The sequence below is a fragment of the Rana temporaria genome, chromosome 12, assembly GCF_905171775.1.
Source record: "Rana temporaria chromosome 12, aRanTem1.1, whole genome shotgun sequence".
In the NCBI taxonomy this organism is placed as follows: domain Eukaryota; kingdom Metazoa; phylum Chordata; class Amphibia; order Anura; family Ranidae; genus Rana; species Rana temporaria.
This window is the reverse complement of record NC_053500.1, coordinates 105,495,472-105,567,560: the sequence shown is the minus strand read 5'-3', so window position 1 is coordinate 105,567,560 and position 72,089 is coordinate 105,495,472. Positions and strand designations below refer to the sequence as shown.

The 72,089-nt window shown below is 47.7% G+C and overlaps 1 protein-coding gene across 1 annotated transcript; it reads left to right on the top strand.

Moving 5' to 3' along the window:
- The first annotated feature begins 37,082 nt into the window (after positions 1–37,082).
- SUMO2 (small ubiquitin like modifier 2) lies at positions 37,083–56,114 on the top strand. The gene is made up of 4 exons (XM_040330082.1): positions 37,083–37,199; positions 48,075–48,206; positions 51,187–51,258; positions 54,596–56,114. Exons 1-4 carry the CDS (start codon positions 37,179–37,181, stop codon positions 54,656–54,658), a joined length of 288 nt encoding a protein of 95 aa, XP_040186016.1. The 5' UTR covers positions 37,083–37,178; the 3' UTR covers positions 54,659–56,114.
- Positions 56,115–72,089: the final 15,975 nt, after the last annotated feature.

Genomic DNA, 72,089 nt, shown 5'->3' with positions numbered 1-72,089 from the left:
CGGAAAATTTTTTTGTAGTAGTGTGCCCGGTTGCAATTTGCAATGCCACGTTGCTCTGAACCAGAAGCAATTTGACCAAGGTTGAGGGGGTTCTGTACCAACGGGTCAAGATCCTGTATGTTGTTTCTTGATATCTGCTGCAAAGCAATGATTTATAAGCGAGGAACAGGATTCGTTTTTTTTTTTGGGCTGTCAGCGAAGGTAGGTGAGCAGGTTTTTCACCCACCTGGTGAAGGTGCACAAGTCACTGGAAGAAGAAAAGATATATGGTCACTGATTACACTTAGGCCTAGTTCACACAATAGGATTTATCCGCGGATACGGTCCTCCGGACCGTTTCCGCAGATAAATCCTCTGAGGATTTTGATCCGATGGAGTGTACACACCATCGGATCGAAATCCGCGCCGAATTCCCATCGCGATGACGTGTCACGCCGTTGCCGCGATGATGACGCGGCGACGTGCGCGACGCTGTCATATAAGGAATTCCACGCATGCGTCGAATCATTACGACGCATGCGAGGGATGGGTTCGGACGGATCGATCCGGTGAGTCTGTACAGACCACCGGATCGATCCGCTGGAGCCGATTCCAGCGGATAGATTTCTTAGCATGCTAAGAAATTGTTATCCGCTGGAAATCGGTCGGCCCGAAATATATCCGCGGAAAAATATCCGCTGGATCGTACACACCAGCGGATCTATCCGCTGAAACCGATCCGCGGATCAATTTCAGCGGATCGATCCTCTCGTGTGTACGGGGCCTAAGGTGCTGGACTGTGTACATATATTTTTATTTTTATTTTTTTCATATACACAGTATTGGATGGTGCGTGTGTGTGTGTACTGTATATAATCTCACGTTACAGTGTTATCAGTCTACCAGATGCAAAAGTGGAACTTCACTCTCTCACTCAGCATTGACTCTATTGAATCCTTATACTGCTAGTATTAGTAAATAGATAGGAAAGTATATTATATTTATTTACTTGTTTTAAAATGTTTTTTTTTACAATTCTTTAGTTACTTCCTAGTTTCCATGCCTTGGCAAATGATGTCACACATTCAGGAGGGGAGGAAGAGTTTTCTCAACTCAGCATAACATCTTGCCTGTGTTCCATCAGATATGGCGACCGTCAGAATGTGTAAAGGAAGTGATCTTTCCTCGCCGCCATTTTGCTACACCCCGCACTCCTCCACAGTAAGGATACACTGAAAAGGGGGCAAGCGGACATCTTGTTACACCCACCAGAGTTTTGCATTTTACACTTATTTATAGGGTTGTCCCGATACCACTTTTTTAGGACTGAGTACAAGTACCGATACTTTTTTTCAAGTAGTCGCCGATACCGAATACCGATACTTTTTTTAAATGTGTCCCCAAATGCAGCCATGTCCCCCACATATGCAGCCATGTCCCCCCCAGCCATGTCCCTCACATATGCAGCCATGTCCCTCACATATGCAGCCATGTCCCTCACATATGCAGCCATGTCCCTCACATATGCAGCCATGTCCCTCTAGCCATGTCCCTCACATATGCAGCCATGTCCCTCACATATGCAGCCATGTCCCTCACATATGCAGCCATGTCCCTCTAGCCATGTCCCTCACATAAGCAGCCATGTCCCTCTAGCCATGTCCCTCACATATGCAGCCATGTCCCGAGTCCAGCCATGTCCCGAGTCCAGCCATGTCCCGAGTCCAGCCATGTCCCGAGTCCAGCCATGTCCCCCATACCTTTGCCGCCGCCGCATGGAGAAGATCACAGCATTCATTTGAATAGCTGTGATGTTCCCGCACGGCGTTTAACCCATGCGGCGGTGCGGTGCGATGCGGCGGCTTTCGATGCGGCGGCGGCAGCGGCGGGGGGGAAGTATTCTATTTAGGTATCGGGGGTATTTGCACGAGTACGAGTACTCCCGCAAATACTCGGTATCGGTCCCGATACCGATACTGGTATCGGTATCTGGACAACCCTACTTATAACAGTAAACTGAGTGAAATACAGTACTTAGACGGATTTCTAACTGTAGATGTTGAATTTTAAAAGCAGCTGCAAGCCTTCTGGTCTCACAGGTTTGCTAATCGAACAGAAGTTCGCTGCTTTTAAAATTCAACATCTAAACATTTACAGTTAGAGTTCTAAATCCTGTATTTCACTATATAAACTCAGTTTACTGTTATAAAAAAAGTGTAAGATGCAAAACTCCGATGGGTGTAACAAGATGTCCGCTTCCCCCCTTCTCAGTGTATCCTTACTAAGGTTGTCCCGATACCGATACTAGTATCGGTATCGGGACCGATTCCGAGTATTTGCGGGAGTACTTGTTCTCCCGCAAATACACCCGATGCCTCATCCGATACCACCCCCGCCGCCGTCGTTGGGCCGCATCCCCTGCTCCCGCCGCCTGGTTAATATGGGCGGGGAACATTACAGCTTTCATTTGAATAGCTGTAGTGTTTCCCGCCGCGCCGCGTATAGACACTTCCCCTTGCTCGGGTGAACTGTCCAATCCCGAGCAAGGGGGAGTGTCTATACGCAGCGCGGTGCGAATCACTACAGCTATTCAAATGAAAGCTGTAATGTTCCCCGCCCGTATTAACCAAGCGGCGGTGCGGCAGCATGCAGGTAAGGGGAACATGGCTGCATATGGGGGACATGGCTGGATATGGGGGGGACATGGCTGCATATGGGGGGACATGGCTGGATATGGGGGGAGACATGGCTGGATATGGAGGGAGACATGGCTGCATATGGGGGGACATGGCTGGATATGGGGGGGGGGACATGGCTGCATATGGGGGGACATGGCTGGATATGGGGGGAGACATGGCTGCATATGGGGTGACATGGCTGGATATAGGGGGGGACATGGCTGCAAATGGGGGGACATGGCTGGATAGGAGGGAACATGGCTGCATATGGGGGGGACATGGCTGCATATGGGGGGACATGGCTGCATATGGGGGGACATGGCTGGATATGGGGGGGACATGGCTGCATATGGGGGGGACATGGCTGCATATGGAGGGACATGGCTGCATATGGGGGGGACATGGCTGCATATGGGGGGACATGGCTGCATATGGGGGGACATGGCTGGATATGGGGGGGACATGGCTGGATATGGGGGGGATATGGGGGGGACATGGCTGGATATGGGGGGGACATGGCTGCATCTGTGGGGGGACATGGCTGCATTTGTGGGGGGACATGGCTGCATTTGGGGACACATTTAAAAAAAAGTATCGGTATTCGGTATTGGCGAGTACTTGAAAAAAAGTATCGGTACTTGTACTCAGTCCTAAAAAAGTGGTATCGGGACAACCCTAATCCTTACTGTGGAGGCGTACGGGGTGTACCAAGATGGCGGCGACGGACGGTTACACATTTTTTGGAGGAAAATGCTACATGAATCATCTGCCCTTACTAAAGATGGCCAGGGCCAGAAATGCTAGGGGGTGATTCCTCTGTAAAATAAAACATGGATGGATGAGTGAGGCCGCGTACACACGATCGGTCAAAACCGATGAAAACGGACTGAAGGTCCGTTTTCATCGGTCCAAATCGATCGTGTGTGGGCCCCATCGGTCAGTTATCCTTCGGTCAAAAAAATGAAAACTTGCTTTAAAATTTAACCGATGGACGCCTAACCGATAGGTCAAAACCGATCGTTAGTATGCAAAAGCATTGTTTAAAAACCCGCGCATGCTCAGAATCAGGTCGACGCATGCTTGGAAGCATTGAACTTTGTTTTTTTTCAGCACGTCGTTGTGTTTTACGTCACCGCGTTCTGACACGATCGGTTATTTAACCAATGGTGTGTAGGCACATCGGACCATCAGTCAGCTTCATCGGTTAACCAATGACAACGGTCCTTCGGACCGTTCTCATAGGATGGACTGATCGTGTGTATGCGCCCTGAGTTTGCTTTGAATATTAAAAATGAATCAAATTGTGCTTTTGGTTTGTGGTGCTCAGATACAGTGTAGTTCTACTTTCAGTTGGGCTGTAATCAGGTCTAACAATGAAGAACTAAAGGAGCTTGCACGACAGGCTGACAACGCTGCTGCAAATTGTAAGGCTTAGTGCAGTCTGCCTGCGTTGTTGGCAGGATCTCCAGGTAAGTAACTTGGCACAGTGTCAAGTTTCACAAAAAATCATTTTCTGGATACAGTAAAGCATAAGGCCAAACATACAGGGAGTGCAGAATTATTAGGCAAATGAGTATTTTGACCACATCATCCTCTTTATGCATGTTGTCTTACTCCAAGCTGTATAGGCTCGAAAGCCTACTACCAATTAAGCATATTAGGTGATGTGCATCTCTGTAATGAGAAGGGGTGTGGTCTAATGACATCAACACCCTATATCAGGTGTGCATAATTATTAGGCAACTTCCTTTCCTTTGGCAAAATGGGTCAAAAGAAGGACTTGACAGGCTCAGAAAAGTCAAAAATAGTGAGATATCTTGCAGAGGGATGCAGCACTCTTAAAATTGCAAAGCTTCTGAAGCGTGATCATCGAACAATCAAGCGTTTCATTCAAAATAGTCAACAGGGTCGCAAGAAGCATGTGGAAAAACCAAGGCACAAAATAACTGCCCATGAACTGAGAAAAGTCAAGCGTGCAGCTGCCAAGATGCCACTTGCCACCAGTTTGGCCATATTTCAGAGCTGCAACATCACTGGAGTGCCCAAAAGCACAAGGTGTGCAATACTCAGAGACATGGCCAAGGTAAGAAAGGCTGAAAGACGACCACCACTGAACAAGACACACAAGCTGAAACGTCAAGACTGGGCCAAGAAATATCTCAAGACTGATTTTTCTAAGGTTTTATGGACTGATGAAATGAGAGTGAGTCTTGATGGGCCAGATGGATGGGCCCGTGGCTGGATTGGTAAAGGGCAGAGAGCTCCAGTCCGACTCAGATGCCAGCAAGGTGGAGGTGGAGTACTGGTTTGGGCTGGTATCATCAAACATGAGCTTGTGGGGCCTTTTCGGGTTGAGGATGGAGTCAAGCTCAACTCCCAGTCCTACTGCCAGTTTCTGGAAGACACCTTCTTCAAGCAGTGGTACAGGAAGAAGTCTGCATCCTTCAAGAAAAACATGATTTTCATGCAGGACAATGCTCCATCACACGCGTCCAAGTACTCCACAGCGTGGCTGGCAAGAAAGGGTATAAAAGAAGAAAATCTAATGACATGGCCTCCTTGTTCACCTGATCTGAACCCCATTGAGAACCTGTGGTCCATCATCAAATGTGAGATTTACAAGGAGGGAAAACAGTACACCTCTCTGAACAGTGTCTGGGAGGCTGTGGTTGCTGCTGCACGCATCGTTGATGGTGAACAGATCAAAACACTGACAGAATCCATGGATGGCAGGCTTTTGAGTGTCCTTGCAAAGAAAGGTGGCTATATTGGTCACTGATTTGTTTTTGTTTTGTTTTTGAATGTCAGAAATGTATATTTGAATGTTGAGATGTTATATTGGTTTCACTGGTAAAAATAAAGAATTGAAATGGGTATATATTTTTTTTTGTTAAGTTGCCTAATAATTATGCACAGTAATAGTCACCTGCACACACAGATATCCCCCTAAAATAGCTAAAACTAAAAAAAAACTAAAAACTACTTCCAAAAATATTCAGCTTTGATATTAATGAGTTTTTTGGGTTCATTGAGAACATGGTTGTTGGTCAATAATAAAATGAATCCTCAAAAATACAACTTGCCTAATAATTCTGCACTCCCTGTAATAAAAAATAGATATATGGGTAGATTCAGGTAGGGGCGCCTAAACTTAAGGCCGGCGTAGCCTAGCGTGTTTACACTATGCCGCCTTAAGTAAGAGAGGAAAGTAGATGATTCAGAAAGCACTTACCTCCTTACTTAGGGCGGCGTAGTGTAAACACGGCAGGCGTAATGGCGCCTAATTCAAATGGGTTGGGGGGGGCGTGTTTAATGCTAATGAGGCTTGACCTCACGTTTTTTGACGTTTTTTTTTACTGCGCATGCGCCGGGCGCCTACATTTCCCAGGGCACATTGCGGCTAAGTACGCCGTACGGGCCTATTGATTTCGACGCGGACGTAAACGACGTAACTCCCGATTCGCGGACGACCTACGCAAACGACGTAAAAAATTCGAACCTCGTGGCCATACTTTAACATTGGTGGAATAACTTTAGGCTGCCTAAGGCCTTACGGAAACTACGTAATTCGACTGCGGCGGGCTGGCGTACGTTCGGGAATCCGCATACAAGCTCATTTACATAATCTACGCCGGCCGCAATGGAAGCGCCATCTAGCGGCCACCAGAAAAATTGCAAGCTAAGATAGAACGGCGCAAGCCGTCCTATCTTAGCTTTGTTTAAGCGTATCTCTGTTTGAGCATACGCTTAAACATAGGGCGGCGTAGATTCAGAGTTAGGTCGGCTTATCTGTAGATAAGCCGGCCTAACTCTTTCTGAATCTACCTAATAGGGTTTACATAAACTGTACATACCTACTTTCGTGATTTTAGATGATTAAGCTGATTGATTTTTGAAAGAAAATTTTATTACACTGACGAATGTTGTTTGAAAATACTTAAAATTTGTATTTCCTCTTAACATTAAATTTTGGAATAAATGGAGGTTTTTGAACGAAAACCACATTCCTCCTTGGTTCACACTGGTGTGATTTGACATGTCAAAACGCATGTCAAATCTGCGGCATTCGCCTATGGCACCTTCCACAACTACGGCGCTGCACCGATTTCAAAAAGTAGTTTCTGTACTACTTTTTGGGATTTTCGGCCGCGATTTACACAGATGTCTCTGTAATCATGGCGGAACTCGGGACTGACAAGCGGGAGTAAAGCCGGGCTCAAGGTTAGAAATTCATTTGTTCAAATAAAATTTCCTTGTGAACAAGGCGAATTTCAGTGCACGTGTACCTGGCTTTACACAGGTTAGTCAGAATGGGGCAGATTCACAGACAATTGGACAGGCGCAGCGTATCAGAGATACGCTACGCCGCCGTATCTTACCTGGCGTAAATTCGAATCCAGGAAGAATTTGCGCCGTAAGTTACGGCGGCGTAGTGTTTTTCTGGCGGCGTATTTGAAATTGGGCGGGTTGGGGGCGGGTTTCATTTAAATGAAGCGCGTCCCCGCGCCGAATGAAATGCGCATGCGTCGTTCCTAAATTTCCTGCCGTGCATTGCGCTAAATGACGTCGCAACAACGTCATTTTTATTTAACTTATACGTGACTTACGTCCATCCCTATTCACGGACGACTTACGCAAAAAAAAAAAAATTCAAATTTCGACGAGGGAACAACGGCCATACTTTAACATGGCAAGTCTATCTATACGCCACAAAATAGCAGCTTTAACTATATCCCGGAAAAAGCCAACTACAGACGACGTAAGAGAATGCGACGACCGCGCGTACCTTCGTGGATCGTCGGAAAAAGCTCATTTGCATACCCGACGCGGAAAACGACGCGAACTCCACCCAGCGGACGCCAAAGTATTGCATCTGCGATCCGAAGGCGTACGAAGCCGTACGCCAGTCGGATCTTACCCAGATGCCGTCGTATCTTGGTTTGAGGATTCAAACTAAAGATACGACGCGGGAAATTTGAAAGTACGCCGGCGTATCAGTAGATACGCCGGCGTACTTGCTCTGTGAATCTGCCCCAATATGTCTTACAAGGGTTAAGTGATCATTTTAAAGCCTAGTACACATGATGAGATTATCGGACAAATGATCGTCCGTTTTTTTTTTTTGCATGCTTGTCTCCATATCAAAAATTAATAGGTTACTAAAGTACATACATTTTCGTACGACAGAATAAAAGTTTGGAAGTGATGTAATGTATATGTATTGTATTTTTGGACGAAAACTGTACTGGTTAAACAAAAATAATACGATCTGGTATCATACGAGAAAATGTTTTGTGTTTGTCCCTTCAGAAAATTTCGGACGAAAGTTGTGTACTATCAATCAGATTATTGCACAATCGCTTGGAAAACTGTATTTTTTGTATGATATTCTGATCGTGTGTACAGGGTTTAGAAGTTGTTCGATTTTGCCTGGACTTCCACTTTAAGTTGATTGATTGTATCTAGTTATTCATTCAAGGCTCTTTCCAGCCATTCTGTTGCCTGAGGGGAAATCTAATACCCTCTCCTCAAGTCTTCTTACATCTACTTAAAAATAGATAAAAGGAGATAAGAACAATACACAATTTTGAAAGACAAAAGATCTTCTATAGGTTCCAGTTCCTGGTATGTGGCCTAATCCTGACCCTAATAGTACAATGTATTTCATCCCATCCATGGTTTCAGAAGGGAACTCTGCCACAACTGTAGTGTAAATCTGGACGGTTCGAATCTGGACCGGTTCAGCAGGAACTAGCCCAGATTTAAACCATATATTGTCATGCTGAATGTACCCAAGTTGATTAATCAATTTAGGTACAATCAGACTGCTGCATTTTACATGTGTTTAGAGCTGATATAGCTGCTAGCAATAATCACTGCGTTCTCCTGGCGGGGATGGTTTCCCCTGCCCCCCCTACTGGAAGAACACAATGGCTCAGCGGGAGGGATTTGCTCCATCTATGGCCAGCCTAAAAGTGGTGGTCATCCTTGTCTTTAATGACAGACATGCCACCATTTATAGCAGGATAAGAAGGAACAAAATGTATGTTCATAATTTGCTTAGAGATACATAGACAGGGCCAGATTCTCGTAGTTTTGCGTAACTTTGTGCGGGCGTAACGTAACCTATTTACGTTATGCCTCCGCAACTTAGACGGGCAAGTGATGTATTCTCAAAGCACTTTTTCCGTAAGTTGCGGCGGCGTAGCGTAAATAGGCCGGCGTAAGCCCGCCTAATTCAAATTTGGAACAGGGGGGCGTGTTTTATGTAAATGTTCTGTGACCCGACGTGATTGACGTTTTTCACGAACGGCGCATGCGCCGTCCGTGGAAATCTCCCAGTGTGCATTGCTCCTAATACGCCGCAAGGACGTATTGGTTTTGACGTGAACGTAAATTACGTCCAGCCCCATTCACGGACGAGTTACGCAAACGACGTAAAATTTTCAAATTTAGTCGCGGGAACGACGGCCATACTTAACATTGGTACGCTGCACTTACGCCACCATATAGCAGGGGTAACTTTACGCCGGGAAAAGCCTAACGTAAATGGCGTATCTGTACTGCGTCGGCCGGGCGTACATTCGTGAATTTGCGTATCTAGCTGATTTACATATTTCGACGCGTAAATCAGCGTACACGCCCCTAGTGGCCAGCGTAAATATGCAGTTACGATCCGAGACTTACGCCGGTCGGATCTAATAGAAATCTATGCGTAACTGATTCTATGAATCAGGCGCATAGATACGACCAACCGGACTCAGGGATACAACGACGTATCTGGATATAGGCCGTCGTATCTCCTCGGAGAATCTGGCCCACAGGGCCAGATTCTCAAAGGGCTTACGACTGCGCAACGCCATTTGCGCCGTCGTAAGTCCTAATCTGGTCCGGCGTATCTATGCGACTGATTCTTAGAATCAGTTACGCATAGATATCCATTAGATCTGACAGGCGTAAGGCTTTTACGCTGTCAGATCTTAGATGCATTTTTTTTCCCGCCGCTAGGTGTCACCAACGTCGTTTTCCCCGTCGTCTATGCAAATTAGCTATTTACGCAAGATTCCCGAACGTATGCGCGGTCGACGCAGTGAATTTACGACGTTTCCGTAGCTTTTGCGACGCGTCGAAATTTAAAAAAGTACGTTGTTTGCATAAGTCGTCCGTGAATGGCGCTGGACGCCATTTACGTTAACGTCGAAACCAATGACGTCCTTGCGACGTCATTTAGCGCAATGCACGTCAGGAAATTTTAGGGACGGCGCATGCGTAGTACGATCAGTGCGGGAACGCGCCTAATTAAAATGATCCACGCCCCCTACCTGGATCATTTGAATTAGGCGGGCTTGCGCCGGAGAATTTACGCTACGCCACCGCAACTTTACAGGCAAGTGCTTTGTGAATCAAGCACTTGCCCGTAAAACTTGCGGCCGCGTAACGTAAACGAGATACGTTACGGCCGCATAGTTTAACGCCAATCTACGAGAATCTGGCCCACAGTGTTTATCTCTTTTACTGCCAAAAATGGCTTCTATATACCATGATGATAAACAAATAAACAAAAGCTCATGGCTGTGTCAGTGTTGGCTCAGGGGAAAAAGATGATGGAGTCTCTTGGTCTCTCAACTCTATCTGCTGCTAATAGGGTCTATTGACACCTCAAATGTATCTGTAAAAAATAAGTAAAATGTAATAAGAAAAACTCCTCCACACAGGTGTAGCACCCTGGAGTTTAGGTAGGGCTTCTCTTCACAATCTATTGATTTCTCCCGAAGTTTGGCCTGGCTGCACTTTTCTCTTCTACCACTAGGTGGCCAGGTACGACAAGGGCAATGCAAGGTCAGGTTATGGGTGTATGGGGTATCTCAGCCAATGGGCAGGGGTTTTCTTGAGCCTTTATATTTGGGTGAGCATAGTTGCCAACATTTGAAAAAAAATTCCAGGGACACTTTGCAGCACAGCTATTAATTAATTACCACACTCACTTCCCCGAAGCTCCACCCACTCCGCAGTATGTACAGGAGAGGAGGAGTGCAGAGGGTATGATGGGGGCAGTATGTACAGGAGAGGAGGAGTGCAGAGGGTATGGTGGGGGCAGTATGTACAGGAGAGGAGGAGTGCAGAGGGTATGATGGGGGCAGTGTGTACAGGAGAGGAGGAGTGCAGAGGGTATGCTGGGGCAGTATGTACAGGAGAGGAGGAGTGCAGAGGGTATGCTGGGGCAGTATGTACAGGAGAGGAGGAGGAGTGCAGAGGGTATGCTGGGGCAGTATGTACAGGAGAGGAGGAGGAGTGCAGAGGGTATGCTGGGGCAGTATGTACAGGAGAGGAGGAGGAGTGCAGAGGGTATGCTGGGGCAGTATGTACAGGAGAGGAGGAGTGCAGAGGGTATGGTGGGGGCAGTATGTACAGGAGAGGAGGAGGAGTGGAAGAGGGTATGCTGGGGCAGTATGTACAGGAGAGGAGGAGGAGTGCAGAGGGTATGCTGGGGCAGTATGTACAGGAGAGGAGGAGGAGTGCAGAGGGTATGCTGGGGCAGTATGTACAGGAGAGGAGGAGGAGTGCAGAGGGTATGCTGGGGCAGTATGTACAGGAGAGGAGGAGGAGTGCAGAGGGTATGCTGGGGCAGTATGTACAGGAGAGGAGGAGGAGTGCAGAGGGCATGCTGGGGCAGTATGTACAGGAGAGGAGGAGGAGTGCAGAGGGTATGCTGGGGCAGTATGTACAGGAGAGGAGGAGTGCAGAGGGTATGATGGGGGCAGTATGTACAGGAGAGGAGGAGTGCAGAGGGTATGCTGGGGCAGTATGTACAGGAGAGGAGGAGGAGTGCAGAGGGTATGATGGGGGCAGTATGTACAGGAGAGGAGGAGTGCAGAGGGTATGATGGGGGCAGTATGTACAGGAGAGGAGGAGTGCAGAGGGTATGCTGGGGCAGTATGTACAGGAGAGGAGGAGGAGTGCAGAGGGTATGCTGGGGCAGTATGTACAGGAGAGGAGGAGGAGTGCAGAGGGTATGATGGGGGCAGTATGTACAGGAGAGGAGGAGGAGTGCAGAGGGTATGCTGGGGCAGTATGTACAGGAGAGGAGGAGGAGTGCAGAGGGTATGATGGGGCAGTATGTACAGGAGAGGAGGAGTGCAGAGGGTATGATGGGGGCAGTATGTACAGGAGAGGAGGAGTGCAGAGGGTATGATGGGGGCAGCATGTACAGGAGAGGAGGAATGCAGAGGGTATGCTGGGGCAGTATGTACAGGAGAGGAGGAGGAGTGCAGAGGGTATGATGGGGGCAGTATGTACAGGAGAGGAGGAGGAGTGCAGAGGGTATGATGGGGGCAGTATGTACAGGAGAGGAGGAGGAGTGCAGAGGGTATGATGGGGGCAGTATGTACAGGAGAGGAGGAGGAGTGCAGAGGGTATGCTGGGGCAGTATGTACATGAGAGGAGGAGTGCAGAGGGTATGATGGGGGCAGTATGTACAGGAGAGGAGGAATGCAGAGGGTATGCTGGGGCAGTATGTACAGGAGAGGAGGAGGAGTGCCGGGCGTACGGCCGGGCGTACATTCGTGAATTTGCGTATCTAGCTGATTTACATATTTCGACGCGTAAATCAGCGTACACGCCCCTAGTGGCCAGCGTAAATATGCAGTTACGATCCGAGACTTACGCCGGTCGGATCTAATAGAAATCTATGCGTAACTGATTCTATGAATCAGGCGCATAGATACGACCAACCGGACTCAGGGATACAACGACGTATCTGGATATAGGCCGTCGTATCTCCTCGGAGAATCTGGCCCACAGGGCCAGATTCTCAAAGGGCTTACGACTGCGCAACGCCATTTGCGCCGTCGTAAGTCCTAATCTGGTCCGGCGTATCTATGCGACTGATTCTTAGAATCAGTTACGCATAGATATCCATTAGATCTGACAGGCGTAAGGCTTTTACGCTGTCAGATCTTAGATGCATTTTTTTTCCCGCCGCTAGGTGTCACCAACGTCGTTTTCCCCGTCGTCTATGCAAATTAGCTATTTACGCAAGATTCCCGAACGTATGCGCGGTCGACGCAGTGAATTTACGACGTTTCCGTAGCTTTTGCGACGCGTCGAAATTTAAAAAAGTACGTTGTTTGCATAAGTCGTCCGTGAATGGCGCTGGACGCCATTTACGTTAACGTCGAAACCAATGACGTCCTTGCGACGTCATTTAGCGCAATGCACGTCAGGAAATTTTAGGGACGGCGCATGCGTAGTACGATCAGTGCGGGAACGCGCCTAATTAAAATGATCCACGCCCCCTACCTGGATCATTTGAATTAGGCGGGCTTGCGCCGGAGAATTTACGCTACGCCACCGCAACTTTACAGGCAAGTGCTTTGTGAATCAAGCACTTGCCCGTAAAACTTGCGGCCGCGTAACGTAAACGAGATACGTTACGGCCGCATAGTTTAACGCCAATCTACGAGAATCTGGCCCACAGTGTTTATCTCTTTTACTGCCAAAAATGGCTTCTATATACCATGATGATAAACAAATAAACAAAAGCTCATGGCTGTGTCAGTGTTGGCTCAGGGGAAAAAGATGATGGAGTCTCTTGGTCTCTCAACTCTATCTGCTGCTAATAGGGTCTATTGACACCTCAAATGTATCTGTAAAAAATAAGTAAAATGTAATAAGAAAAACTCCTCCACACAGGTGTAGCACCCTGGAGTTTAGGTAGGGCTTCTCTTCACAATCTATTGATTTCTCCCGAAGTTTGGCCTGGCTGCACTTTTCTCTTCTACCACTAGGTGGCCAGGTACGACAAGGGCAATGCAAGGTCAGGTTATGGGTATATGGGGTATCTCAGCCAATGGGCAGGGGTTTTCTTGAGCCTTTATATTTGGGTGAGCATAGTTGCCAACATTTGAAAAAAAATTCCAGGGACACTTTGCAGCACAGCTATTAATTAATTACCACACTCACTTCCCCGAAGCTCCACCCACTCCGCAGTATGTACAGGAGAGGAGGAGTGCAGAGGGTATGATGGGGGCAGTATGTACAGGAGAGGAGGAGTGCAGAGGGTATGGTGGGGGCAGTATGTACAGGAGAGGAGGAGTGCAGTGGGTATGATGGGGGCAGTGTGTACAGGAGAGGAGGAGTGCAGAGGGTATGCTGGGGCAGTATGTACAGGAGAGGAGGAGTGCAGAGGGTATGCTGGGGCAGTATGTACAGGAGAGGAGGAGGAGTGCAGAGGGTATGCTGGGGCAGTATGTACAGGAGAGGAGGAGGAGTGCAGAGGGTATGCTGGGGCAGTATGTACAGGAGAGGAGGAGGAGTGCAGAGGGTATGCTGGGGCAGTATGTACAGGAGAGGAGGAGTGCAGAGGGTATGGTGGGGGCAGTATGTACAGGAGAGGAGGAGGAGTGGAAGAGGGTATGCTGGGGCAGTATGTACAGGAGAGGAGGAGGAGTGCAGAGGGTATGCTGGGGCAGTATGTACAGGAGAGGAGGAGGAGTGCAGAGGGTATGCTGGGGCAGTATGTACAGGAGAGGAGGAGGAGTGCAGAGGGTATGCTGGGGCAGTATGTACAGGAGAGGAGGAGGAGTGCAGAGGGTATGCTGGGGCAGTATGTACAGGAGAGGAGGAGGAGTGCAGAGGGCATGCTGGGGCAGTATGTACAGGAGAGGAGGAGGAGTGCAGAGGGTATGCTGGGGCAGTATGTACAGGAGAGGAGGAGTGCAGAGGGTATGATGGGGGCAGTATGTACAGGAGAGGAGGAGTGCAGAGGGTATGCTGGGGCAGTATGTACAGGAGAGGAGGAGGAGTGCAGAGGGTATGATGGGGGCAGTATGTACAGGAGAGGAGGAGTGCAGAGGGTATGATGGGGGCAGTATGTACAGGAGAGGAGGAGTGCAGAGGGTATGCTGGGGCAGTATGTACAGGAGAGGAGGAGGAGTGCAGAGGGTATGCTGGGGCAGTATGTACAGGAGAGGAGGAGGAGTGCAGAGGGTATGATGTGGGCAGTATGTACAGGAGAGGAGGAGGAGTGCAGAGGGTATGCTGGGGCAGTATGTACAGGAGAGGAGGAGGAGTGCAGAGGGTATGATGGGGCAGTATGTACAGGAGAGGAGGAGTGCAGAGGGTATGATGGGGGCAGTATGTACAGGAGAGGAGGAGTGCAGAGGGTATGATGGGGGCAGCATGTACAGGAGAGGAGGAATGCAGAGGGTATGCTGGGGCAGTATGTACAGGAGAGGAGGAGGAGTGCAGAGGGTATGATGGGGGCAGTATGTACAGGAGAGGAGGAGGAGTGCAGAGGGTATGATGGGGGCAGTATGTACAGGAGAGGAGGAGGAGTGCAGAGGGTATGATGGGGGCAGTATGTACAGGAGAGGAGGAGGAGTGCAGAGGGTATGCTGGGGCAGTATGTACATGAGAGGAGGAGTGCAGAGGGTATGATGGGGGCAGTATGTACAGGAGAGGAGGAATGCAGAGGGTATGCTGGGGCAGTATGTACAGGAGAGGAGGAGGAGTGCCGGGCGTACGGCCGGGCGTACATTCGTGAATTTGCGTATCTAGCTGATTTACATATTTCGACGCGTAAATCAGCGTACACGCCCCTAGTGGCCAGCGTAAATATGCAGTTACGATCCGAGACTTACGCCGGTCGGATCTAATAGAAATCTATGCGTAACTGATTCTATGAATCAGGCGCATAGATACGACCAACCGGACTCAGGGATACAACGACGTATCTGGATATAGGCCGTCGTATCTCCTCGGAGAATCTGGCCCACAGGGCCAGATTCTCAAAGGGCTTACGACTGCGCAACGCCATTTGCGCCGTCGTAAGTCCTAATCTGGTCCGGCGTATCTATGCGACTGATTCTTAGAATCAGTTACGCATAGATATCCATTAGATCTGACAGGCGTAAGGCTTTTACGCTGTCAGATCTTAGATGCATTTTTTTTCCCGCCGCTAGGTGTCACCAACGTCGTTTTCCCCGTCGTCTATGCAAATTAGCTATTTACGCAAGATTCCCGAACGTATGCGCGGTCGACGCAGTGAATTTACGACGTTTCCGTAGCTTTTGCGACGCGTCGAAATTTAAAAAAGTACGTTGTTTGCATAAGTCGTCCGTGAATGGCGCTGGACGCCATTTACGTTAACGTCGAAACCAATGACGTCCTTGCGACGTCATTTAGCGCAATGCACGTCAGGAAATTTTAGGGACGGCGCATGCGTAGTACGATCAGTGCGGGAACGCGCCTAATTAAAATGATCCACGCCCCCTACCTGGATCATTTGAATTAGGCGGGCTTGCGCCGGAGAATTTACGCTACGCCACCGCAACTTTACAGGCAAGTGCTTTGTGAATCAAGCACTTGCCCGTAAAACTTGCGGCCGCGTAACGTAAACGAGATACGTTACGGCCGCATAGTTTAACGCCAATCTACGAGAATCTGGCCCACAGTGTTTATCTCTTTTACTGCCAAAAATGGCTTCTATATACCATGATGATAAACAAATAAACAAAAGCTCATGGCTGTGTCAGTGTTGGCTCAGGGGAAAAAGATGATGGAGTCTCTTGGTCTCTCAACTCTATCTGCTGCTAATATGGTCTATTGACACCTCAAATGTATCCGTAAAAAATAAGTAAAATGTAATAAGAAAAACTCCTCCACACAGGTGTAGCACCCTGGAGTTTAGGTAGGGCTTCTCTTCACAATCTATTGATTTCTCCCTAAGTTTGGCCTGGCTGCACTTTTCTCTTCTACCACTAGGTGGCCAGGTACGACAAGGGCAATGCAAGGTCAGGTTATGGGTATATGGGGTATCTCAGCCAATGGGCAGGGGTTTTCTTGAGCCTTTATATTTGGGTGAGCATAGTTGCCAACATTTGAAAAAAAATTCCAGGGACACTTTGCAGCACAGCTATTAATTAATTACCACACTCACTTCCCCGAAGCTCCACCCACTCCGCAGTATGTACAGGAGAGGAGGAGTGCAGAGGGTATGATGGGGGCAGTATGTACAGGAGAGGAGGAGTGCAGAGGGTATGGTGGGGGCAGTATGTACAGGAGAGGAGGAGTGCAGTGGGTATGATGGGGGCAGTGTGTACAGGAGAGGAGGAGTGCAGAAGGTATGCTGGGGCAGTATGTACAGGAGAGGAGGAGTGCAGAGTGTATGCTGGGGCAGTATGTACAGGAGAGGAGGAGGAGTGCAGAGGGTATGCTGGGGCAGTATGTACAGGAGAGGAGGAGGAGTGCAGAGGGTATGCTGGGGCAGTATGTACAGGAGAGGAGGAGGAGTGCAGAGGGTATGCTGGGGCAGTATGTACAGGAGAGGAGGAGTGCAGAGGGTATGGTGAGGGCAGTATGTACAGGAGAGGAGGAGGAGTGCAGAGGGTATGCTGGGGCAGTATGTACAGGAGAGGAGGAGGAGTGCAGAGGGTATGCTGGGGCAGTATGTACAGGAGAGGAGGAGGAGTGCAGAGGGTATGCTGGGGCAGTATGTACAGGAGAGGAGGAGGAGTGCAGAGGGTATGCTGGGGCAGTATGTACAGGAGAGGAGGAGGAGTGCAGAGGGTATGCTGGGGCAGTATGTACAGGAGAGGAGGAGGAGTGCAGAGGGTATGCTGGGGCAGTATGTACAGGAGAGGAGGAGGAGTGCAGAGGGTATGCTGGGGCAGTATGTACAGGAGAGGAGGAGTGCAGAGGGTATGATGGGGGCAGTATGTACAGGAGAGGAGGAGTGCAGAGGGTATGCTGGGGCAGTATGTACAGGAGAGGAGGAGGAGTGCAGAGGGTATGATGGGGGCAGTATGTACAGGAGAGGAGGAGTGCAGAGGGTATGATGGGGGCAGTATGTACAGGAGAGGAGGAGTGCAGAGGGTATGCTGGGGCAGTATGTACAGGAGAGGAGGAGGAGTGCAGAGGGTATGCTGGGGCAGTATGTACAGGAGAGGAGGAGGAGTGCAGAGGGTATGATGTGGGCAGTATGTACAGGAGAGGAGGAGGAGTGCAGAGGGTATGCTGGGGCAGTATGTACAGGAGAGGAGGAGGAGTGCAGAGGGTATGATGGGGGCAGTATGTACAGGAGAGGAGGAGTGCAGAGGGTATGATGGGGGCAGTATGTACAGGAGAGGAGGAGTGCAGAGGGTATGATGGGGGCAGCATGTACAGGAGAGGAGGAGGAGTGCAGAGGGTATGCTGGGGCAGTATGTACAGGAGAGGAGGAGGAGTGCAGAGGGTATGATGCGGGCAGTATGTACAGGAGAGGAGGAGGAGTGCAGAGGGTATGATGGGGGCAGTATGTACAGGAGAGGAGGAGGAGTGCAGAGGGTATGATGGGGGCAGTATGTACAGGAGAGGAGGAGGAGTGCAGAGGGTATGCTGGGGCAGTATGTACATGAGAGGAGGAGTGCAGAGGGTATGATGGGGGCAGTATGTACAGGAGAGGAGGAATGCAGAGGGTATGCTGGGGCAGTATGTACAGGAGAGGAGGAGGAGTGCAGAGGGTATGATGGGGGCAGTATGTACAGGAGAGGAGGAGGAGTGCATAGGGTATGCTGGGGCAGTATGTACAGGAGAGGAGGAGTGCAGAGGGTATGCTGGGGCAGTATGTACAGGAGAGGAGGAGGAGTGCAGAGGGTATGCTGGGGCAGTATGTACAGGAGAGGAGGAGGAGTGCAGAGGGTATGCTGGGCAGTATGTACAGGAGAGGAGGAGGAGTGCAGAGGGTATGCTGGGGCAGTATGTACAGGAGAGGAGGAGGAGTGCAGAGGGTATGCTGGGGCAGTATGTACAGGAGAGGAGGAGGAGTGCAGAGGGTATGCTGGGGCAGTATGTACAGGAGAGGAGGAGGAGTGCAGAGGGTATGATGGGGGCAGTATGTACAGGAGAGGAGGAGTGCAGAGGGTATGCTGGGGCAGTATGTACAGGAGAGGAGGAGTGCAGAGGGTATGCTGGGGCAGTATGTACAGGAGAGGAGGAGGAGTGCAGAGGGTATGCTGGGGCAGTATGTACAGGAGAGGAGGAGGAGTGCAGAGGGTATGATGGGGGCAGTATGTACAGGAGAGGAGGAGGAGTGCAGAGGGTATGCTGGGGCAGTATGTACAGGAGAGGAGGAGGAGTGCAGAGGGTATGATGGGGGCAGTATGTACAGGAGAGGAGGAGTGCAGAGGGTATGTTGGGGCAGTATGTACAGGAGAGGAGGAGGAGTGCAGAGGGTATGATGGGGCAGTATGTACAGGAGAGGAGGAGGAGTGCAGAGGGTATGATGTGGGCAGTATGTACAGGAGAGGAGGAGGAGTGCAGAGGGTATGCTGGGGCAGTATGTACAGGAGAGGAGGAGGAGTGCAGAGGGTATGATGGGGGCAGTATGTACAGGAGAGGAGGAGTGCAGAGGGTATGATGGGGGCAGTATGTACAGGAGAGGAGGAGTGCAGAGGGTATGATGGGGCAGTATGTACAGGAGAGGAGGAGTGCAGAGGGTATGATGGGGGCAGTATGTACAGGAGAGGAGGAGTGCAGAGGGTATGATGGGGGCAGTATGTACAGGAGAGGAGGAGTGCAGAGGGTATGCTGGGGCAGTATGTACAGGAGAGGAGGAGGAGTGCAGAGGGTATGCTGGGGCAGTATGTACAGGAGAGGAGGAGGAGTGCAGAGGGTATGATGTGGGCAGTATGTACAGGAGAGGAGGAGGAGTGCAGAGGGTATGCTGGGGCAGTATGTACAGGAGAGGAGGAGGAGTGCAGAGGGTATGATGGGGGCAGTATGTACAGGAGAGGAGGAGTGCAGAGGGTATGATGGGGGCAGTATGTACAGGAGAGGAGGAGTGCAGAGGGTATGATGGGGGCAGCATGTACAGGAGAGGAGGAGGAGTGCAGAGGGTATGCTGGGGCAGTATGTACAGGAGAGGAGGAGGAGTGCAGAGGGTATGATGCGGGCAGTATGTACAGGAGAGGAGGAGGAGTGCAGAGGGTATGATGGGGGCAGTATGTACAGGAGAGGAGGAGGAGTGCAGAGGGTATGATGGGGGCAGTATGTACAGGAGAGGAGGAGGAGTGCAGAGGGTATGCTGGGGCAGTATGTACATGAGAGGAGGAGTGCAGAGGGTATGATGGGGGCAGTATGTACAGGAGAGGAGGAATGCAGAGGGTATGCTGGGGCAGTATGTACAGGAGAGGAGGAGGAGTGCAGAGGGTATGATGGGGGCAGTATGTACAGGAGAGGAGGAGGAGTGCATAGGGTATGCTGGGGCAGTATGTACAGGAGAGGAGGAGTGCAGAGGGTATGCTGGGGCAGTATGTACAGGAGAGGAGGAGGAGTGCAGAGGGTATGCTGGGGCAGTATGTACAGGAGAGGAGGAGGAGTGCAGAGGGTATGCTGGGCAGTATGTACAGGAGAGGAGGAGGAGTGCAGAGGGTATGCTGGGGCAGTATGTACAGGAGAGGAGGAGGAGTGCAGAGGGTATGCTGGGGCAGTATGTACAGGAGAGGAGGAGGAGTGCAGAGGGTATGCTGGGGCAGTATGTACAGGAGAGGAGGAGGAGTGCAGAGGGTATGATGGGGGCAGTATGTACAGGAGAGGAGGAGTGCAGAGGGTATGCTGGGGCAGTATGTACAGGAGAGGAGGAGTGCAGAGGGTATGCTGGGGCAGTATGTACAGGAGAGGAGGAGGAGTGCAGAGGGTATGCTGGGGCAGTATGTACAGGAGAGGAGGAGGAGTGCAGAGGGTATGATGGGGGCAGTATGTACAGGAGAGGAGGAGGAGTGCAGAGGGTATGCTGGGGCAGTATGTACAGGAGAGGAGGAGGAGTGCAGAGGGTATGATGGGGGCAGTATGTACAGGAGAGGAGGAGTGGAGAGGGTATGTTGGGGCAGTATGTACAGGAGAGGAGGAGGAGTGCAGAGGGTATGATGGGGCAGTATGTACAGGAGAGGAGGAGGAGTGCAGAGGGTATGATGTGGGCAGTATGTACAGGAGAGGAGGAGGAGTGCAGAGGGTATGCTGGGGCAGTATGTACAGGAGAGGAGGAGGAGTGCAGAGGGTATGATGGGGGCAGTATGTACAGGAGAGGAGGAGTGCAGAGGGTATGATGGGGGCAGTATGTACAGGAGAGGAGGAGTGCAGAGGGTATGATGGGGGCAGCATGTACAGGAGAGGAGGAGGAGTGCAGAGGGTATGCTGGGGCAGTATGTACAGGAGAGGAGGAGGAGTGCAGAGGGTATGATGGGGGCAGTATGTACAGGAGAGGAGGAGGAGTGCAGAGGGTATGATGGGGGCAGTATGTACAGGAGAGGAGGAGGAGTGCAGAGGGTATGATGGGGGCAGTATGTACAGGAGAGGAGGAGGAGTGCAGAGGGTATGCTGGGGCAGTATGTACATGAGAGGAGGAGTGCAGAGGGTATGATGGGGGCAGTATGTACAGGAGAGGAGGAATGCAGAGGGTATGCTGGGGCAGTATGTACAGGAGAGGAGGAGGAGTGCAGAGGGTATGATGGGGGCAGTATGTACAGGAGAGGAGGAGGAGTGCATAGGGTATGCTGGGGCAGTATGTACAGGAGAGGAGGAGTGCAGAGGGTATGCTGGGGCAGTATGTACAGGAGAGGAGGAGGAGTGCAGAGGGTATGCTGGGGCAGTATGTACAGGAGAGGAGGAGGAGTGCAGAGGGTATGCTGGGCAGTATGTACAGGAGAGGAGGAGGAGTGCAGAGGGTATGCTGGGGCAGTATGTACAGGAGAGGAGGAGGAGTGCAGAGGGTATGCTGGGGCAGTATGTACAGGAGAGGAGGAGGAGTGCAGAGGGTATGCTGGGGCAGTATGTACAGGAGAGGAGGAGGAGTGCAGAGGGTATGATGGGGGCAGTATGTACAGGAGAGGAGGAGGAGTGCAGAGGGTATGATGGGGGCAGTATGTACAGGAGAGGAGGAGGAGTGCAGAGGGTATGATGGGGGCAGTATGTACAGGAGAGGAGGAGTGCAGAGGGTATGCTGGGGCAGTATGTACAGGAGAGGAGGAGTGCAGAGGGTATGCTGGGGCAGTATGTACAGGAGAGGAGGAGTGCAGAGGGTATGCTGGGGCAGTATGTACAGGAGAGGAGGAGGAGTACAGAGGGTATGCTGGGGCAGTATGTACAGGAGAGGAGGAGGAGTGCAGAGGGTATGATGGGCACAGTTAGTACGGGAGAGGAGTTTGGAGGGTATGGCGGTGGCAGTATGGAGAGGGATTTCTTGTGGTGTCTATGGGGTAATCAGGAAGTGATGTTGGGAAGATAAGGGAAGGAAAGTGACCATGGAATGATGTCCCTCGGCTGGGGGGGGGGGGGGTAGGAAGCAGCTTGGAGTGATGTCTGTATGATGTGATCTGGGGGTGATGCAAGCTGGGGGGAGTATGTACAGGAGAGGGGGACTGAGAAGTGGTCAGATAGCGATGTATATATATAAAAAAAAAACCTCATCCACTAAAAACAATGAATCATACAACAGTACTAGATGTAAGTACAGATCTATGTAATCCAGTTTATAGCACTCTGTATCCAATCCAATTGCTCAGACTAGATAATGTGGAGTCATTTATAGCCATTCATGTAACCTGTGTGTGTATGTGGTGAGTTCACACTTCTGATTGTACATGTATCCAGGTTCTGAGTCTGTGCAATCAGAGGTGTGAACTCACCACATATATATACAGGTTACATGAATGGCTATAAAGGACCCCACATTATCTAGTCTGAGCAATTGGATTGGATGCTGTTTGCACAGACTGTTCATGCTTAGAAGTGATCTGCCAAAATGTGTTTGGGCTGCAGACCTCAGCCCCCTCCCCCTCACTATCTCCTTTGATCCTTCTCCTAAGAAAAAATCTCCTTGAAAGTGTGTAACTACTACTATCCACCCTAGGAAACTTCTCCCAGAAAAGTTCAGCTCACTCACCTCCTCCCTTCCTCTGGCCAGCCGACAGGAGCTACAGTGAGCTCCGCCTCCCAGGTCTCACAGCACACCGCGCTGCTGATTGGAGGGGGAGGCTGAGTCAGAGATAACAAGGATCCGCACAGCACGAGACTGGAGGGAGGGGACAGAAAGGAGCTTTGCATCCCAAGCACACATCGCAGGCTCAGGTCCCTGCTGAGACCCAGAAGCCCCACCTGCCTTCCCCAATAGCCGGGACAAGTCCCGGCAGGCTAAATTAGCCGGGACTAGGTCCTATTTGACGGGACTGTCCCTTTAAAAACGGGACAGTTGGCAAGTATGGGTGAGGTCAGGTGATCTGTGTTCTGTGCCACCTGGATAGCTGTCTAGGTGGACGGATGTTGTATTTCCGGGCTGCTAGGCCAGAGAGGGGGCCTATCCCGGGCACATCTGGCTGCTAGGCTGTCTGAGGGCATATCCAGAAGAAGGAGAGCAGTGCAGGGTTGGGACTGCGGCTTGCAGTCCAACCAAAAGTAAAGGTTCTGTCGACCGGAGAACTTGTCATGGTCGGAGGTAGAGGGGAAACTGTCGCCAGTAAGGCACTATCCGCCTTATTACCAGGGGCCACAGTGTGTAACTGAAGAAAGTGCTGGAGCAGTAGTCTCACCAACCGGGGGTAGTGAAGAATCGGAAACTTCAGTGGGAATCAAGTCAGGGACCCAGCTAGCGGAGGTGATGTTTGCAGAGCAGCCTTGTGTGTCAAGCCAAGGATCAAGCAGATCATCAGATCAAAGGAGACCTGGGACCTTGCTACACAGGCATAATGTACACTCATGAAACGCTACCCCCACAGGAGTCACTTGGTAAATTGGGTTCTCTTTTCTTTGCCTCGACTTGGTATATAACCTCGGTCCCTCTGACACAGAAGGGTAAAGCAGAGGTCGCATAAAAAATATTAAAAGCCAGCAGCTACAAATACTGCAGCTGCTGACTTTCAATAAATGGAAACTTACCTGTCCAGCATGCCCATGATGTCGGCAGCAGAAGACAAGCAATCGCTGGTCTCTCTGCTGCCCCCGCCGCCATCCTCGGTAAGGGAATCTGAAAGTGAAGCCTTTATACCAAATAAAATTGGTATAAAGGATAAATAAAAACAAGTTGAATGAATAAGGAAAGGAGTAACACATAGGTGCATTGTCAGGTACCTGGTCAGAGGCCAAAGTGCTGAGAGGGCTTCCCTTGTGGTTAAGAGCAGGGCACCCCTAAAGGTTGTAAAAGGGAGTGCTATGCCCAAAGAAGCAGGGTGTCAGGTCATCCGTGGCCAGATGACAGATGCACCCCGTTGGAGTCAGGATTGCACCACAAGGTAGTAACTCTATGGCAGACTGCTGCGGATGGACCACAGAGTGAAAATGGGGGACAGGTCCACTGGAGCACAAACAGGAATCCCACAGGAAACTTGAGCCCAAGATTCCCAGGGGCACGGAGTCTAAGATCCAGCTGGTATTCACCAGAGCCTCTAGTGGTGAGGATGGGCTTAGCTGCAACTGAATCCAGGTCGCTGCCCCCAGAGTTCCCTAGGTCACACTCCGTAGGGAGAGAGGGGAAGCAGCCACTCAGGACACAAGAGATAGTGAAGGGTTAAGCCAAGGTCGGAGCGACAAGCAGACAAGGATAAACAAGGGACAGGCCAAGGGTCAGGGTCACAGGCAAACAGGAGAAGTCGGGGACAAGCCAAGATCGATACACAGAGATAAATGTAGCTCACGGCAAGCAGGAACCCAAACACACAATGCTTAACAAACAATGTTGATCAGCAAGTCAGACCTGCAGTGCACTGGTTAATATAGAGTTCCTGATATGGCCTGGGGTGGAGCCATACAGGGAGGAGAGATGATAAAATCAGCCAGGTGAGAGGGACTGGCCTCTAAGGTGAACACATGGAGAGGAAGGTAAGCTGCCAGACATTACTGCATATCCATGACACAGGGATTGGCAGTTGAGGCCGAGTGATGCAGTGATGTCTGCTGGATGGCGGCTGGACAAGCGGGATGCAGTGCTGAGCAGGAGTCCCTCAGATGTACCGGATGAGACTTGGCAGAAGGAAGAGCCAGAAGCAGGGTCAGGAGCCAGGCCAGTACACGGAACGTCAGCCAGAGTAAGGCATCAAGCAGAGTCAGAAGTAAGCCGAGGCCATACACTGGTAATCAGGCAGCAGCGGAGTCCAAGAGCAAGCCAAGGGTCATACACGGATCAGCAGGCAGAAGCGAGGGTCAATCGAGCAAGCCGAGGGTCAAAGCCAGGAATGGAGACAAGACAGGTCAGAGGCAAGTCAGGTCGGTAACAGGAAATCCACTAATATCAAGAACAGGAACACACTGGGGGGGGGGGGGGGGTGAAGATCATCCAGCAACTAATGGCTCTTGCTGCTGGGTTTAAATACGCCACTGGGCGCCAGAATCTGTCTTTGCGCATGCAATGTGCACTGGCAGATGGATCGTTGTGGCCGTTCATGCCCGTGTGCGCATTAGCATTGGCAAATTTGTATGTGTCAATCTTCGGAGCAGGTGTTCGAGTCCTTCTACAAACCATTCTCTGACATGCACAGGTGGAATCTGCAACAGATTTGTCCAGTGGTTCAGCTTGACAAAGGCAGCTTGACAAATGCAGCTCAGCCATCTATGTGCAGTAACTTTTTTCGACAGATAAGTATCCACCTACATGTAAACTATCATGTATCACTATGAGAGAGTCCCGCATGAGGAAAGCCAGGATAATTAGCGTTGAGCGTAACCACCAGAGGAAAGCTGGAAAGCCACTAGGAAGGCCGCTCATCTAGGAGGAACACGAGCACTCACAGGCACTGGCAGCATCATGCAGTCACCATGACAACAACAGGTTTTACGGCCATGCCCCTTTCTCAAGCTCCTGAGGACATAATTTTCCATGATGAAATGCATTGAGAGGTAACTTTCAGTTTGCCTTCACTTCAGGCACCATGTTCAATGTGTGCATATAGTGCATTACTTTTTAATAAAAACGGTACTTTTCACTATCTGGGATCCTTCTCCTTCTTCCCTATTGCCTGGACATGGAGCATCTTTCCTAAACTGAGCCTGGGGGAGACAGTATTGGGACCTTAAGGACACCAGGAAGAGATGTGGATAACACAGAGCCTGTGACACCTGAATGTAGATGTAGATACCTGATGTTTAGGCAGGGTTGCTCCTACATTTACCTGCCAGGTGTAGTTACCTTGGCTCATTGTTAGGGATTAATTGATTTCACCCTAAGTTTAGAATTGCTGCACTTCTCTCTTCTGTTGCTAAGTGGCTGGGTACCTGGTGGTATTAGATAAGACAAGGGTAAAGCAAGGACATATTAGGAGAGTATAGGGTATCTCAGCCAATGGGCAGGGGTTTTCTTGAATCCCTTGGCTTGCTGGTAGAACCTATATATTTGGGTGTAATCAGGTGATCAGTGTTCTGTGCCACCTGGACGGTTGTCTGGGTGGATGTGTGTTGTACTGCCTGGGCTGCTAGGATGGAGTTTGAGCCTATCCCGGGCACATCTGGCTGCTAAGCTGTTTGAGGGCCTATCCAAAAGCAAGAGAGCAGCGCAGGGTTGGGATTGCGGCTTGCAGTCCAACCAGAAGTGACGGTTCTGCCGGCCGGAAAACCTGTCGTGGTCGGAGGTAGAGGGGAAGCTGTAGCTAATTAGGGACCAACCTCCTAATTACCAGGGACCACATTGAGTAGCTGAAGCAAGTACCGGAGCAGAATTCTCACTAACCGGGGACATTGAAGAATATGGAAACTTCTGACTTCAGCAGGTGTCAAGCCAGGGACCCAGCCAGCGGAAGTGATGCTTGCACAGCAGCCTTGTGTGTCAAGTCAGGGACCGAGCAGGCCAGTAGGGTGAAGCTTGTAAGGTATCTAGAGTGCCAAGCTAGGGACCCAGCAGAGAAGTGGGGGTGACGCTTGAGGAAGATACTACAGTGAAGAATGGAGGAGCCCAAGGGATTCAGTGGCAGTGAATCATCTAGTCTAGTGAGAGAGACTGGGAGCTCAGTGGGCTGAAGAACTACAAGAAGTGATTGTAGTGGAAGTGAAGGAACTGTTACACCTTGAGTTAGTAAATGTTAAAGACTGTTGCCATAGGAGACAGCATTCCTACACATGCATATGTAATGTCTTGCTGGATGCCTTTCCCTGCATGGCTGTCTACCTGTAGAAGTCTCGGAGTCTGCCAAATTAACATTGCAACTGCCTAAGGGTGTCCTGGCCATAACCCTCTCTCACAAAGTTATTTTTAAGAGAAACAAGATCTATTTGCATTCAAGAAAAGTCCTTATATGACAGCGTCGCGCACGTAGCCGCGTCATATTTGCGGCGACATGAAAATCCGCCGAAATCCTCGAGAGGATTTATCCGCGGAAACGGTCCGCTGGACCGTATTCGCGGCTAAATTCTATTGTGTGTATGGGGCCTTACACAACTTACAACCCAAGGATGTCAGCAGCTCTTGGCTCTGGAAGTTCTCATTAGACTGAAGGAGGCCTGGGATCTTGTTACATAAAGATATATGCTGTTTTTTACTCTCTTGCTAACTAAAGGCGTCAACTTCTAGTGAGATTTGTGTGAAATCAATGTAATCTAGGTCCTCTGTTTTCTGGAGCACTGTTTTGAATAAATGGGATAATAAAATTAATATAGACACTGATCTATATCACTATAATACGGAAATTTTCTGTGGACTATTTTCTGAACTAATATGATACTATAATTTTATAATTTATGTGTGTTTAAAGCGGTGTTTCACCTTAAAAAACAAGTTTCTAGCATGCCATTCAGCATACTAGCGCAAGCTACAGTATGCCTTTATATATTTTTTTGGCGCCGTACTCACTGTTTAATCGCGTAGTAAAGTTTCAGACTCCCCGCGGGGAATGGGCGTTCCTATGCAGAGGGAACAAGATTGATGGCCGGCTATGGCGCGTCACGCTTCCCAAAAATAGCCGGAGTAGGTCTCGGCTCTTCACGGCGCTATACGGCGCCTGCGCACAGACATCGGAGCTGACTGCGTAGGCGCCGTGAAGAGCAAACTCCTATTTCGGCTATTTTCGTGAAGCGTGACGCGCCATAGCCGGCCGTCAATCACGTTCCCTCTGCATAGGAACGCCCATTCCCCGCGGGGAGTCTGAAACTTTACTACGCGATTAAACATTGACTACGGCGCCAAAAAAATATATAAAGGCATACTGTAGCTCGCGCTAGTATGCTGAATGGCATGCTAGAAATTTTTTTTTTAGGGAGAACCCCCGCTTTAAGTAGTATTGTTAGTGCTGTTATCCATACGATAGTTGGAGGTCCACACATTGGATTATCACAGATATATTACACATTTAAAATAGTGTATGGGCCCTAGGTATCAATATGTATCCCCAGTGTAAATGTGTCTTAAACAATATAAACCAACAGTTTCTAAATACCAAAAAAAAAACATGTATTGCACACCAAAGTAGTTCCGAGTTCCGTGTTTTCACTGTCCTCTATGTTCTCTTATCTCCAGTCAGCCACATAGGGATAAAAGGTCAGAATCGCATTTGTGCAACCACTTTAATAAAATATAATAGACAAATGCATTGAATAAATACCCACATTTTCCTGTGTCCAAGCCGGCAACAAGTGAATTTCAGCAGTGTGTCAGTCAGTCCTATGCTTGCCATCCTCTCCCAACATGGGCGGATATTTCGTCACCCAAAAGTGAAGCCAATGGCTACGTAACCTCACCTCAACCCGTTTCGCAGTCATCAGCGTCTTCAGGAATCTGGGGGACGCAGCCGATCACGGGCCTTATATATCCTCCTCTTATCTGGTGATCTGTCAAAAGAGCCAACTTGTCAGAATCTCCAACCATGTCACTTCCGGTGACTTTCCAGCAGAAGTAATTGGAGATTACCTGTTTTCAAAAAACACCCGCAGTGTATACACTACCGTACATGCTATAATGGCGGCGGTGACGTACAACACGTACGACATCATGTACGACGGCACTATAAAGGGGAAGTTTCATTCGAATGGCGCCACCCTTTGGGCTGATTATGCAAATTTCCCTTCTCATAACTTGCTTCTGAGCATGCAATTTTTCCCCTGTTTTCCCTGTTTCCCTGTTCCCTCACGACGAGAAAAACGACACCGTGAAAAAAAAAGTGAAAAAATAGAGCAGGTTTTAAATTTTTATTGGCCATTTTTCTCGTCGATAAAAATGCTCTGGAGCCTACACACGATCGTGTTTAACAACCAATTAAGAAAATGGCATTTTTCTTGTCATTAAAAACGGTCGGGTGTACGCTGCATCAGATTAAATATTGATCGTAAATCTAATTCCATACTTATTGGAGATTATGTAATGAATAAAATTATCCAATTCCTCCCTGGATCCTTTCCATATTATACACATTTTTGGGGGTTAATTTTATGTTTATGTAGATAATTTCCCTATCATAAAAATTTTATTGGGTTTGTTTTATGTTTATGTAGAACACCAATCTCCTAAATGACTACTAAATGGCAAGAGATAGGTGGGAAATAGGATTTACATTGGGCTAAATGTTCATTCAGTTACAGTATATAGGTGGATAGGTTGGAAGGAATAAAGATATTGTATATAATGTTTATTTAATAATAAATTATTGTACATGATTTTATATATACAGGGAGATGTTTCAGCTGTGCGTAAATGCATTTAAAGTATGGCGGACTGGAAAAGGTTTACATTTTCTGATCTGGTGTTCTGTCAAAAGAGGTAGCTCATCAAAATCTCAGACCACGTCACTTCCGGTGACACTCCAGCAGCTATAATTGGAGTTTTAGACGAGTTACCTGTTTTCACAGAACACCTGCAGCGTATACACTACGGTACACGACGAGATGGTCTTTTTGACAGAACACCATGTAAGGAGGAAAAAAGTTGGCGCTCTGGCTGCCAGACCTGTGAGAGAGGTCTGTCCGGGGGCACTTCACCCACTCCGGCTGGAGTGGCGACGCATATAAATACCATTGCTAAAGGGCAGACTGCCTTTACTATCCATGGCCTGATACTGTGAAGTTGCTCTTCCTTCAACAACCTATCCTGTCTACCTCAAGTTACATGTAGGTCGTGTTTGACCGGGAAAATAAAGCATTTGAAAACGCAATCAATGGTCCTGGACATTCTATCATTGCTCTCAGCACCACCATCACCCCTAGACACAATATAGAGGTAACTTAAACACGCAGATCCCAAATCTAATCAGCTGCTCCTCCGGGGGTAGCGCTACACGTGGGGGCTCGTCCGGGATTCGGCTGTTACCTCTGGCAACGGAAATCGTGAGTAAAAGATTTATTGAGAGCAAAGAGTGTCGTATATTGAACTGTCTGGCAATGAGGGAGTTAACCTCAAGCGGCTAAAGCCTGGGCGTATGTTTAGCAGAACACGCACCTGCAACGTGTCCAGACAAGTTTCCAAGTGGAAGGAGTCACCCACCCCTGCGTGAGACGTATAGCAAAGTCTTCGCGCCAATTCAGCAGATCACCGCCCACCTGCGAGAAAGAGGTAGACCGCGTGCGTGATGTCTGCTTCCTTGCTATCGTGTACTGTTGCTCAGTGATTGAGGCCCCCAGCGACCTCACCGGGAGTCTCCAGCATGCTTGCCTCGCCTGGAGTGCCAGTAACTGACACGGGCATTCGAATGTCCACCGAGGGACAATTTGTTCTGTTATCCAGCAGAGGATCGGAGACTTTGGCCCTGTCCTGCCCTCGTTGCGAGGAGCTATCAGTCCGGCTCCAGCCATTCGCTCTGTGCCAGAAATGCCGGGCCTACATGTTTACGGTGAGACCACCCGCCAGAGCTCCTCGGGAGTACCGGGTGAACTATCTCACCGGAGTCGTCACCGCGGAGGAAGAAGCCACATGGCCAGAGCCCTCCCCGTCAGTGGAATTTGTGGAGCCGGAGGCTCCGAATCCTGAGGTCATATCGGTCTCGTCGACCCTGAATCTACAAACGGCTACCTCGCCATCTCACTCACCGGAGGTAAGCCCTATGACCGTACCAGACCAAGACGATCCAACCGATGTGACCAGCACACAGGTCGAAACCACATCAGAGACATCCACCTCTACAGCGGTCTCCGTGTGGCGGGCCTCTATAGGAGAAGTCCCGGCTCAAACCTCCCGCAGCCGCGGTCGAGGCCTACCTGCCCGGCGTTTCCTGCCAATCCAACCCAGAGACCCATCAGTCAAGGCCTGCGGCTATCTACCTGCGGAAGAGCTAAACTGTTCCGATTTTGATTCTTTGACCGATGATAAGGAAACTCTGGAGAGTCTGTTTGAGCCAATGTTTCCGGAGTCCCAGGGGTTCGGAGGATCCTGTGCCTTCTACAGTAACCGGAGGAAGAAAACGATCCAGCCGGACCGAATCGCGTGGGTCCCAGATGTCGTCCCAGGACGTCCTGCAGCTGACCTGGGGAGACAGTGAGTCAGTTCCAGTTATTTCCCTCACCGCTCCCATGCCCCTTGCCGTGCCAGCTCTGAGAAGGGCACCGGACGCTATAGTGCTGCCGGGACGCGGAGACCCACGTACACTGCCTAATTTGGCCAGGCTGCAGCGCCTGGTGATTCAGAAGGTTGCCACTAGATACGGGTATGAGTACCCCTACGTGCCATCCGCTCTCCTGCATCAAGTTGACCTAGAGCAGAAGGCCTGGAGCCACAAAGCCATTTGGGCTCACTTAAAAGTACCCCGCATCATCACGGATGCGGACTTGAACTTGTCGTATTTGAACCCCGGTTTGAACGCTGTCACCGAGAGTGGAGCTGGGGCCGAGATATATACAGCGATTGGGTTGTATTGAAGTCTCCTGGGAGAGAAGACCAGGTGTTTTCAGTCACCTCTACGACGGTAGATGGTGGCGCTGTGATTTTGCCAGACCTGCGCTTTTACAAATAAGCTGCATGCCTGTTTTATCTGGCCTATTCCTTTTAAAGAAGTACTGGACAAGGGTTCTTATTGCAGAACTGAAATGTATATATATATTGTTTTGGTTTTTTTTTGCAATCAGAGCACTTATGGTAAAACTCTTTGGGAGGGAGGGAAATTTCGCGCTTGGGCCCAAGCGTGCAGTTTCAGTTCCATTCTTGGAGATTGTAAATAGCAGAATGTTTTATATATCAGAGTATATATATATATTTCGTGTGCATGTTTTTTTTATTTCCTATGCAGGTTGTTGGACCCACCTACTATCAACACTGTCGGAGAATGGACAGCATAGATAGATAGGGTTGTGTATGTGATAATATTGTGTAATGTCTAGTTCTTGCTACCGTGTTTTAAAGACACTAGTATTTTGTAAAATTTAAAATGATGCACATTTTTTTTCTTTTTTCCCCCCCTACTTTTCTTTACTGCTTTTAGCAGATATCAGGCTGGCATTCAGGCTTGAATGCCTTAGGACACTGGGGACAGTGTCATTTCAAGTAGGGGGAGTATGTAGCGCCTGTGTACTTTCGTACAGGTGCTATATTAAAATTTAGTGGGAGAATGAGAGAGTTATGTTGCTCTCATTCTGTGATTTTACAAATTTGGCTGTCGCCAAATCTGCATTTGTCCTGTGGGTCAGTCTGTGCCCCAGAGATACAGTCTCATCTCTGGGTGGCAGGTGGCACCAGAGGGGTCCAGCAGCCAATTGGAGGAGTTTTCCCTCACGGGGCATGCTGGGGAGGGGTATTTCTGTGGCGGAGGCCGTTGTTCTGGGTTCTTCGCGGGTTCCTGGTTCTAGGTGCGGCACCCACCTTTAGGGTGTGCGCACGTCATGGGCCCCACCACTATGGCCTACCTGGCCGGGGCCGCGTGCTACGCGGAGTTCCTGACTCTGGGCTCTCATAGCCCGGAGCAACGTATGCTGCAAAGGGGCCTCAGTGACTTACTGGGTCTCCACTTGAGAAGATCCCAAGCTGGGTGCTGTTCGGTGGGGGATCGGTCTGAGGAGAACCCGGAGGCAGGTGATCCAACAAGGCTTGAATGAACCACCGGGGATCTGGGCACCAGACACTGACAGGTCATATTCAAGCAGTCAGTCGGGACCCCAAAGACATACTGGGAGGATTTGCTCTACAGTCCTAACTTCCAAGCACTAGGCCTGTGGCAGAGGTCTCATCTGGACATCCAGATCTAATTTAAAGCCAAGTCTGTGGCAGAGACTTGTTTTCCTTTCCCAGAAGCTTTAAGTGGCTCTCTGGCTGCCAGGCCTGTGAGAGAGGTCTGTCCGGGGGCACTTCACCCACTCCGGCTGGAGTGGTGACGCATATAAATACCATTGCTAAAGGGCAGGACTGCCTTTACTATCCATTGCCTGATACTGTGAAGTTGCTCTTCCTTCACCAACCTATCCTGTCTACCTCAAGTTACATGTTGGTCGTGTTTGACCGTGAAAAAACTAGCATAGGGGGGTTGTTTTTTTCCATTATCTGTGCCCCCTTCTGATGATCATGTGCTGGTTGGAGCGGAGGGAATATTTCTTCAGTTTTGGGCGCATGCCCATTCAGCTCCACTCGCATGTTCTTCTGCCTTGGCTCAAATCCTGGCCAGCCACCTGCCTATCTCCTTGCCTTCCCTGGTGGAGTGATCTTCCTCCGCTCCCCATCCAGTAGTAGCCGGGGCCCGAAGAGTGAGACTTGTGAGGCTGTGACGGGCAGAGAGTCGCTGATTGTTGCCATTACTAGTAAAGAAAAAATATGTTCCTGGATTTCATTTTAAAAATCTGGTCACCTTAAGCTAGAGAGCAGGATGTCTTGGGAAGAATGAAGAGGACGATTTGGTTGGTATTTTGAGACTAGGTTAGTGATGTAGCTAGAAGGGCACTGATAGAAGGGGAATGTGCGCTAATGGGGGTCTCCAATGGGTGCAGACTGCTGATCTAATGGTTGGTGATCATTAGCTCAGCAGTCAGCACCCCCCTACCCCCCCTTAGATCAGAGTCTACTTATAAAATCGTAAATGGGGCCTCTGGCTACAGAGATTTTTTTTCTCAGAGATTAGATGCAGGAACTTTATCACACCCCCATCGCACCATTCACCATCAACATCATAAACACCACTCCCCCGTGTGCTTCATACAGAAAGCAGAGATCAGGAGTGAACTACATGTAGCGCCCCCTTTACTTTCAGAAAGGGCACTACGCTAAAGTTAGTGGGAGAATGAGAGAGATAAGTTGCTCTCATTCTTAATTTTGTTAAATTTGGCTGTAGCCAAATCCTGGATTGTCCTGTGGGTCAGTCTGTGCCTCCTGGCCTGGAGCAACTGATGCCACAAAGTGGCCCTAGTGACTTACTGGGTCCCCACTTCTACTGAGGAGATCCCAGTTATGTATAAAGTACATAGTTGAGTATTACGTTAAATATGGAGCTTGAGCAGTGCGCTGTGAACTGAGTGCAGTGTTGAGGGATGTGCTACGTACAGGGTTGAGGAGTGCACTACGTACAAAGTGAAGAATTCAGGAGTGTGCTGTTCACAGAGTGCAGGGTTGAAGAGTGCGCAGTGTACAGAGTGCAGTGTTCAGGATTGTGCTACATTCAGAGTGCAGGGTTGAGGAGTGCGTTACATTCTGAGTGCAGGGTTCAGGATTGCTTATGTACAGAGATCAAGTGTGCATAAATCACAGGCCAGTTTATAACTTCCCCCACGGCCCCACCCAGCTGTCTCCCCAAATTTCTGCCCGCGATGGCTTCCGCGAGGCAGGAGTGTGCAGGGAGGGTTGTGCGTCACAGCCGCTGCAATATAAAAAGTTCACTGATCTGGGAGCTGCAGTTAGGGGGTGGTGCTTGAGAGACTTTTTACCTCCCCCATCAGTTGTTAGGACACTGGCTGTCCTAGCAAAAAAATTACTTTAACCACTTAAGGACCCCTTCACGCCGATATATATCGGCAGAAGGGCACGGCTGGGCACAGGCACGTACCTGTACGTCGCCTTTAAGAGCCCAGCCATGGGCGACCTGGTCCTGGGCTCCGTGACCGCATCCGCGGGACCGATCGCCGCTGGTGTCCCGCGATTGGGTCACAGAGCTGAAGAACAGGGAGAGGTAAGTGTAAACAAACCTTTCCCCGTTCTTCCTAGTGTGACTGCCACTGATCGTCTGTTCCCTGTCATAGGGAACGACGATCAGTGACGTCACACGCAAAGCCACGCCCCCAAACAGTAGTAAACACTCCCTAGGAAACACTTAATCCCTTCAGCGCCCCCTACAGGTTAACCCCTTCACTGCCAGTGTCATTTTCACAGTAATCAGTGCATTTTTATAGCACTTTTCGCTGTGAAAATGACAATGGTCCCAAAAATGTGTCAAAAGTGTCCGCTGTGTCCGCCATAATGTCGCAGTCACGGAAAAAAAATCACTGATCACCGCCATTAATAGTACAAAAAAAATGTATCAATAAAAATGCCATAAAACGATCCCCTATTTTGTAAACGCTATTTCGCTTTTGCGCAAACCAATCAATAAACGCTTATTGCAATTTTTTTGTTAGCAAAAATATGTAGAATATGTTTTTTATATCTTTTTGGGGGATATTTATTATAGCAAAAAGTAAAAAAATATTGTTTTTTTTTCAAAATTGTCGCTCTATTTTTGTTTATAGCGCAAAAAATAAAAACCACAGAGGTGATCAAATACCACCAAAAGAAAGCTCTATTTGTGGGGGAAAAAAAAACGTAAATTTCGTTTGGAAACCACGTCACACGACCGCGTAATTGTCAGTTAAAGCGACGCGGTGCCGTTTCGCAAAAAGGGGCCTGGTCCTTTAGCTGCATATTGGTCCGGGGCTTAAGTGGTTAAAGGAGATCACTGAGGCGGTGGGGAGAGAGGAGAGGCGCCAGGTGGGGGAAAAAGCAAAGAGCACAGACAGACGCTGCACAGCCAACAGAAACCCTCACTGGATCGGTACTGGCTCCATCCCCAGGACAGATTTCAATGAGGTATGATGTGTGTCCGGGTTTCAGGTGGAGTCAAACCTGGGCATAAGTGTCAAAACCCCGGACTGTCTGGGTCAATCCCGTACAGATGGTAACACTAGCTGCGAAACACTATCTGAAAGGTAAATTGTGCATTTCATATACAACTCTATAGATCAGACCAAAATGCGGGACACATGAGGAGGAAAGAGGCACTTTTAGATAGATTCAGGTAGCAGAGCCTATAGTTACGGCGGCGTAGCTTAGCGTGTTTAGGCTACGCCGCCGTAAGTAAGCTAGGCAAGTACATGATTCTCAATGTACTTGCCTGCTAAGTTACGACGGCGTAGCCTAAATCGGCGGGCGTAAGGGCGCCTAATTCAAATGTGTTGGGGGGGGGGGCGTGTTTAATGTTAATGAGGCTTGACCTCACGTTTTGTTTAAACTGCGCATGCGCCGGGCGCCTACATTTCCCAGTGTGCATTGCGGCTAAGTACGCCGCATGGGCCTATTGATTTTGACGTGGACGTAAACGACGTAAATCCCGATTCGCGGACGACTTACGCAAACGACGCAAACATTTCGAATTCCGCGGCGGGAACGGCGGCCATACTTAACATTACTATTCCACTAGGGCCTAGCTCTAACTTTACGCAGCCTATCTCTTACGCAAACGGCGTAAAAGTACTGCGTCGGCCGGGCGTACGTTCGTGAATCAGCGTATCTCCTCATTTACATATTCTACGCCGACCGCAATGGAAGCGCCACCTAGCGGCCATCCAAAATATTGCAATCTAAGATAGGACGGCACAAGCCGTCGTATCTTAGATATGTTTAAGCTTATCTCTGTTTGAGCATACGCTTAAACATAAGTCGGCCTAACTCTACCGGAATCTACCTATTTGTTCCAAACAAGGGAGAGTCTCTATAAATCAAGGACAGTTGCATACCTCCCAACTTTTTGAGATGGGAATGAGGGACGTCTATCAGCAAAAGTATGCAGGCATAGGACACACCCATTGCCACGCCCCCTTAAAGGAGAATTGTACAAAAAAATGTGATTGGTTAAACCCACAAGTGCTTTTTTACCACTACTATTCCTTTATATGCTTTTGGAATTTACAAATGCAGCAATTTAGAAATCAGATGAAAGGTTTAGCACTGGGAAACACTTTTTGATGTATATAAAAATGCATTTTTTATCTACAACTATAGAGATCAGACCAAAATGAGGGACAAATGAGGAGTAATGAGGGACATTTCTCCAAGTCAGGGACAGTTGGGAGCTATGCAGTTGGGAGCTATGCTGTGTGCATGAGCCCTTTATTATTAGGCAGAAACTGGAAAAACAATTCGCACTGAAATAACAGCCAATCAGAGCTTATGTATCTGCAAGTGATAGGTCACATGATCCTAGCCCGCACACAACAATCGCAGGACGAGCCCTCTCCGCCACGTGCTGCACAGAGCGGGCTTCCTATTAGCGCGGGGGGCGTGTCTAAGGCGGGACCGCGCACGCACGCACTGCGCGCTTTATAAGCAGTGTTGCGTGCGCGTCCACGCCACACGAACCGCGCGGGTTCAGGCTTCAGGCTCTTTGTGAAGAGGAGGGGACACCGACGACACCGAGGATTTTTAACATGGCAGACGACAAACCAAAGGTACCGTGTGAGGGCCGGTGTAGAGGCAGAGCGGGAATAGTGGGGGGACGCGAGTTAGGAGTGTAGGAGCGGGGATGGAGGCCTGAGGACGGGGGCGCCGGGTTTAGGGAGTCCATGTGTGGTGAGGGATAGCGGTCTGTATATGTATGGGGGAGGGAGAGAGGACTGTATATGTATGAGGGAGGAGAGTACGAGTGCTTAGGAGTTCATGTAACTCCGGGGACATTTTATTTATCATCACAGTGAAGGTGCGCGGGATTCCTCTCTGATATGTATGCAGGACTGGGACCTCCATCATTTGCTTGTGATTGGATGCTGCTGGAACCCCAATAGTTGTGTCTACTTGTGATTGGCCACTATTGAATTCCTCATTTACCTGTAACTTGCCACCTCACGGATTATCCCAATTTGTCTGCCTGTAATTGGCCACCATCATTTGCATGTTATAGGCTACCTACTGGGACCTCCCGCAATAATTTGCCTGTGATAGGCGGCTGCTGGAACCCTCATCATTTGACTGCCTGTAATTGGCTGCTGCAAGGGTCCTTTCCCTCTAAGTGCACAGGAAGGACTGTGGTCTATCCTCCACTATTGTCTGGACTGCTACAATGTTCTATCCCTGTTTAGCCAGCGCATTCTCTTAAAGTAGAACTGCAGATTTCCTGGAATGGAAGGCTTGGCCCAAATTAAAGTAAAATTAAACCTGTATATTGAAGTGATGCCGTACTTTTACGTAAAAAAAAAGTGAGTGAGGGCGAAACTTTCTTAGATGTGGTGACTGCGTTCGTTTTATTAGGGGTTTCTTTCTTTCTCATCTGGCCAGTGAGGCTCCATTCACACCTAGGCGTATATACGCCTGAAGCGCGACGCCGCAGCAGCCCCTAATACGCTGGAGGGGTGATTTTACATTGTCGGCTATGGAGATGGTTCACATCACCACGCCGAACGCCTGAAGCTCAAAACAAGTCCCGGACCCTTTTTTTCGGGCGGCTTCGGCGTTCGGGCATAGCCGACAATGCTAAAATCGCCCCTCCAGCAAAAAACAAGGCTTAAAAACGAAGCGTTTTGTCGCCGCAAAACGCCTATTTCATGTCGCTGCAATACGAGGCATATCGCCTACGCAAAGGTGTGAATGCAGCCAAGTCTCCCTGTTTTTTTTTCAAGGGAACAAGCTTTCTTCCAGATGTATTAGTTTACAGGGATGAGATAAACCATTGACCACCAACAGGGGGTCCTTATCACAATGGTCAGTATTTATGTAAAGCCTTTATGCCAAACGGGGGGGGGGGGGGGTTATAAAGTACTGTATATATGATTATAAAGTATTAGCTAGAGTTTGGCTTACTTATTTTTTTTTTTATCTGCTAGTCCAAGGGTCTCAACTTTTCAAACAAAGGGCCACTATCGTCCTTCAGACTTTAGAAAGTGCTCGGATTGTGGCCAGTGGGTGCAGAAAATGTCCCGGGCCCAGCACCAGTAAGAATAAATGTGGCCTCAGGGTTGGTGGTCAGTAGGAGGAGTAGGGCCCCTATCAATAGGAGGAATAGTATCCCATCATTGATATTGGTAGAAGAAATAGTGCCCCCTTGTTGGTGTCAGTGGAAGGAATAGTGTCTCATATCAGTTGGAGGAATAGTGCCCCAAGGGCCGCATAAAGGCTAGCAAAGTGCCACATCCCGGGCCGCAGTTTGGACACCCCTGTGCTAGTCCATAAACCCCCCTTTAGATGGACAATGTTGCTGTCCAAAGTTGCTCCTTCATCCATAGTGAGGATGAAGCAGGTATGTTGCTGGGGGGGGGGGGGGGGGCTAAACTAATACAGCCACCACATCTGATTGGCAAGCTGCAATATACTACATTTTTGGGTTTAATGCTGAGGGGACCTAGTATGTCTTTTGTGCGTTAAAAATGCTGCCTAAGGCCCCTTTCACACGGGGTGGCGGTATAGCGATTTTTAGCGCCGCTAAACCATCGTATTTACTGCGATATTTGGCCGATAGCGGTGCGGTTTTAACCCCCGCTAGCGGCTGAAAAGGAGTTAATACCGCCAGCAATGCGCCTCTGCATAGGTTTCCCATTGATTTCAATGGGAAGGAGCGGTAAACGCACCGCTCCATAGATGCGGCTAGCAGGACTTTTGAAGCGGTCCTGCTAGCACACCGCTCCAGTGTGAAAGCCTTCGGGCTTTTTTACATTGAAGACTGCAGGGCACGTTTTTTTTTCAGGCGGTATAGTGGCGCGATTTAACGCTAAACCACCTGAAAAAGTATCAGTGTGAAAGGGGCCTTATTCTCGCTCGTGCTCTCTCTCTCTTCCAATTTAAAGGAAAAGCTTACCTTTAAAAAAAAAGTGGTCCAAGGGGCCCCAGTGTGGTGGTAAATACTGTGCTCAGTTTAAATGCCAGGCTCTGGTACGCTTTGATCACTCTTCTTTCAAAATCCACCTGTCTGTAGTGTTCTCCCCTTCACACTGTAGCAACTGTACTGAGCTCAGTTTGCAAATGTACAAAAAAAGTGTGATGCATTATAATAAGTGCATTGCCTTGTGCACACCAGAGGCCGCAGTATAGCACGGTTTGCTGGTGTGAACAAATCCAACAGATAATCTAACTGGGAAATTGTCTGCTTCCTGGAGTATTGGATGCCTGGTCCCCTTCTGGGGTTGTAGCTTCACCCCCCAGCATGACTGGTGTGTCCTGTAGGGGATGGGTTTAACCATAGAGCATATCAGGGGAACCAGGCAAGCATTTTTTGAAGCAGTTATTTTTTTAACCACTTCAGCCCTGTAAGGATTTACCCCCTTCTAGACAAGACCCCTTTTTGCGATATGGCACTGCGTCACTTTAACTGACAATTATGCGGTTGTGTGAAACAAAATTGTAACCCCCCCACAAATGGAGCTTCTTATTTTGAATTTTGAAAAATACTTTCTGCTATAATACGTATCCTAAAAAAGCAAATGAATTCATCAGTTTAGGCCAAGGGTGTTCAAACTTTTTTTCTAAGAGGGCCAGATTTGATGTAGTGAGCATGCGTGAGGGCCGACCATTTTGCCTGACGTTCTTTGAACCATTAAAATGAAATGCAAATTAACTAATGCACTGCCCAACAAGAATTTTCTTGCCTGTGTGGTGAAGTCCATGGGTGAGCTTGGGTGTGTTATTTGGATATACCGTAGTTATCTGCGTATAACGCACACCTTTACTTTAAAATGGAAGTTTCAGAACTGTGACGCAAAATAAAGGTCAGTTGCCATGAATGCAGCCTCATCATTGCTGTGAATGCAGCCTGATCAATGCCCATCTGCAGCCTCGGAGGGAACAGTGAGGGGCAGGATGAGCGTCAACAGATTATCTCCTATATACACCGCGGCCTCTTTAATACAAAGTCCCACCTCCTATGATGGACAGAACAGTCGTCCAATGCCAGCCCAGGAGACGGCACTTCCTATTACGGAGACTACATAAAGGAGAATCTCCTGTTTACTCGGCAATCTCCTGCCCCCTCACTGTCTCCTCCAAGGCTGTCAAAATGATAAATGCTGTGTATAGATCTTTTGTGGGGGGGGTGGCGCTCAGATTAGTTGGGGGCTACAAGATAGAGATATATGCCAGTGCGACTGCATTAAACAAAACACGGGCTGCGCTTGGCTTGCGGGCCAGACTTTGGACTCGCCGACTTGCCTGGTTTAGGCCAATGTGTATTCTGCTACATATTTTTGGTAAAAATCACAGTGGGGTAGATTCAAAGAGCAATTGCGCCTGCATAACCATAGTTACGCAGAGCAATTGCTTACTTGCCCCGGCGTATCGAATGCTCCTGATTCAGGAACCTCGAACCTTGCGCAGGCCGCTAGGTGGTTGTGGTAAATTGCATACTAACGCCGATTCACAACCCTTTCGCGTAAGGCTGCTCCTGCTAATGGCAGGGGCAGCCAATGCTACGTATACCCGTCGTTCCCGCGTCGCAAAGTTTAAATTTTACATAGTTTGCGTAAGTGAATCGTGAATGTCGCTGGACGCCATTTACGTTCACTTTGAAGCAAATGACGTCCTTGCGGCGTCATTTGCTGCAATGCACGTTGGGAAAGTTTCCCGACGGAGCATGCGCCCTACGCTCGGCGCGGGAACGCGCCTAATTTAAATGATTCCCGCCCCCTACGGGATCATTTACATTAGGTGCCCTTACGCCGGGCATTTTTGAGGAGCGCCCATGTAAATTACGTGGCTACTGCTTCGTGAATGAAGCGTAGCGCAGTTAATTTGCGGGGGGCTTGGCAAAAACGTGACGGAGGCGCAGCGGTACCTGAATCTACCCCAATAGGCGCACATTGGTTAGCGCAAAAGTTGGCGTCTAAAATGGGGGGGGGGGGGTGATTTAGGGACTTTATTTTTACTGGTAATGGCAGCGATCTGCAACTTTTAGAAGTATAGTTAAATCCTTCAATAAACATTCTCACCTGTTAAATATTGACAGCTGAAATGCACGAAAACGCAGCACGTGTACCTTTGTGATATCTGTGCATTCCCATGTGGTGTGATTTGCAGTCTATTCAAATGGATGGGCTGAAAATCGCACCAGGACGTAGAAAAAGTATATGCACTACTCGTACACCAGGGCTCGACAAATCCCGGTTGCCATGGCGACTAGGCTTGGAAGGGGGGGCAAAATACATTTTTTCTTTGTGAGCTGGAGCCATCTGGTGGTGAGCCATTGGTATTACAAGTTATTACCACCAGATGTGTAAGCTGGCGCCATCTGGTGGTGGCCGTTGGTATTACAAGTTGAGCATTACAAGTTAAACAGCAATTCTGATGTAATTTTTCACTATTTTCACTGCCATCTTCTTCCCCCTAATTAGAACCCCCCAAACATTATATATATTTTTTATCCTAACACCCTAGAGAATAAAATGGCGATCGTTGCAATACTTTCTCTCACGCCGTATTTGCGCAGCGGTCTTACAAGCGCACTTTTTTGGGAAAAAAATTACACTTTTTTTAATTAAAAAATAAGACCACAGTAAAGTTATCCCCATTTTTTTTTATATTATAAAAGATAATGTTGCGCCGAGTAAATTCATACACAACATGTCACGCTTCAAAATTACGTCCGCTCGTGGAATGGCGACAAACTTTTACCCTTTAAAATCTCCATAGGCGACGTTTAAAAAATTCTACAGGTTGCATGTTTTGAGTTAGAGGAGGTCTAGGGCTAGAATTATTGCTCTCGCTCTACCAATCGCGGCGATACCTCACATGTGTGGTTTGAACATGGTTTACATATGCAGGCGCTGCTCACGTATGTGTTCGCTTCTCCGAGCAAGCTCGTCGGGACGGGGCGCGTTTTTTTTGGCTCCTAACTTTTTTAGCTGGCTCCTAGATTCCAAGCAAATTTGTCAACCCCTGTCGTACACACCACTAGGGGTGCAACGGATCGAAAAACTCACGGATCGGATCGATCCTCGGATCAGGAGTCACGGATCGGATCATTTTCGGATCAGCAAAAAAAAAAAAAAAAGACTAATCTTGTTACACCCAACGGAGTTTTAGATTCAGTTATTTGCAACACAAAATGGGGGTTATGTGCTTAAATACAGTATATGTAAATCTGACAGACTGTTTACATGTTACATTTTAAAAGCCGCAGCAAACCTTACATGTTTGAAAATTAGAGGTGTTCTGTCACATTAGCAAACATGTAAGGTTTGCTGCGGCTTTTAAAATTTAACATGTAAACAGTATATACGTATATGAGATTTTATATAAATATACTGTTTTTTTTTTATTTTTTTGCAAATTTGTAAACTTTTACATTTTTTTATAAATTGCCCAAAACCTTTTATGGCTTCATTTCAAGCTCTATAACTGCTGGTACCCTCCTGGGCTACATCACTGACCTGTGCCATCCTTCCTATCCATCTGGTCTGTTTGCAGGAGAAGTTCAATCAGTGTGCAGGCAGATTGCATGGAGTGTGCGTCATCCCAGAAATTGGAGTGTGCACAGCGGTGGTAGAGAGGCATGTACTATTGAAATATGCATTACTCTTAACCGGTTTGTGGCAGCATTTTGCTCCCTTGCACAGTCTGTGTATGAATCAGCCGGAGCAGTGGGTTCGGAATACATTTTTGGAGCTCATTTAACTACATGGTAAACACATCACAGACTTTATTCTAATCGTGTCTAATTAACCACTTGCCCACCAGGTAAATTCTGGCACTTCTCTCCTTCATGTGAAAATCACAATTTTTTTGCTAGAAAATTTATCAGAACCCCCAAACATTATATATTTTTTTTTAGCAGACATCCTAGGGAATAAAATGGCAGTCATTGCAATACTTTTTGTCACACCGTATTTGCGCAGCGGTCTTACAAGCGCACTTTTTTTGGATAAAAATCACTTTTTTGAATTAAAAAATAAGACAACAATACATTTTGCCCAATTTTTTTATATATTGTGAAAGATAATGTTACGCCGAGTAAAATGATACCCAACATGTCGCGCTTAAAAATTGCGCCCGCTCGTGGCATGGCGTCAAACTTTTACCCTTAAAAATCTCGATAGGCGACGTTTAAAAAATTCTACAGGTTGCATTTTTTGAGTTGCAGAGTAGGTCTAGGGCTAGAATTATTGCTCTCGCTCTAACGATCGCGGCGATACCTCACTTGTGTGGTTTGAATACCGTTTTCATATGCGGGCGCTACTCGCGTATGCGTTTACTTCTGCGCGCGAGCTCGTCGGGACGCTTTAAAAAATTTTTTTTGGTTTTCTTATTTATTTTTATTTAGTTTTATAATTTTTTACACTGAAAAAAATAAAATAAAAAAAATTGATCACTTTTATTCCTATTACAAGGAATGTAAACATCCCTTGTAATAGAAAAAAGCATGACAGGTCCTCTTAAATATGAGATCTGGGGTCAAAAAGACCTCAGATCTCATAATTAGACTTAAATGCAAAAAAATAAATAAAAAAAAAAGTCATTTTTTCAAATGACAAAAAAAAAAATGTTTCTTTAAGAGGCTGGGCGGGACTGACGTTTTGACGTCACTTCCGCCCAGCAGAGCTATGAGGACGGGTGAAGGAGATTTCTCCTTCAGTCCCGTCCCCGCTCAGCTGCCGGACACATCGGATCCCCTCCGCCGCTACCGACGGCTCCGGTAAGCGGCGGAGAGCGCGGGAGAGCGGCGGGAGGGGGGGGGCCCCTCTCCCGCCACCGATAACGGCGATCTCGCGGCGAATCCGCCGCGGAGACCGCCGTTATCGTGTACACCACCGCCCCCTGCAAAGATGAATATCTCGGTTGTGGCAGCAGCTGCTGCCGTTATCGAGATATTCAACTTTAAAAAGGACGTCTTTTTGACATGGGGCGGTGGTCAAGAGGTTAATCTAATTAGAGAAGATCTAGAATGTCTTTTCAGCAAGAATGTATTTTGCAGTGGAAGCCAAGGCACCGGAATGAAGACACAGGTCAGCAGAGATGGGACATGGCATTAAAAACCTTCCATGACAAAATAAAAAATCTTTTTCTAACATCAGGTCACGTTACACACTTCTTCATATTTCAGAAGATGCCACCTAGGAGGAGGAATCCAGCTCAGTGGTGGTCAACTTATCTTATATTAGGGGCCCCTTGGTGTTCCCCCTCCAGCTCCACAGAGTCCACACGTTCATCCTGATTAATTTCCCAGAGCGCCGCCAAGACAGCCAATCCGGGCAGCCTTCCAATTAGAGAGCGCGCTCATCACGCGGGCCAATCGGATGCAGAGACGGGACATCCCATCCAACCAATCACAGCCGATCTGTGATTGGTTGGGGTGGAGCAACATGACCGCCGCTCCGGAGCTAGGCCGAAGCCGGGGACTTTCCTATGGCCGAGGCTCCGGAGCGCTCCGCGGATCGCGTGGTGTGCCGATCCGAACGGGGTGACCCGTTCGGATCACGGATCGGCGACGATCCGTTGCACCCCTACACACCACGTTGCATGCCACTGCAGTACCATGCATTTTGGTGGCTAATGCACTGCATTTGCAATCTGCCATTGGGGTGTCGTTAACCAATACATTGGTACCAGCAGTAGATTGCAAAAGCAGTGCCGCTTGAGCGTGGTCTGGGTAATGCACATAGAACTCGCCTGTGTCGCACTGTGTTCTCATGTGAATTGGCCCTTTTTAATCGGAATGTCTGCAAATTGCTCTTTATCAATGGGCTAAACCAGGGGTTGACAAATTTGCTTGGAATCTAGGAGCCAGCTAAAAAAGTTAGGAGCCAGAAAACGCACCCCGTCCCGACGAGCTTGCGCACAGAAGCAAACACATACGTGAGCAGCGCCCGCATATGTAAACTGTGTTGAAACGCAATTTTGAAGTGTGACATGTTGGGTATGAATTTACTTGGCGTAACATTATCTTTCATAATATTAAAGAAAATGGGGATAACTTTACTGTTTTATTTTTTAATTGAGAAAAGTGTAACTTTTCCCAAAAAAGTGCGCTTGTAAGACCGCTGCGCAAATACGGCGTGACAGAAAGTATTGCAACGATCGCCATTTTATTCTCTAGGGTGTTAGGATAAAAAATATATATAATGTTTGGGGGTTCTAATTAGAGGGAAGAAGATGGCAGTGAAAAATTACATTAGAATTGCTGTTTAACTTGTAATGCTTAACTTGTAATACCAACGGCTCACCACCAGATGGCACCAGCTCACAAAAAAAAGCCCACCTTCCAAGCCAAGTCACCGGGACACTATTTCTAGTCGCCATGGCGACCTGGCGCCCGGGATTTGTCGATCCCTGGGCTAAACTCCTCCAAGGTCCTTTACAGGCATCTTCAGGGGACTGGTCCTCGGCTGTTTTAAGGGCCCGGGGTGGCATGATGTCACACAGGAGTTCATTCATCTGACATACAGGCATGGTGCCAAGAATGTACTTTGAGCTGCACATGCCCAACTCTGTACATTCTAAAGACCGCAAACAGGCAGGTAAGTTTTGTTTTACAGCAGAAGAGACCTTGCATGGCTTTTTCTGCAATAAAGCTCCTGCCTTCTCACAATTTCTTTGTTTAGGACCTTTATTTCCCCTCACCAATGACTTTTGTGGAGCCTATAGTCTACCAACTGCAATTTCAGTATCTAGTAATGCCGTCTGTCATACAGGCAAGTACCGTATTTATCGGCGTATACCGCGCACCTTTTTCCCCCGAAAATAGGGGGGAAATCCCGGGTGCGCGCTATACGCCGATAGCATACCTCGGAGGAGAAGGAGGGGGACGAGCGCCCGCGGGAAATCACCAAACTGTCATCTCTTCTCGGCTCTCGCGTCTCACACGCACAGTCCCGCCTCCGCCACCAGCATTGGACCAGTGTTCTGTCTGTCACTGAAGATGGTCCAATGCCGATGGCGGAGGCGGGACTGTGCGTGTGTGACGTAGAGCCGAGTGGAGATGACGGCTCTGTGATTTCCCGCGGTGATTTCCGGCGGGCGCTCGTCCTCCTCCTTCGCCTCCGAGGTACTGTATGCTGCATAGATTTAAATAGGAGGGAGACCGCACACGCACAGGTGCACTGAAGCATTGAGCTAGCAGAGTGGATTTAAGTAACAGCCTGATGCACAAATTCAGTCAGACCCAGCTGGAAGTGGTGAACTGTGGGAGACATCTCACTTGGTGTTAGTGGTTTTTGCCTCTTTCATTTTCATTTTGTAAGTGTGGTTTTAACATTTAATAAAGGGATTATTCCTTTTTATAAGGAGAGCACTATCTTTTGTTCTTTGTATCCTTTTATATGGCTGGATATATCATTTTGGAACTGACCAGTTGAGAGGCAAGAGCCTGTAATCTGCTTTGTAGCTGATCCCAAAAGGTTCACAAAAAATTAGTTTTTTCCTGAAAATTCCCTCTTAAAATTGGGGTGCGCGTTATACGCCGGTGCGCGTTATACGCCGATAAATACGGTAGTTGGGGGAACTTGGCAGTAACGACAGGCTGTTAAAACCAGGCCACTGAGTCTCGCTGTTATAAAGTGGCACCAAGTCCTTTCTCTACAAATCCAAAAGAAAAACAGGTGACGTTGCACAAAAGTTTTAATTTAGAAAAATCTTTGTAATCCTCATCACTAGCTTTGAATGTGCATATTAAAGCAGACCTTGCACTAAAATATCTGCTGCTTCCCCTGGATATGCGGATATATCAATTTGCATAATTTCAGAGATGGGCTTTGAAGCAAGCCAGTGTAATAATGGTCTTCTTCCCCAGCAGCACATGCTGCTCTTTCTCTAGAATTTATAATGTAGTACAGTTGCATACTATAGTGTAGATATATTTAAAAGTAAAACACAGGAGATGATGTCTAGGTGATACGGGCCTGCATAGTTGATGGTCTGTATTCAAAAGTGCTGTCTTTCCACAATGCTGGGGACATGGTATACTGTTGAGCCTCTTACACAGACAATGAAAATATCGGACAGATGAACTGTGTTGATCGGCTCTGTCGTGTACCAACGATCAGATAATCGGACGATCTCTTTGAAAGCAGTAACTTGTCCAATTTTCTCATTGTATGTACTGGGCATTACATTGTGTCTTCAGTAACATGGCAGTAGGCAGCTTTTCACAGAACGATGAACTGTGAATGTCTGTGCACTCAACATTCTGTAGATGAATATGTTGGCTTCTGTCACTGATGTCGGTCAGCAGGACAAGAAGGTAAGCAACTACTAACATCCGTTTGACTATTTGTCAGTGAACATTGTCCCTCCCAGTGTAAGGTGATGCCTCTACAGACAACCAATGAAAGGGGTTCATTTTTGTTTTTAACAGCAGTGTTCATAGAAAATGAAATGTGATCCTACATTTTTTTTTTTTTCTTATGTTGCAGGAAGGTGTTAAGACTGAGAACAATGATCACATCAACCTGAAGGTGGCTGGTCAAGATGGATCAGTGGTACAATTTAAAATCAAGAGACATACACCGCTTAATAAACTAATGAAGGCTTATTGTGAACGTCAGGTAACAAAATATTTTTATTTATTTTCCCCCTTCCTTTGAGAAAATCACACCTATCATTTTGAAAATTGTTCTGTAAACTAGAACAGTCTTCAGCAATGGAAAACTAATGGCATGACCAAGATTTTGTGGAAGTCATTATTATTTTTTTATTCTTTGAAAAAGGTATCCAATCTCACTACACACAGTTCAGGACTTTTGTAAAATTGTTTTAGTATTTCAAGAGTGAGCCTAGGTTCACACTTGTGCGATGTGGGAACAGCGCGATTACAACGCCGATTCCCGTATTGCATCTCCCGCAGGCAGGTCGCACTGTACTCTGCAAACAGCTGTGGGTGTCAATACATTGTTAATGACGCCTGCAGATCAGTTTACAAATTGCAGTGTGAACTCTAGGGCTACAACTATTTTCATAATCGGTTAGTTGGCTGATTGTTTTGGTTAATAACCTTAAAGTGTAGCCATAAAACATTATTTAAGAACGTTTGTTAGATTTTTCTAATCGTCAGTGTGGTCAAAACGACGTTCGTTTTTACCCACGGTGACGGGGAAGTTTAGGATTGGAAAACTTCTTGGTCACAAGAATTTTCAGACCGTATAATGTGTTTTTTGTTCAGAAATTACATTCATTTTAACCACTTCAATACAGGGCTTTTATACACACCTCCATACCGGGCCTATTCTGGCACTTCTCTCCTACATGTACAAATCATAATTTTTTTTTTTTTTTTGCTAGAAAATTACGCAGTACCCCCAAACATTATATATGTTTTTTTTAGCAGACACCCTATGGAATAAAACGACGGTCATTGCAACGTTTTATCTTGTACGGTTTTTGCGCAATAATTTTTCAAACGCCTTTTTTGGGGAAAAAATTGTTTCATGAATTAAAAAAATAACAAAACAGTAAAGTTAGCCCAATTTTTTTGTAAAATATGAAAGATTAGGTTACACTGAGTAAATAGATGGATACCTAACATGTCACGCTTTAAAATTGCGCACACATGGAATGGCGCCAAACTTCGGTACTTAAAAATCTCCATAGGCAAGGCTTTGAAATTTTTTACAGGTTAGCAGTTTAGATTAACAGAGGAGATCTAGTGCTAGAATTGTTTCTGACACTCTAACGCACGTGGCGATACCTCACATATTGTGGTTTAAACAGCGTTTACATATGTCGGCGGGACTTGCGTGTGCTTCTGCGCGCGAGCTACCGGGGACAGGGGCGTTTTTTTTTTTTTTTTTAAACTTGTATGTGTGTATACACACAATGAAGCTGCACCAACACTTGGTTGCTTTCATACACTTTTGCATGCATTCTGTGTAGTGACATAAGTCCTAACAAATGTGAACATGCATCTAAATGGTACATATCTCCTATATCCAACAAACTTATAGAAACCTTTTTACACTTGCCTCACCTGCCTTCCACCCCATGGAGCCTAGGGGATAATGCCACTCAGAAAGTTGTGAGACTCTTGCAGTGAACTGGCGTGTCTTATGGCTCTCGTAAGGAGAAATTTCTGGGGAATGCAGAGCCATAAGACACGCCAGTTCACTGCAATTTATGCAATTTACTCTAATAGATGCAGTAGACGCTTCTATATAATGTGTGTAAAGTACCGTATTTGCCGGTGTATAAGACGACCCCCTAATTTTACAGTTTTTAAAGATTTTTATCATGTACTCACCGTATAAGACGACCCCCGCTTCATATTTCTTCCTTCTGGAACCATATTCTTCTTGCTGGAGCCAATCACAGCGAGCAATGTATTCTATTAATAAATACAAAGCCTGCTTGGATTGGCAGAGCCTGTAACATCAGCCCACGCCTCTGATTCCCAAAGCCAATCCGAGCAGGCTACTGAATGTAGCCTGCTCGGATTGGCAGAGGTTGTTACTCCAATCCGAGCAGGCTCTGTATTCATTTCAATACATCGCTCACCGGGATTGGCTAAACCAGCCCTCAAAATTTCCCCTCGCATTTTGCGAGTGCAAAATTGTTTCTGGCGAGGAGCTGGGAGTGGGGGAGAGCGCAGGTACCGCCGGCATGCGGGGATTGATCGGGAGCCGTTCTCCCATTAATCACCCCGGGGAAGAGAAAAGCCGCGGGATAACCGCTGTTACAGCTGACTTTACATTGCAGCTCCGCTCGCGGTTACACACAGCCCCGCCTCCTGACCCCGTGCCTGTATCATATAGACAGAACACGTCCCAGCATTGGACTGGCATTCTGTCAATCTGATACAGGCATGGGGTCAGGAGGCGGGGCTGTGTGTAAACACGAAGGGAGCTGCAATGTAAAGTCAGCTGTAACAGCGGGTTATCAGCTAAGTAATCCTGCAGCTTTTCTCTTCCCCGGGGTGATCGATGGGAGAACGACTCCCGATCAATCCCCGCATGCCGGCGGTACCCGCGCTCCCCCCACTCCCAGCTCCTCTTCCCCTGGGGCTATTTTCTGCACAGGTACGTAAAGGCTGCAATGGTGGGCAGAGGCTGCAATGGTGGGCACAGGTGTGGCTGCACTGATAAAGTTTGTAACTTAATTCGGCATAAAACATGGACGTGTAATTTCATGAGATAATTTGAGGGTGTGATTAGGGGTGGTGCAGGGTAGGGATTGGTTGGGTCAACTGGTGGCGAGTAACCCTTAAGGCCTGGCTAGTAGTGCAGGACTTGAAATTTTGAGCCCTGGGCTAAACGGTATATACTGTGTGTAGCTGAAGCTACATGCAGTATTACCGTACATCCAGCAGGCATCTGAGAAGCTGACCCGGCGTATAAGACGACCCCTGCTTTTCGGCCAGTTTTTTTAAGTGTAAAAGGTAGTCTTATAAGCCAGCAAATACAGTGTATATTTTCTTGGAGATGTTCACATTAAATTATGCATTCCTGGATATATTGTGTCTAGTAAACGTAGAAATATTAATATTTTTATTGCATTAGTTTGTTCATGGTATGCGTTTTTTATTATATATTCTAGGGTTTGTCAATGAGGCAAATTAGATTCCGGTTTGATGGGCAGCCAATTAATGAGATGGACACACCAGCACAGGTATATATATATTCAAATGTTTAGGTAATGTGTGGAATGGTGGTAATGAATAAAGTAATATTTACCTGCCCAGACCCTCTTCTTTGGTTCCACTTCTGTGCTCCTGGCCCCTCCCACTTGAGTGCTACCACAGCAAGCAGCTTGCTATGGGGGGGAGCCTAGCTGCAGCTCTGGGTGTCCATTCAGACATTGTGCTGTGGCCTGCGCCCCTTCTCATTGGCTCACTGACTTTGACAGCAGCCAGTGACAAAAAATGACTGGCACCGATGACAGCACAGGCGCACTGAGCGTGCAGTTTCTAACGGCGATCTGGCGGTTCCCGTGCCTGAGTGCCTTCATCATGGCTCTGACCAGTCAGTGCCGGAGCTGCGATGCCGGGAAAGATGGAGTGCTGCGGGGGCTTCAAACTCGGGTAAGTAATTCATAATGAGCTAGTATGCTATGCTCATTATGCATTTGTCTTGCTTTGTGTTTGTGTGGATGTCCCCCCCCCCCCCTCTTCCTCAGGTAAGTATTGGAGGGCTGCTGCATTTTTTTTTATGTTGATGTACACTGCTGCTGCTAAACAGACATTCAGAGGCAGTTGGACAGTTTTTTTTTTTTTCCCCCCAACTGCCCCTGAAGTCATTCAATGTTATCTTGTGTGTACATGTACACAGGGTCGTTTCTAGGCAGTTGAGTTTAGAGGGTTTTTTTTAGAAAGCAAAAAATGAGTTCAGACACCGAGTTTAGAGGCTTTTTTTTTTTTTTTATGCTTCTAAATGTAAACGTGGCAAAACTGACGTTTCATACGTCAGTTACTATCTGTCAAGTTACATCATTCAGGAGAGGTTGTAAAAACATCGCATTTTTGCAGTATGTAGGCTGTCACTTTTGACCTCAGTCAGAAAATGCTTTAATCGGTTTCCAGGTTCCATAATATATGTGTATGTATCTCTGAACTGCAACAAGCATGCAGCCAGTGAAGTACTGAAACTATAAAAAATCACCATTACAGCCAGGCAACTAGCTTTTTTTTTTTCTTTCTATACAATGGAAGTCTAAATGTTTCTCTTCTTGGGTTTCCTTTAACCGCTTGCCGACCAGCCACCGTCGTTGTACGGCGGCAGGTCAGCACGATACTGCAAACTGCCGTAGCTGTACGTCTGTCCCTTTTTAAGCGGGATAACAGGCGCCCGCCCGCTGCACAGCGGGGGCACTGATGCTCATGACCGGTTGCAGAACAGGTGTGTGTGTCCGTCCCAGTTCTGTGAGGAGAGAGATCGTCAGTTCCTAAGAGCTGGGAACCACGATCTCTAGTCAGTCCCATCCCCCACAGTTGGAACACACAGGGAACACTGTTAACCCCATGATTGCACCCTAGTGTTAACACCTTTCCCGACAGTGACATTTACACAGTAATTGGTGCTTTTTATAGCACTGATCGCTTTTTTTTAAATTGGTCCCAAAAGTGTCCGATATGTCCGTCATAATGTCGCAGTTCCGATAAAAAATCGCAGATTGCCACCATTACTAGTAAAAAAAAAAAATGCCATAAATCTTATTTTGTAGACTCAAACTTTTGCGCAAACCAATCAATATACGGTTATTTTTGGTAAAACAAAAAAATACATATCTGCCTAAACTGAGGGAAAAATTGGCTTCTACAGCGATTTTCACTTTTTTGCAGTTTTATTTTTGCGATTAAAAAAAAGATCAAATACCGCCAAAAGAAAGCTATATTTGTGGGGGGGGGGGAAAGGACGTCAATTTCGTTTGGGTACAGCTTTGCATGACCGTACAATTGCCAGTTAACTGCTTAAGCACCAGTGCACGACTATATACGTCGGCACGGCTGGGCAGATGGATGTGCCTGTACGTCCCCATTAAGATGTGGCATTGTTGGTGCACGCCCGACCGTGATTCCCTCTGTCCACAGGGATACCCACGATCGTCTCACGGAGAGGAAGAAGGTGGAAATCCTATTGTAAACAAGCATTTCCCCAGTCTTGCTAGTGACAGGACACTAATTTCGGCTCCCTGTAATCGGGAGCAGTGATCAGTGTTGTCACATGGCCCACCCCCCTGCAGTTAGAAGCACTCCCTAGGACACACTTAACCTCTTCAGCGCCCCCCTGGGGGGGAAGTTTGTGTTGTGCAAATCACGAGCAGCCTGGGTGAACAGTGCTGCTCTATAGATGCATTGCAACAAGTGAGTGTTGGCACCCCAGAACAGGTAGTTTTGCTGGAAGCATCATAGAGTAGAAATATAAAGCCTTAAAAAAAATGTAGCCACCATGTTTAAGTGGTTCTAAAGCCGTAAGGTTTTTCACCTCAATACATTCTGTGCATTGAGGTGGAAAAAGCACCTGTGTGGCAGACACAGTGGGCCAGATTCAGAGAATTCCGTTACACAGCGGCGTAACGTATTCCATTTACGTTACACCGCCGCAAGTTTACAGCGTAAGTGCCTTGTTCACAAAGCACTTACCTGTAAACTTGCGGCGGTGTAACGTAAATCTGCTCGGCGCAAGCCCGCCTAATTCAAATGGGGCAGGCACCATTTAAATTAGGCGCGTTCCTGCCCCGAACGTACTGCGCATGCTCCGTCGGGAAAATTACCCGATGTGCATTGCGCTAAATGACGTCGCAAGGACGTAATTGGTTTTGACGTTAACGTAAATGGCATCCAGCGCCATTCACGGACGACTTGCGCAAACAACGTGATTTTTCAAATTTCAACGCGGGAACGCCGGCTATACTTAACATTGGCTAGTCCACCTAGAGGGCAGCCTTAGTTTTACATGGCGTATCTCGACGGAAATGACGTAAAGTTAGAGCGACGGGTAAAGCGGACGTTCGTGAATCGCCGTAACTAGTCATTTGCATATTCTACGCCGACCGCAATGGAATCGCCACCTAGCGGCCGGCCTAGAATTGCATCCTAAGATCCGACAGTGTAAGTCAATTACAGCTTTAGGATCTTAGGGCTATCTATGCGTAACTGATTCTATGAATCGGCCGCATAGATACGACAAGCGTATCAGGAGATACGCCGTCGTATCTCTTCTGTGAATCTGGCACAGTGTTTTTTATTCAAGTTTTATGGACTTTTTGTAAGTATACTATACATGGACAGAGGAAGACATTTGAGCATTGCATTAATATACATGGATTTTCTTTCAGAGAAGCATGCACAAGTTTTTAACTTTACCCAAAATGAACATAATCCTACAATCTGCTTTGTGCAACATGTATTTGAAAGTGTTGTCAAGTACTGGCTTAAATTGCAGGGGAAAAGCTATTTTATATGCTAAGATTTTTCATTGTTTTGACTGAGCACTTCTTATTTTTGTAGTTGGAGATGGAGGATGAAGATACAATTGATGTGTTCCAGCAGCAGACAGGAGGAAACTTCTAGAACAAGCTATAAATACCCAGCTGCTTCCCACTGCCTCCACTTGAACATGTTCATCTCCATCCCTCTTCCCGTACTGTACATACATTAAGGGTGGATGTGTATTATTTTAGGGAATGTTTTCCTACTCCCCAACCCCCCCCCATGTTTTGTTTCCCCCACTTAAAAGAAATCATGCAAGAATCTGAACAGTTGGGCCCCTTTCACACATGCGGATCCTTGGAGGATCAGTTTTTGGACATCCGCTTGCTCAGTGGGGATCGCTCCGCTGACTAGTCTGTCTCGGCACACTGTGCAGAGAGGACCAGTCAGATCTCCGCTCTCTCTATGGGGGATCGGATTAAAAACATCTTCATCTGATGGACGGGTGCAAAATAGGGTTTGCATCGGTCACACTTTAGCAGAGAGGGTCGGGGCTGATCAGATGTCAGTAGACATGTCACCGCTGACATCCGACGCTCCATAGAGGTACATGGAGCGCCCATTCAGATCCGTCTGAAAAAACTGACAGGCGTATCTGAATGGTCCACACGTGTGAAAGGGACCTTAGGCCTATGTTATTATGCTGACTTGGTAGATACTAAGAAGATGGCTTGTATATTCAGCTACAGGTAGTGGCTGTCAAGGTTCAGGCAACCTCTGATTCAAAGGGGTCAGTTAATCCTCCAAGTTAGCAAAGCAATAGTAAAGCCTGCTCATCTGTGATAAGTTTAAACATTCATGTTCTTACATGGACTTGTGTGACTAGTTTTGTCCATTTAAGTAGGGATTATTGTATGGATTTTGTGAACTAGTCACCTGTCTGCCCCCCCCAGTCTGTCAGGTCTGATTTGCAGGATCAGTTGGTTTGTGACTTTATATTTTTTTTTTTCAAAGAGTCATTCTGTAGAAATATGGTGAACCTAATCTTTTGGGATAAGGAGGTACAGGAGTATAAAAAAATGCACTCTTCCTCTGATCCTAACTTGATGGTGTTCTCTCTAATTTTTTTTTTTTTTTTTTTTTTTTTTAATAAAGATTTGCCCCCTTTTGGACCAAGTTAACTTGAGATGGTGCACTGCGCAACTTTTTTTTGTTTTCCTTTTTATTATACTTTCAGCTCATTCCAGTAAATTATTTTGCTTTATACTTTTACAAAGCCATCCAGGGGTATTGAATAATGCGAGATAGATACTGGGGTGGGTAACGTCTCCATTACGATTTTTTTCACAGGCACTCTTATTCCAGGTTTATCATATTTAAGGGAGCAAGCCCCACCTCTCAGTTGAACTTATTTTTTATTGTGAAGCCAAAATGATTTTATAACTTTTTGTATGTAGCTGTTACATGTAGCTGGGTGAAGAATTAGAAAAGATGTAAAAAGATTTAAAAAGTTTAGGTAGATTTTTCTCTTCTGACATCTTGTTGTTCAAATCTTGTTTAAAATAAATTACTTTACTACTTTGTTGGTGAACAGAAATATGAATGTTCTTAAACTCAGCAGTGCTAAAAGGATTACTAAACCAAGAATAAAAATGTAACGTATTGCAGCTTATCCGATAAAGAAAATGTTCAACAAGTACAGAAATGCAGGGTCCCTTGTCCTGTCTTGTAAATGAAACAAAGCACAGTCAAGCTTGTTTGTCTCTAATTTACTAATGACGCTAGTCTCCAGATAATGGTGATGAACAAAGATGTGTTGAAGTCCAGTCTAGGTGGTAATCCTGGTTCAGCCATCTGATAGGTTATTTGATCACCAGGTGAAAAATAAAGGCTGGTGCCCAGAAAAAAAAGCCAAATAATTTAGGGATTTATAAGCTGCAGTATATAACATTTTTGGCTTTAGATATCCTTAAGTGACTAACTTCTAGCAAGCATCTTATGTGGGATGCTCCCATTTAAGGACTGCTGTACAACTCTGCTGAAGCTTTAGGACACACCAAATATAAAATGTACACTTTTTTTTTTTTTCTCTGTGCAAAATGGCACTCGGGTATGATTTTTCTTATTGGTGACCTAATAATGATGGATGCCACTGAGGCATTAACATTGGCAGTATTAAGAAATAGGGCAGCCAACACCATGGAGGAGTGAACTTTATATGTTGCATGGGCTTTTTGACACTGGATATAGTAAGTATAGCACAGTGGCCTTCCTAATTCTCATTTGGAAGATGACTGTTGTGTTGGTCTCCAAAAGATCACATAAAACTGCTATGAGTCTTTTTTTTTATTACTTTGCAGTGGTATTTTATCCAGCAGTGATTGCCGTATCAAATGCCTCTTCATGCTAGTCTGGCCCTATTGTACATACATGAAAATGCTTCATTTGCAAATCTATTCTATGAAAAATAAAACCACTTACTTGCTAACCAAGTGATTAATCAAAGACAAAATGTCTAATATCCAGGAAACTGCTGACACGCAATTGTGTCCCCACAATTAATAAAATACGTATAGCGCTAGCTTTAACCTCTTGGGATCCGCGCTATAGTCAAATGACGGCTACAGCGCGGATCCGAAAATGCAAGTGGACGTCAATTGACGTCCGCCCCTTTGCGCGCTCCAGAGCGCGCAGCGGGGAACTGCTGTGCTGGCCGTGTCCCTTGCACACAGCCAATCACAGATCGCCGCGAACGGCCAATCAGCGTGGCCGTTTGCGATGCGATCTGTGTGGCCAATGAGAGATGATCTCATATGTAAACATATGAGATCATCTCTCATTCCCGTTTTACACAGAGACGGCGTCCTGTCTCTGTAGAGGAGACCGATGCTTGTGTCCCTTGTACATAGGGACACAGATCAGTCACCCCCCCCCCTTCCCCCCAGGCACCCCCTTCCCCCACAGTTAGAACACTAATTGGGGTACACATTTAACCCCTTCCTCACCCCCTAGTGTTAACCCCTTCAATGCCAGTCACATTTATACTGTAATTGGTGCATATTTATAGCACTGATCACAGTATAAATGTGAATGGCGTCAAAAGTGTCCGATGTGTTCGCCATAACGTCGCAGTCCCAATAAAAATCGCAGATCGCCGCCATTTCTAGTAAAAAAAATAATTCTGTCCCCTATTTTGTAGGCGCTATAACTTTTGCGCAAACCAGTCGCTTATTGCGATTTTTTTTTTTTTTTTTTTACCAAAAATATGTAGAAGAATAAGTATCGGCCTAAACTCAGAAAAAAAAATGTTTTTTTTTTTTTTTTTTAATTGGGCTATTTATTACAGCAACAAGTAAAAAAATGTATTTTTTCAAAATTGTCGCTCTTTTTTGTTTTATAGCGCAATAAATAAAAACCGCACAGGCGAACAAATACCATCAAAAGAAAGCTCTACTTGTGGGGAAAAAAGGACGTCAATTTTGTTTGGGATCCTAGTCGCACGACCGCGTAATTGTTAGTTAAAGTGACGCAGTGCCGAAAGCTGAAATTTCACCTGGGCAGGAGGGGGGTATATGTGCCCAGTAAGCAAGTGGTTAAATAACACATTTGTTTTTAAATTGATAATTTGCTGGTTGAGTCAACTCCTAAAACACAATATGTGAAAGGCATAACACAAACCTCTTGCCCAAAGAATAAATCAAGACTGTAGTGTTGGCAAATATAAATGTGACACAGAGGGGTTGATTTACTAAAGGCAAACACCCCCCCCCCCCCCCGCCCGCTTGTTATCTACCGCAAATGCACTTTTAGTGCAAAGTGGATTTGCCTTTAGTAAATAACCCCCACTATAAAATCATAATGTACCCTACTGGGTAAACCATGTTGCAGTGCTGTAAATATCCACTGAAAATTAACACAATTGTGTAATCTTAAGGTGGAGCGCCACCAATAATTTTTTATTCTTACCGGAAGTGCCTGTTGCTAGGCAGATCTTCCTTATCCGCGGTCCATCTTCTTTCTTCTGTTCCTTGGCTGCCTCCTGTGGAATGGTGGAGCAGTGTCTTCTGGGACCTTATGTGTCCCATGAGACATCATCCGTTCACGCTGCAAGGCTTGCGCATGCACAGTAGGGAATCGGGCGGTGAAGCCACAAGGCTTCACTTCCTGATTCCCTCACCGAGGATGGCGGTGGGGCAGCCGAGACCCGAGCGATTGCTCGGCTTCAGCTGCTGTCATCGAGGGAACCCTGGATAGGTAAGTCTCCTTATTAAAAGTCAGCAGCTACAGTGTTAGTAGCTGCTGACTTTTATTTATTTTTCTAATAGGACCTCCTCTTTAAATACAAAGACACTAGTCCAAAACTGACTTTATTACATTTGTTGTCCATACATAGTTTAAACAAGTGTCTATATAAAACAAAACCCATAAATGGTCATCCTAAGTGATATAGCCAGTGCTGCAAAAAAGAAATTTTAGATCCATAGTGATCAAATTTAATTGATAGAAGCTCTTTTAAAGTCCTGTGATGAAATAACATGGCACAAAGCAGCTTTTTGTGTGGTGTGATCTTGGTCCACTACAAATCTGTACTTCCACTGTGCAATCTAGCAGCTCGCCTTAAATGTAGACCTATAAACTCACACAGGTCAAAAAGCGCTTGACAATGGGGTTTCTTCTGTTCTTGTTAGCCCAGTAATGCTCCAGGTAGAAAGTCCACCCCTCCAGCGAGTGTCATATGCAAATAGTAAAAACAGCCACAGTGAAGTACTTTTAATAAATGAGGTTTAAAAAAAAAAAAAAATAGTAACTTGAATATAAAACCACTGTCAACAGCGTGACTCTCCCAGGAAAGTAAAAAGCGGGACTTCTAGTATTGGCCATAATCAGAGACATTCCTTCTGGAAGCAGCCTAGATCGGAAATCCGCTTTTTATTTCTGCCTTTAGAACCACTTTAAAGCTGCCTTACCTAAGCTTCTGACTGTTTTTTATTTAATTTTATGCACACAACAAAAAACAAAATTGCCCATGGGACTTTTAAAGAGCACACCTCAGAATGTACCAGATACAATTTATAAATGTTTTATTCAACACACATGTAATGCAGAAAGAAAATATATTGGACACTATCATATTGGTAACTTTTTACATGAGACCTGGATATGTCAAAGATGACTGTCAGTGGTCTGGAATAGCTGTGATCAGTCTCGATGTGTTTCGCAAGAGGAGTCTCGCTTCTTTGGGAGAAGCACAGATAGATGCCTGAAGATCAAAAGCGCAAGTAAGTAAATCGGACAAAAAAAAGGGGGAAGGTAGGACTCGAGCATTTAAAATGTGAGTTTCAATATTTCTTTATCGTACACCACGGGACACAGAGCCAGTCATTACATAATGGGATAAGGGTCACCAGCAGTGATTGGACACTGGCACAACCAATTGAAGACAGTTCCCCTCCATATAACCCCTCCCATCAGGGAAGTACCGCCAGTTTTTTTTTTTTTGCCAGTGTCTAAGGCATGGGTCTTCAAACTATGGCCCTCCAGTTGTTCAGGAACTACAATTTCGTCATGTCTGTGAATGTCAGAGCTTTACAATGCCTCGTGGGATGTGTAGTTCCGTAACAGCTGGAGGGCTGTAGTTTGAGGATCCCTGGTCTAAGGTGTTGGATGCGATTAGGATGTGGTAAAGGAAAGCTCTGCCAAAGAGGACCTCTGGGGGTTAAAGGAGCTATGCTTTCGGATCCATCCAAGACGCTTAATTTTTATGCCAAAACTATGTGATCTGGGCCTCGTGCATGAGGTGTCACCTGTAATGTCTCTCTTCGGAGGACTGGGCTCTAGGGTCCAGCACTTTTGCTATACTACACCTGGTAAGAGTCCTTTACAAGGCCCGGGGGAGAGGTCTCCTTTAAGTAGGAACCCATATCCCTGAAGGTTGGCAAACAAAACCTGCCGTGAGGGGTGAAGATTGGTTCTGTCTGGTTTCAGCACTAGCTTAAAGGAACCTATTTAGAAAATAAAAGATGAACTTTTACAACCCCTTTAAGGACCTTTTAGGAGTAGGTGTCTTCTTTTTTTGCTGCCACTGGGGGGAGTTGAGAGCTGAGTTTGTACTCACCGATGCTCCATACGGTGTCAAGTTCCTCTGGACAAGCACGCTGAACACCTCTGCTGCAGAGCTCTGCCTGATAGACGGCCGCCTTTAAGTCGGATCCCAAAGAAGCTGTTAAGCAGGTCTGGATATGAGAGATACTGCCCTCACCCCAGCACCGCCATTTGCCCTAGGGCGCGCTTTATCGATGGCAGGTACTGAGTACTCCCAAAAGAGACACCTATACTCTATGCATGAAACTGTGTGTTAAGTTGCATACTTTTATGTAGATTGCTAAACTAGCACAATAGTATATGCGTTGTGGTACCTCGGCTTTGCTTAGTAGTATGCCTTCCCGTGGGAAGAAATTCAGAGAAAAAAATATAAAAAAGCATTGCTGCCTGAGACAGGGGGCTCTAGCCGCGCTTACTCGTTACCTTCCTCTCCGGTATTACCACTATCAGGAGTTTATTTTTAAGGACAGGTGTGCATACACCTACATATTATACATACACACTATGCAAATATTATTAATATTTGGAGTCAGTATCTGGGTCCTTCCCCAACATGCTGGTGGTGGCAGCAGGTGTTAGCACCTGGGATTCCCACAGAGGTTTTATTGTTAGCCCTGGACACGTTTGTGCCAGGGTGGGGGTGGACTGCAGACGGGCGATAAAGTGCCCCCTTCCCTCGTTATCCCCTGGGGAATGCTCTGTTATGGACCAGGTAACTGGGTAGTAAAAAAAGCAGAATAAGGCATTTATGGGTGCGCTTCTCACTGCCGCAAGGGACTCTCTTAAGCTGGATAGTGCAGCTGGGTTTCCTCCGGGGGGCTTGGTCTTTTTTTGGATCACACAAATCAGACCGCTCTGTGAAGGTTTTTTCCTTCTGTGCCCTTCTTTGATAATTTCTAAGATGCAGAATGAGAAAAGCCGCTGAGGGCTTTTGTAGTCCCTCACTGTCGGGCGGTTCAGTGCCCCTTTGAGGAGAGCCTTTTCAAAAGGTGGGCTTCTTCTCCGGTGGTGGACCCTCTGGGTGTCATGTATGTTACCACTCTCCCTATTGCGGGGACCCCCGCTTGTATGGGTCTGACTGACAGAAGATCTGAAGTACTGACCTGTCCCATGTTTACCATGCTGGGGTCTGACTTGCAGCCTATTGTGGCCACTACTCTGGGGTCTCAGTCACTCACGGAGTGAGCATTTTGCACCAGACAGTGGAGGAGCACCGACTCCCGAAGTTATTAGGCTAGTGGACCAGCTGGTCCAGGGCCTCATATAGGTCTGTGATGCTTCATTGAATGCTGCGCCCTTGTTATACAGGGCTTCTGTTTCAGAATGGTTTTATGCACACGGTGGTGTAGTGGTTCACTCCATTACTTGGCAGCAAGAGAGTCATTGGTTCGCATCCGGACACTGACGCCCATCTGCCTGGAGCTTGTATTGTCGCTCCATGTGTCTGCGTGGGTTTCCTCTGGGTACTTCGGTTTCCTCCAAAGGCATGTGTGCATACACCTACATAATATACATACACACTATGGTGTACTTTTAATAAGCCGAGATCATGATGATCACGGCTTATCTCAGAGCATTGCCGGTTTAATAAACTGAGATAAGGAGAAGAGAACATATTCGCTGCTTCTCATCACAGCACATGGCTGTTTTGTCACAAATGGCCAGTTTAAAGCGGAGCTCCACCCTCAAATCAAACTATACATCACAAGCTGTAAAAAAATGTCATTAACCAAGTAAAAAACATTTTTTTTACATGCCTTAAAAGCGGTGTTGCTAGGCAGAATTCCTAATCTGCCTTCTTCCTGCACCGCGGTAGTTCTCTCTAGCCAACTCCGCACAGACTCCTGGGAATGTAGTGTCATAATTTCCCAGGAGTCTGTGCGCTCCTAAGGACAGTACAGGCGTTGTTTACAGCACCATGTTTAATAAAGATTTGGGTCCTGGGCATGCTAGGTTCCGACTCGGCGTTGGAGTATCTAGGGTTGATCCGGACTCCTCGGTGGCGAAGGTCCTTCTTCCCCTGGAGAAATTGCAGACTCTTCAGTTTGCGGTGAAGGTATTGGCATCACGCAATCGGTCTTCTCTCCGGGCACCTGCTGGTCCGGGGCCTGTGGGTAGCCTCCTTCGAGGCGGAACTGTATGCCCAGTTCCACACTCAGGTTTTCCAGGGGAAATACTGTGCAGGTGGTAAAAATCTCTTGTCTCTGAAATCATCAGATTCCGGTGCGCCACCTAGTAAGAGTCTCTCTGAGTTGGTGATCCCAGACTCTTCGGTCCAGGATGTTGTTTCTTCCTTCCAGTGGTCGGTGTTTACGAAGGATGCTAGCCTCACGGGTTGTGGGGGCACCTGGGGGGGGTCCAGTCAGCTCTGAGTCGCTGGACTTGCATGGACCAAAGGCCACACCTCCCCGAATGTGTCTGGTCTCGGAAGCCTGGGAATACCAGGGTCTGTCTACCGTTCATTGTCCTACTATTTTAGGCGATCAGGCTATGCTTCTCCTCGTGGTCGAGGAGGTTGCAAGGTCATCCGATCTGGTTTCAGCCGGACAACGCCACGGCCGTGGCTTTGGTCTACCATCAGGTATACCGGCAGGCGGACTACTGGAGTCGCCAGATGCTGGACCAGGGCCGCTCCTCTCCACCGCAAGGGTGTCGAAGTTAATGGCCAGGTCTAGTGATCTGGTACAGATGCGTCAGTCGCGCTGGTGGCCCTGTGGGGTCTGTATCGGCGACTTTTTGCCGTTCCTCCATTGTAGTTGCTTCCTCGGCTGCTCCACAGAGTGGAGGCTGAGGAGATCCCGATGATTCTAATCGCTCCAGATTGACCTCAGCATCCTTGGTACGCCGATATCGGGCGCCTGGTAGCGGAGGTACCCTGGCAGTTACCAGGGCGGGAGGTCCCATACTTCCTCCTGTTGTACAGTCACGGACTTGCTCAACATGGCTATTGGAAGCCAGACTTTAAGTGATCGGGGTCTGTCCGACTCGGTCATCTCAACAATGCTGAGGGCACGGTAGTCTTCTTCCGGAGGATCTACTGTCACAACTGGCAGGCCTACACCTCTTGGTGCGAAGGGATGGAGTGACACCCACGGACGTACTCGGTGTCCAGGGTCCCGCTGTTTTTACAGCTTGGAGTGCATCTAAAAATTGCTTAAAGCACCGTTTGGGGCAGATTTCAGCCTTGGCTGTGTTCTTTCAGTGGCCTTTTTGCGGCCCGTTCCCTGGTGGGTCCCTTTTTTTGTGCATGGGGTTTGTCATATACTTTGCCCTCTTGGCCCATTTCTTCCCCCATGAGTTTTCACTCTGGTGCTCTCGGTTCTTCAGGAACCTTCCTTTTGGAAACATCAGAGAGATTTTCTCTTGACACTATCTCAGAAGGTGGCCCCTTTAGTGGCCTTTACCTCTAATAGAGGGGTTTCTGAGTTGGCAGTCTTGTCTTGCAAGCCGCCATGCTTGATCCTCCATAAGGATTAGGTGGTGGTGCGTCCCCGACCTTCCCTTCTTCCGAAGGTGGTTTCGGCATTTCGCCGGAATAAGGACATAGTTCTTCTGTCCTCGGCCGGTGCATCCTACGGAGGATGCCTTTCATACTGGCGTGGTAAGCGCTTTGTGGATGTACCAGCCTGCTACGGCTCCGTTTCGGAGATCTGGCTCTCTTTTGTGTCGGTGTCTGGTCCACAAAAGGGCCTGGCGGTCTCGTCGACCACCATTTCTCGGTGGATCAGGCAGGCTGTCATACAGGCCTATGCTCTTAAGGGGCAGGCCCCCCTTCCGGTCACGGCACTTCGACCAGGGCAATTGGTGCTTCCTGGTTTTTTTTCCGACATCATGCGTCGGTCTCACAGGTGTGCGAGGCGGCGACTTACTTGTCCGTTCACGCTTTTTCCAGAATTTACATGGTTGCTGTGCGTGCATCTTCTGATGCTTCTTTCGGCAGCTAGTTTTTGCCGGCGGCTGTTTAAAGTTGCACCTCATCCGTTGAGGAGCTCTGCTTGTTTTGGGGTGAAGTTAAAATTGGTTTTACTGATATATTTCCCACCCCTCGTTTTTGACACTGCTTGGGGACATCCCACTTGTCAAGATTTAAAAAGCTGTGTCCGTCCATGGACGATAAGAGAAAATAGGATTTTTTGTACTCACCGTAAAATCCTTTTCTCTGAGTCCATGGATGGACACAGCACCTACCCCTCCTTTTTAGGTTTGTACTGCTTGTTACGAACTGAGGCTGCATGCTGCAGTGAGGAGGGTTATGTCTGGAGGGACTGCCCCCTGGGCGGGGCCGTTCAACTCTGTTAATGTATTTAATTATCTAACATGTTTCTGCCTAGTCCTCTCCTGTAAACAGGGAACATAACCCACTTGTCAAGATTTAAGGAGCTGTGTCTGTCCATGGAGTCAGAGAAAAGGATTTTACAGTGAGTACAAAAAAATCCTATTTTACGCAGACTGGCAACATCCAGATAAGCGTTTTCTCCTCCTAAGAAATTTTACATTCTCTATCCTATGGAAGAGACGTTTTCCAAGAAGTGCAGTCTGCCTTCTGTCGATGCAGTGATTTCCTGTGTAAATAAAAGCCTGACTCGTCCGGTGGACAATGTACAAATGTTTAAAGATCCTTCTGAGAAGAAGTTGGAATCTTTACTAAAATCTTCATTCCTTTTAGCTGGTGCAGTTGCCCAACCTGCTGTAGCAGCAGTTGGGATGTGTCAGGTCCTCAAGGAACAGGTAAAACAGGGGCTGAAAGATCTGCCTCCATGTCAAGTAAAATTTTGGGAGAATTTACCTCAAAGCCTTATGTTTTGCAGTGGATGCTATGAGAGATTTGATTCGGCAAGCATTTCGCCTCACACTCCAGCTGGTGCATAGGTGCAGAATCCTTTGGCTAAAGCATTGGTCAGTAGAAGCCCCATGCAAGAAGCTTTTGGCCAGTTTCCCCTTTCAACGCCTCTTTGGGGATGATCTGGAAAAGTATATCCAAAAGATATTGAGCGGTAAAAACTCTTTTACCAGAGAAGAGAAAGAATAAGCGACCCTGTTTTAAATGTTCTCTTTTCCCAGCTCCCGGAAAGTCTGCCTCCAGCCAGTGACAACGCCATTTTCAGCCAGCCACAAAAGCTAAGGAAAATCAAGCTCAAAAGAACAAGAAGCAGTGGGGTTCAACAGCTAATAAGCAAAGCCTCTTTGTGAAGAGGCGCCCCTGCTCGGCCGAGTGGGGGGGGGGACTTTGTCAGTTTTCAGTGGCATGGCAGACAGAAATCAAGGACAAGTGGGTAGTATCCACAGTATCCCTAGAATCTTAACTAAAATCTTCCTTCCTCCTGATAGGCGCAGTAACTCAACCTGCTGTAGCGGTGGGTATGTGTTGGGTCTTAACCACTTACCCCCCGGACCATATTGCTGCCCAAAGACCAGAGTACTTTTTGCGATTCGGGACTGCGTCGCTTTAACAGACAATTGCGCGGTCGTGCGACGTGGCTCCCAAACAAAATTGGCGTCCTTTTTTTCCCACAAATAGAGCTTTCTTTTGGTGGTATTTGATCACCTCTGCGTTTTTTTTTTTTTTGCGCTATAAACAAAAATAGAACGACAATTTTGAAAAAAATGAATATTTTTTACTTTTTGCTGTAATAAATATCCCCCAAAAATATATAAAAAAACATTTTTTTTCCTCAGTTTAGGCCGATACGTATTCTTCTACATATTTTTCGTAAAAAAAATCGCAATAAGCGTTTATTGATTGGTTTGCGCAAAAGTTATAGCGTTTACAAAATAGGGGGTATTTTTATGGCATTTTTATTAATATTTTTTTTACTAGTAATGGCGGCGATCGGCGATTTTTTTTTCGGTATTGCGACATTATGGCGGACACTTCGGACATTTTTGACACATTTTTGGGACCATTGGCATTTTTATAGCGATCAGTGCTATAAAAATGCATTAGATTACTATAAAAATGCCACTGGCAGTGAAGGGGTTAACACTAGGGGGCGGGGAAGGGGTTAAGTATGCCTGGGTGTGTTCTTACTGTGGGGGGGGGGGTGGCCTCACTTGGGGAAACACTGATTTTCTGTTCATACATTGTATGAACAGAAAATCAGCATTTCCCCTGCTGACAGGAACGAGAGCTGTGTGTTTACACACACAGCTCCCGTTCCCCGCTCTGTACCGAGCGATCGCGTGTGCCCGGCGGCGATCGCGCCCGCCGGGCACACGCACGGGAGTCGGGGGCGAGCGGGGGGCGCGCGCGCGCGCCTCCGGCGGCGCGCGTGCGCCCCTAGTGGCGGCTAAAGGGTAGGACGTCCATTTACGTGGTCTCGCCTAGGAGAGCCACCTTGTGGACGTAAAATGACGGTGCGGCGACGGCAAGTAGTTAAAGGACCAGGTGAAACGGGATGAAAGATCTGATTTTGGAACAGATCAAATTTTGGGAGAATATGCCTAGGGCCTTATGTTTTACAGTGGAGGCCATTAGAGATTCTATCCAACAGGCATCCCGCCTCACGCTCCAGCTGGTACTTATGCACAGAATTCTTTGGCTAAGGCATTGGTCAATAGAAGCCCCATGCAAAAAAGCTTTCCTGACTGACTCCATGGCAGCCTACGTGTGGGTTAATCCCGCCTCCTCTCCAATGTGATAGGACCCCATACCCATAAAAGTTAACTCACCAATAGACTCAGTGTTCCTTTTTTTTCCTCCTCCATGGATCAAGTATTTCAAGGAATGAAAGAGCACACTTTAAAGCGGTGCAGCTCGGATCCCAGCCATGGGCGGGTGGAGAGCTTGCCCAGCATATCTGGTTATGTGCTGTGGCGTGTGCTGAAGACAGGATTCGGCTGGCAAGGTCCATCTTTACTTTTACCTCCATGGCAGTCGCCTATTTGTTTATATATGTTGTCTATTTGTTTGTTTGCGGCGGCTGGAGCGCTTCTGCGTTCCAGCACACCTGTGGCTTCCTGGTTCCCCATCGCCTGAGCTCCCGCGCATGCGCTGTACCTACTCCCAGAGCGAGGCTTGGTCGCGCATGCGCAGTCCGTCGGTTCCCGCGGCAGCCGCGCAGGCGCCGTGGGTTCGCGGTCCACTGCGCAGGCGCGTACGTGGAGGACGTGTGACGTCACCGGCGGGCCTTTTAAAATCAGCTGCTGGCCTGTGTACTTTGGGTTTCCTACAGGCAAGCAGCTGATTGACCGTCTGTGATACTCTGCTAAAGCTGTCAGGTCAGTGAGAGATCCTTTTACTTCTGGCAATTGATTTTACCATTTCCTGCTGTGCACCTTCTACATTGTATTCTAATTATTGTTTAAATTATGTTCTAACACTAAATTTAATTGATTTATACGCATTGATTTTATTTGGTTCTGTTCATTTTTGAAAAAAAAAAAAAAAAAAAAAAAACACAGATGAATTAAGAAGTTTCTTACTCTTAAAGGGGCAGTATACTCATTCATTTCCTGTATTGTTCGGCACCATAGGTTCCTTTCTGGTTCCGAATTAGCGTCACCCTTTACACGCAGGTCCGGGAATTATGGACCAGTCACCGTCTACAGGCGGCCAGCCCTCACGCACAAGGTATGTGCGGGAAAGGGTTCGGGTTTGGGGCTGCTAGTCACATTTCATGTGTGTTGACAGTTTCCTCCCTAAATGTTTTTTATTTAGCCCTTCCAATCCAGAACCGGAAGACCTTGCCAGACCGCAACGCACTTCTTCCTCCTCAAAGTCGAGGTCCAAGCGTAGATCTCCATCTACTTCTTCCCACCGGAGGAGAAGATCACATTTCTCCTCAAGACACCGCTCCCACCGCCATGATAGTCGCTCTGATCGCAGAGCCTGTTGGGGATGTGACACTCGTGTCCCTGAGGGCAAGTCATTATGTGACCGATGCTACGCCCATGCGGTTAGGGAAAAAGAGACTGAAGGTCATCGTATCGAGTCTCTGGTGGAACGTGTGGTTCAACGAACTCTAAGAGAGAATATGCCCCACACGCAGATTCAGACCAACACTGACGGGTCTGTTTCTCCAATCTTGGAGATCCTAGAGGATCCAGGTCCTTCCCAGCCTCAAGCCTCCACTCCGGCTTTTCCTGAGGGTGACCTAGAGAGTGACGAAGAAGGCTTAGAATTTGACTTCGCGCAGGTGACGCCACTCGTCAAAGCGATTAAAGAGGCTCTCCTATGGGAGGAACAACCCGCTTCTCCAGCCAAGCAGAAAAAATATTTTAAACGCTTGGGGAAAGAACGCCCTACGTTCCCGTTCCTGACTGAACTAAAGGGTATCTTTGAAGAGGAATGGAGCAAGGTGGACAAGAAATCTTCCATGGCTAACAAAGCCTCAAGGCTCTATCCCTTCAAACAGGAAGAGGTCAAACATTTGGAGAATGTTCCTCTAGTAGATGCGGCAGTAACGAGACTAGCTAAACACGTCACGCTACCTATTGCTGACTCCGTCTCTTTCAAGGATGGCCTGGACAGAAGAATGGACCAGGACCTTAGGAGAATTTATGGCCTAGCAGGCACGGCGTGCAAACCAGCTCTAGCCTTAGCGGCATTATCAAAGGCCATGGAAGCCTGGACGGAAAACGTTGATTCTTTCCTCAAAGGCGTCTCTGAAGAACTAGCTAAGAACTCAGCTACTGCAGAGCTAAAACTGGCGGTCGCATTCCTGGGTGAAGCCTCCGTTGACTTAATCCGCCTGTTAGCTAGGATTATGCTTTCTTCTGTGACCGCGAAACGGGCCCTCTGGCTACGCCCCTGGGTTGCTGACCCATCATCGAAGCAGAACTGGTGCAAGATTCCCTTCGAAGGGTCAACCCTGTTCGGCAACAAGCTGGATGATGCCATCTCCAAAGCCACGGGTGGCAAGTCTGGTTTCCTTCCTCAGGACAAGCGCCAAACAGGAAGAAAAATACCCCAATTTCGGCGATACAGCCCAGACCGCGCTAGGGAAGCTCGCGCTTACAGACCTGGCGGAAACTACAGAAGGAATTGGAGTAGAGGTAGAGGCTCCTACCGCAAACCTACTCCAACTACTCAAGCGTCAACTGGACGCGACAAGGGGAAATCTTTTTGAGACAACGCCCGCCCAAGCGGATCATGTTGGAGCTCGTCTACTCCTTTATCGGCACGTCTGGGCGGCCTCAATCAAGGACTTTTGGGTCATCAAGACCGTGACCTCAGGACACACATGGTCCTTTTCCAGTCCTCCCTGTCCAAAGTTCATCTCCACCCTTCTTCCAGGGTCGCTGGAGCAGAGACAGGTCCTTCTAGACTACATTCACCTCCTGAAGGTTCAAGGGGCGGTGGTACACGTCCCAAAAGACGAACAGTTTCTTGGGGTGTACTCCCCTCTCTTCTTAGTTCAGAAGAAGAACGGCACCTGGCGTATTTGAACAAATTTATAACACACAAAAAGTTCAAAATGGAAACTTTATCAACCATCCAACAAGCAATACAGCCGGGCGACTGGATGATTTCCGTGGACCTAAAGGATGCCTATTTCCACGTCCCAATAGCAGCAGAGCTGCACAAATTCCTCAGATTCTATGTCAACCAGGAACACCTTCAGTTCGTGTGCCTACCCTTCGGCCTAACGACATCCCCACGGGTCTTCACCAAAGTTCTCTTGGCACTGGTAGCTCTTATCAGGCTGAAGAAGATCCGTTTGTATCATTATCTGGACGACCTCCTGGTCCTGTCCCAAGACAAAACCCTTCTCTTGGCACAAAGGGATCAGGTCATCTTGACCCTGTCCGAATTCGGGTGGCTCCTGAACCTGGCAAAAAGCCATTTAGAGCCAACTCAGTGTCTAACCTATCTAGGGGCCCAATTCGACACGGTAAGGAAGACCATCTCTCTACCAGTAGAGAAGATTCCGGTAATTCAGGAGAGGATTTCCCGGGCCTTGAGTACTCGCCATCTAAGAGCTCATCAATGCTTGAAGATCATTGGGACAATGGTATCCACAACACCGATGGTGAAATGGGCGCTATGGAGGCTACGTCCCTTCCAATCCGGCTTTCTCAGGCAGTGGAAGTCAGGGAGCATGAGTCAACGGATCCACATTTCAACGTCAATGAGGGGCAGCCTCTTCTGGTGGCTTCAACCGAAGAATCTGCTGAATTGTCACTCCATCGCTCCAGTTTCTTGGGTCACAGTGACGACAGATGCCAGTGGCTCCGGTTGGGGGGCCCTGTGCGGCACAAGTATGGCGCAAGGCAGGTGGGACACTCGCCTCCACAATCCAGGCTCGAACACCCTAGAGCTTCGAGCGGCCTGGTGTGCCCTACAGTCCTTTTCACAACTGCTGAGGGGAAAGTCAGTAATTCTAAGGATGGACAACACCACAGCAGTATCATATGTCAAGAGACAAGGCGGGACTCGGAGCTCATCCCTTCTCCAGGAAGTAGAGCCCATTATGAAATGGGCCCAAGTGAACCTGGTCAACCTGACGGCTGTTTTCATTCCAGGCATTCAGAACTCCCAGGCGGATTTCCTGTCACGAACTCAGGTGGACGTCAACGAATGGTCTCTCCACGATCAGTCCTTCCGTTGGATATTATCCCTGGGAGTCAATCCCCAAGTGGATCTCTTTGCTTCCCCGAACAATGCCAAATTGAAGAAATTCTACACGAGGGGTTACTACAGCCAGGCAATCGGGACAGATGCCCTAACGGATCGGTGGTGGTTTCAGAGGGCGTACGCCTTTCCCCCGATCCCAATAATTCTGAAATTCCTGAAGAGACTTCTAGCGGAAGAAGTAGAAATCACAATGGTGGCTCCATACTGGCCGAACAGGCCATGGTTCCCTCTTCTGATTCAGCTGAGTCTTCAGGACCCAATTCTAATACCATGCAGACCAGACCTTCTCTCCCAGGGGACACTCCTCCATCCCTGTCCGGCTCAAATGAAACTAGCGGTCTGGTTCTTGAAAGGGAAAGGCTAGAATCCCTTGGCTGCGCCTCTCGGGTAATCTCTACCCTTATGAGCTCAAGGAAAGGAAGCACAAATAAAGTGTACGGTAGAATATGGTCTAAGTTTGTGGAATTTTCTTTAACCGCAGGCAGTTCTTTCAAGAACCCAGAAATCCAAAACATCCTAAGCTTTCTGCAATCAGGGCTAGACCTTCCCCTGTCTGTAAGCTCACTAAGAGTTCAAATCTCAGCACTTTCAGCCTTTTCTGGAATTCCTTGGGCAGCCCATCCACTAATCAAACAGTTCTTTCGTGGAGCCTCAAGACTAAGACCTCTGAGGAAACCAAGATTCCCCAAATGGGATCTCCCGTTAGTACTTGACTTTTTGAATGGACTTACTATGTCGGGGCCCTCCCCGTCCTCGTTGAAGAGCTTCTCAGCCAAGGTAGCCTTTCTGGTCGCCATCACCTCGGCCAAGAGAGTGTCCGAGATCGGTTTTCTGGGTCACAAGGAGCCATTTCTCACCTTTTTTCCAGACAGAGTGGTTCTGATACCTATGCTG

Excerpts from the sequence above, each read along its gene's own strand:
- SUMO2 (XM_040330082.1), top strand. The coding sequence starts at position 37,179 with ATGGCAGACGACAAACCAAAG. Across the intron at positions 37,200-48,074 it reads TGGCAGACGACAAACCAAAG|GAAGGTGTTAAGACTGAGAA; the intron begins GTACCGTGTGAG and ends CTTATGTTGCAG. Across the intron at positions 48,207-51,186 it reads AGGCTTATTGTGAACGTCAG|GGTTTGTCAATGAGGCAAAT; the intron begins GTAACAAAATAT and ends TATATATTCTAG.